Source organism: Melanotaenia boesemani, chromosome 9 (assembly GCF_017639745.1).
Source record: "Melanotaenia boesemani isolate fMelBoe1 chromosome 9, fMelBoe1.pri, whole genome shotgun sequence".
NCBI classification, from domain to species: Eukaryota; Metazoa; Chordata; class Actinopteri; order Atheriniformes; family Melanotaeniidae; genus Melanotaenia; species Melanotaenia boesemani.
Window position 1 is genome coordinate 33,354,867 of NC_055690.1, and position 60,948 is coordinate 33,415,814.

Consider the following 60,948-nt stretch of genomic DNA (forward strand, 5'->3'; position numbering starts at 1 on the left):
GACAGAGCATCAGTGTTGGGTTTTGATGGTTTGATGCTTGACTGTCTGTTTTTCTGCATGACATGCCCTCTTCTTCTATCCACCCTCAGTAACCGTATCTGGAGGCAGCGACCCCTTGCAGTAGCATCAATCACAACACCTTCCTTTAAGCAGATTTGCTAACCTCAACACTTGTAACTTACCTCCATTTGCTTGTTCCTCAACACTGCTTGTGACAATAAATATTAAAAGCTTCCATTTTAACGCCTGTCCACAGTTCTCTTTGTATGTCTCGTGTCCCCTAGCAGAGTTGGGTCATAACTTTCTCACAGAAAACTGCTCCAGAGCTCCTCAAAACACCTTGTTGTCAGTCCAGGCTTTTTCATAAGCTGCTTGTCAATAACAAACGGTGCACACTGCAAGACGCCATCTTTATTTTACTTCCTTGCCTTTGAGACAAATGTGTCAGAGGCTGTAATGTTAACTGCTGATGTTAATTTAAGCTTTGATCATATGCCCAAAAGCTAGAACTACGTTGGAATGTGAGAAAATCAGAAATGATGGAAAGTCTTTGACAGATTTACAAGAACTTTCTGAGAAATGTATCTACTGTCACATCTACCAGTGACAACTAAACCCGTCCAGCATGTAATTCATGTCTGACCTAAAATAAAGCTTTTTCAGGATCACCAAATCCAGTTTTGCAGCATGTAGATCAACGTGCGCTGCCAGCCATGTAAAGAACAGGGTTGCATAACTTAACTACTTGTGAGTGAAACCACCGGGAGCATGTGACATATTACGTGCATGTATTGTCCTGCATAACATTGCGACCAGGCGGAACGTCCCTCTGTGACAATGTTGACGGCGCACCTGAGCCCAGTGTGGAGGTGCCAGCCCCACCTTTCATCAGCATAACAACCAGAATTGGATTACATGATCCAAGCTGATTTGAGAATCCAGATTTCCCTTTTGAACAACCCATTTTCAAGATTTGACCGTATCCGATAACCGAAATCTGATAAGATTACGTTTGAACAACCGGCCGCTGGTGATCTTAAAGTGGATTAAGTGAGGAAAAAAAGTAATGAAAGATACATACTTTTTACTTAGACTCTTAGTGGATCATGCTTCATTTTACAGGACATGTGCATTTTAATTATATATAAACAAACAAGTAAATAAAAATTAAAATGTGACATGAAAATACTGAATTTAAAAATGATGAAAAAAGTAAAGAAAAATGACACATAGGTTGTTGGGTTCAGTCAAACCAGAATGCATCATGTTGGTTTTGAGCTTTAAAACATGAAAATTTACTCCAGTATTATATTATTTTCCATAAAGAAAGTAATGAATCGGTTTAAGAGTGTTAGACTGACCACATGCAAGTTTGCTGAATGAAAGTTGATTCTATTCTCGTTTACTGCAGGTATAGAAAGCACAGATGTTTGCTTCTGTCTCATCTGGTGCTTCACTCATGTTTCAGTGATGCAACCCTGCATTTGATCTTGTGATAAGCTGCATTAAGAGGCATTCAGAATAAAAAACAAACAAAAAGTCAGGTAAAAAATTAGGATTACAAGTAAAATCAACTCAAGTGTTTCTTCTGAGTGTTTTGTAATTGTTAAATGTTAATTATGGGTATTATATTCACCAGATGCAAATTAGCTTTATATGTGTGCTGCTACTAAAGTGTTATATTCTGGCTTATATCAACTCTCATATTTAACATTTTTATCCTTTTAAAACACTTTTATATGTTGACTTTAAGTTCGCTTTAATTTACTGCAATGATAGAAAAATCCCATATGGTGTACGGTTCTACTTACCGGTTAAAGACTCCTGCTTCATTGGTGCTGAACAGTAAAAGATAAAAAATAAACACAAAACAAACATTAGTGCAGGACATTATAAAACAAATAAAATGTTGGTTTCTGGGGCTGCGAGGTTAATACATCTATTGATATTCAAATATTACATTTTTTGTCATTGACATTTATTTCATTACACTGTAAGAGATATTAAAGCTATTTTAGTAAAATCAAATTACTAAAAAATATTAAAAGTGGTAAATGTAGATGTTCTCTGATGTTTTCATAAAGACATTGAAGTTTTTACTCACCTGGAGCAGAACAGAGAACTCGCCTCTCAGGCATCAATGAGGAAGTAAAAGAAAATATTAAATGAGAATCATTAATTACGAAAACAATATCAAAATATAACAAAATATTCATTTTAAAAAGAAGCCGATGGAGACGCACAGCATATTCCCAGTGACAAGTTTGATCAACTATTCACAATATCACATATTCAATAATTCCCATGAGGACATTTACACATGCAAGAAATGTAGAACAGACTGAAAATGGTGGATTTTCTTACTGAAAGGATGAAAAACTCAAGTGTGGCTCCGTTTTTTTCTAGAGTTTCACTTACTGTAACTTGATAGAGGAAAAGAGCTGCCCAGGAAACTGACCAATAAAAGACAATCAAAACAAACACAGAGAAGAAGAGACGACGATAGATTATGAAAGACTAAAATGTTGGTTTCATGGAGCAGTTAAAAATATTTCTGATTGCAAAGTTGTTCAGTAATTTAAAACAAAGAATTCTTTGTACATGTAAACACACACTTGTAAACTGAGATTTGCACATGCTGCAAGAGAGAAGATTAAAAACTGGATCTTTTTTTTTTACAAGTCAAATGGAATGTTAATTAATTTGCTAATTACTGATGACGTAGATTGTGTTAGTATCATAAGTGTGGGAACTTTTCTAAGTTTAGCAGTAATTCATAGAAGAAGCAACTTTTTCTCCACTGCTGCAGCAAACATCTGCGGAATTAAAGTGTCCCTTGGTGGTCTTTTTTTATTTTGTTTGTGTATGTCAGGGGTGTCCAAGTCCGGTCCTCAAGATCTACCATCCTGCAACTTTTAGATGCAACCCTTCTCCAACACACCTGAATCAAATGACTGGCTCGTTACCAGGCCTCTGCAGAGCTGAATGACATGCAGATAACATCTGATTCTAGTGTGTTGGAGAAAAGGGTTGCATCTAAAAGTTGCAGGATGGTAGATCTCGAGGACCGGACTTGGGCACCCCTGGTGTATGTTGTACTCATTAATTAAACATTTTGCTCACCTGGACCTGAACCCATCACTGCAGAACAACCCAACGTCTGTAAATAAAACCCTGCGATCAGAGAGTAAGACATTAGATGAAGATCATTCGTTGTGAGCTTCTTTTCTCTGCTTTACCATCAGATAAGCTTTACAAAAAGGAGCTTGGAAGATCATTTGTTCATGAACATCCTCCCAGCACACTGTCTTTGAACTGAACACGTTTCCTCCTCACTAATTTAGTCTTTGGAGAAACAAACAGACGTACTTGGTGTTGGAATATTTCTGCATGCCAGAGGTCCTTGAATCGACTCGCTACTGTCTTTGTTGACCGCAATGAAGGCAGTAAAAGAACTGCTCATTACTGATTGGACACTGAGCTCCACCAGCTTCTTCTTCACTCCTTCATCTTGCCGTCCTCTGTCAGATCTGTCCTCCAACTCCAGGGAGCGAATCAGAGTGCGAGCAGCCAACCTGTGGATTGTTCATCTGAAGAAGGCAGAAGAAGAAGAGAACAAAAATGGTGCATTTAAAGGTCATAAACTACATGCTCACAATGACTAAGTTAATGTCCAGCATAGAACCAAAGTCATCTCATTGCTTTACCCAGTGTCCTCTGCTGGTTTGAGATGGAAGTGCAGCTGGTTCTGAGAGGGATGACCTGCGAGGCTGAACTTCACTGTCACACAGCCCTCTGCTGCCTCTAAACGCTGAGAAATCATTACAGGCTTAAAATAATACACACATTTCTTTAATAATAATGGATTAGATTATTATAGCGCTTTTTCAAGCCACTTTACATTGTATCCATGATTCATTCACACCTGCTGATGGTAAGCTGTGTGTGTAGCCACAGCTGCCCTGGTGCAGACTGACGGCGTGTTTGAACCCATCTGCACAAACAGTGTTTTTCTGACCACCAAACATTCACACACATTCAAACGCTGATTCATACAGTGATGTAAACACTGGAGGCAAGTAGGATGAAGTGTGTTGCCCAGGAAAACAATAGATTGACTGGGTGAGCGGGATTCTAACCCCCAACCTATCAAACGAGCGGCTCTACCACCAGAGCTACTGCCACATTTACATAAAGATACATGTGTTTGTTTTTGTTTCTTTGTTTGTGTAAACTTGGCCAGTAAAACCATTTAAACAAGTGTCATGGTGGTGCTTCTACCAGTCCAGTGAGCTGGGCATAAATCAGTGACCTCTGCCTCTGGAAAATTGCTGTGATTGGTGGAGAGAGGACGGTGGCTGACACTCCCTTTGGTAAATCCCATGTTACTGAGACGTCCTCCACAGCTGGCAGCAGTGCAAACCGCAGCGACTGCATCACCTGATGGTTAACAAGTGGTTTATTTATATTTCTTACAACATTTTCTTTCCAGTAAAATTATGTGGCTGCAGTCTATTTTACTAACGTTTAGCTGCATCCTGTCAGTCCCTGTGATGAACTGAGCATGACCTCCTCCCTCCTTGGTCAACCCATTGATAAGAGCAGAACTGGCTCCTTCTCCAGTCCCAAAAGAGAAACACCTACAAAGTCAAACTTTGTTTTTCATACACACACAACCACAGTGTTACACTTACTGTCAGTTGTTGTAGTCTCACCTGTGTGAACCTGCATTCTTCTTAACCAGATCAGTAGCTTCTTTGGTGTTCCCCACCTCTCCATCAGTGAAGACAAACCGTTTTGGGAAGAGAAACAACATCACACCCTCACATGAGCTGAAAAGTCTCAGGAAAATCACATGAGAGGTCACAAAAAGGTTTGTGTAAATTTGGGTGTGAGCAGATTAGCCAAAGAATTTCTAATGGATAGGAAATAGTCATGCTGATTCAAGGTTTCTGCTATATTTTAAAGGTATGCTTGTCATTATACATATATTGTGCCTGAGAAAAAGGAGCTGTTCCTTTCAAAAGACTGGGTTGTTCTTTTTTTCCCTTTTTTAAAGAATTCAATCAGGAGTAACTTATTTTATCAAGGAAGTAATCACTAGTTGCAAATACAAGGTAAAACTTGGATCAGAATTTACAGACAAATCAGACAAATTTACACACCCCAACGATATGTACTCTGTGGGAATTATTCTGAAATATATGTAATAACTTTACTTGGCATGTGTTTTCATTGTAACCATTCCTTAAGGTGGGCCCATTTCACCATGCTTTTGGATAGAACTCACAGCATTTGTTTATGAACAATAATTTCTGTCCATAGATGCGTTCATGTGAATGAAGTGTGTTGGACATCAGATTCCTGCTTGCTGTTATTCATGGGAGCGTCCATACTTCCCGATCGATCCAATAAGAACACAAACTCCCAACATGAGGCGAGTGAGGACATCGCAGACTGGGGGAACTCAGACCAGACCAAAACAAGACAGGCCCCACGACATTGTTCAGGGGGGACCACCTGGAGGCAGAACAGACGGCAGGATCGGGTCCGGAGGCCGGCCGGGGGGCCGGACGGACCGGGGTAGAACCTCCGGCAGACGACCCGGAGGCTGAGCAGACAGCAGGATCAGCTTAGGAGGCCGGCTGGGGGGCCGGACGAACCGGGGAAGAACCTCCGGCGGATGACCCTGAGGCTGAGCAGACAGCAGGATTAGGTCAGGAGGCCGGCCGGGGGGCCGGATGGAGCGGGTAAGACTCTCCGGAGGGCGACCTGGAGGTCGGGAAGACTTGGACCGGACCTCTGGAGGACAGGCAGGCTGGATCTCTGGCGGCGGACGGGCAGACAGGATCTCTGGCAGGCAGGCAGGCTGGATCGCCGGAGGCGGACGGGCAGACTGGATCTCTGGGTCGGGTACCAGTAGCAGGTAAGGGGCGTCTCGACCCGAGACCCCCTCGGGAACAGGAACTTGAGTAGGGTGAGTAGCGTCTCGACCTGAGACCCCCTCGGGAACAGGAACTTGAGCTGTGGACAACCATGGTACCGACACAGGGGAAGAAGATCTGGACATCGTCTTGGGACGCTGAAGAGCTGGGCAGGACCTCGGAGCAGGCGTGGGACGCTGCGGTGCAGGGCAGGACCTCGGAGCAGGCGTGGGACGCTGCGGCACTGGAACTGGAGGTGTAGCTGGAGGCGTGGGCCTGGGAGCCCGTGGCGACGCCCGTGGAGCTGATGGCGTCACTCGAGACGTGGACCGAGGAGCTGTGTCGACCTCCGAGACGAGGCCTGCCCCAGTGGCCTGGGGCTTATCGCCAATCCAGTCCCCCAGAAAGGCGACCACTCTGGACAGTCCAGCGGCTCTGGCTCCGTGTCCAGTCCTAGAAGCAGTCCCACCAGTTCGCTTGATGTCATGATCTCGGGGGGCCGCCGCCCCCCGGTGCCTGGATGTCCTCCTCCTCCTGGACCTTGTAGGAGGAGGTTCAGGAAACCACAGGTCTGGCTCCCCCATCGTAGGGAACCAGTCAGCAACCTCAGAGCCGTAATATTGACAAAAAGCCATCAAACCTGCTGGGTCCATTTGTATGGTAGGATCCTATTGTCACGAATGGCGGGCGTTGGAGGAGATGAGGACCCAATTGCAGGCAGTCAGGCAGGAGGCAGATTCGGTGCAGGTAAAAAGGTTTATTTCCCAGGATCCAGAACAGGTAAAACATAACAAAAACCAGAGGGAACAGGCAAGGGTGAAATGATGATGAATGGTGATGAAATAATGATGAGGATCCGACAAGGAACAACAGAAAACCAGGGGTACTTATACACTGAGGGAATAACAAGACACAGGTGAAGTGGATGACTAATCAGACCAGGTGAACTAACGAGGCAGGAACAGAAAACCACAGCACACAAGGGAAAACTAACTAAACATGACCAGAAACCAAAAACATAAACATAAAGTCTATAACCGTGACACCTGACTGTTTATCCAGGGCTTCTGGTTGGGGAACTTCCTGACTTGTATGGTGGGCACGATGTTATCCACACAGTCCTGCAGTGTGTCCTCAGTCTCAGGTGTCCAGGGCTCAGAAACACAGATGTAAACTCCCCTGGTGGATAAAAGGGATGGCACTTAAGCGGTAAAATCTCCACATCAGGCAAACAGTGCGTCTTCACACTAAGCGTTGTTGATAAACACGTACATACCTCCCCTCTTCGCCTTGCCCGGGGTTGCTGTCCGATCGCCTCTATGAATGGAGTGTCTGTAGCTGAACGGCAGAATCTGGGGTGTTATCAGAGAGCCAGGTTTCAGTGAAAATTAGAGCGCAGCATTCTCTTGTTCCCCGCTGTGCTCTAATCCTGGCACGTAGCTCATCTAGTTTGTCACAGAATAGATTTTAAAACCCTTCTGATCGTTTACAAATCCCAGAATGGTTTAGGCTCAGAATACATCTGTGATATGTTCAGAGGATATAAACCTAGCAGAGCTCTTAGATCCAAAGACTCTGGTCAACTAGTCCAGACCAGAGTCCAGATTAAACATGGAGAAGCAGCATTTAGCTGCAAAGAAGTGGAAAAAACTGCCAGTGGAGATTAAATTTTATACTTTTAAATCCAGGTTAAAAACATTTCTTTTCTGACAGTCTATGTATGAAATCTGCACGGTAACTTTTTAACTTATATTGCTTTTATTAATTTTAATGTAATTTATTATTTTGTTGTAATTCTTGCTATGTGTTGCTGCCTTCTGCTTTCTTAATATCTGTAATGCCTTTTTTTTTATGTAAAGCACTTTGAATTGTCCTGTACATGAAATGTGCTATACAAATAAACTGCCTTGCCTTGGTTTGTCCCTACCCCATCAGCCAGTTGCCCCAGGAAGAGATCCAGGGATATCCTGGATTTCTTGAAGGAAGAGAGCGAGAGAGAGACACACACACACACACACACACACACACACACAGAGAGAGAGAGAGAGAGAGAGAGAGAGAGAGAGAGTTTTTGAGTTTCAAAGACACTTTTATTAAAATGACCACAACAACACCAACAACAAAGCAAAAGAAAAGAAACTTAAAAAAAATAAAAAATAAACACGAAATACAAAATACAAATCATTAATAAACAAAATTTCAAACCATTCACACCTAACAGTACTTAGAAACTAGAGAACCAGAACCAACAACCCTCAAAAATGCAAAAACAAACAGTCCTCTCTCACCGAACACAGCACATCCTGCACCCCCCAGAGTCCCACAAATGCATCTATCCTTTCAGTAATGCTATAAAACTCAAACTCCAGCCTGAGTCGAGCCGCCAGCATCCCTGTCAACATCATCACCACGTCCACTGTCCCCACACCCCTCACACAGTTCTTCCTGGTTTTCCAAACAGCTAGGTTTGCCTGACCTGAAAGGAAGTTAACAAGTGTATGCACCTCTTTGTTCCTCGCAGAATAGCGTGGACCATAAATAAACAAACAAAATGAAAACTGTACCCCTAGTCCCTGAAACCAAGTCCCCAAAAGCCTAAAGAGCCCAGCCAGTCTACCACACTGAGTAAACACATGATGGACCGTCTCAGGCTGCAAACACAAAGGACAACCCACCCCTGTGTTAGGATTGAGATGCACCAGATACCTGTTTGTCGCTATAGTCCCATGTATAACCCTCCACTGGAGATCTCCCATCCGTTTATCAATGGGGGGCTTATACAGGGACCACCAACAGCCCCCTGGGGACACACCCTTGCCAAAAACCTCCGTCCACCTTGACCCCCCCCCCACCAAGGAGCAGAGATTTGAGACTTTCACACTGAAATGATACAGCACCATCCTTCCCAAAGTTTCAAAGTCCCTTGACACCGGGGTCTGAAAAGCCAACAAGATGTCCTCATCATCCTGCCACTGACCAATGGCAGGAGAGACAGTCAGGGATGGAAACAGGTAGTCCACACCAGCTGCCCGCCGATCCAGAACAGCCCTGTCCTCAGCAAACACTCTGAGGGGTCCTGGTAGTGACGCACGAGCCTCCTTCACCAACCTGGTCAACAGTCTGCTGGACTTAATGTTGAGCATCCCGGACAAATGTGTAATAGAAGTCCTTAGCAGATCACCAAGCTTCACACACCCTTAGTCTGGATCTCAGGCTTTCGGAGTTCAGAGCCTGAGAAGTGATGAGGCTATTACCAACAAGAGGCTCCTCCAGGACCCACATTCCCACTGTCAAAGACTCCTTCCGATGGAAGATAAAAACTTGCCATGCCTGCAGGACAGGTCTGTAGAAAGGAGTCAGACCAGGCAAATCTATGGACCCCGGTTGAAGAAGAAAAAGATATTTATTGTATCAACAGCCTCCGGCCTGCCTCAGCAGTACACAGGTAGTGTCAGTCCATGGCAGTCCAGAATGGTACAGCAACCGCTGAGCCGTTTTCAACCTAAAGGCCTTGATACGAGATGCAATGTCCACCAGGCCCTGTCCTCCTTCCTGCACCGGCAAGTACAGAACCGCTGCCCGCACCCAGTGCATCCCAGACCAGAAAAAAATTGACAACAGCCCTCTGAAGGTCCTCCACCAGGCCCCTCGGTGGGGTCAAAACCATCAGCCGATGCCACAGGGTCGAGGCTGCAAGGTTATTGACAATAAGGGCTCGCCCCCTGTAGGAAAGCTGAGGTAGCAGCCATTTCCACTTGGACAGTCTGGCACACACTCCGTCCACAACACCCTCCCAGTTCTGCTCCTGAAACTCCTCTGTACCAAAAAACACAGCCAAGATCTTGAACCCGTCATCCCCAACACAGGTTTCTGGCGGTGTGTGTGCGTACCGGGGGCTGTGGCTGGTCCTCCAGCATGCTGGGTGTCTGCTGGAGGTCAGACTGGTCAGACATTGCTGAAGATGAAGCAACACAGTGGCAACAACTCAGGAGAACAGGGGTCCTCAACGCCAAGGAGGTCGCCCTTCATCAGTCCCATTGCCAAACCTGGAGAGAAGTTATGGAAGAGCAAGCTTACGACAGCTTACCACTAAGCCAAGACACATTTAATGACCTGTGGAACAGTGTGATGACACCATCACTGTCTAGTATTATTACTTTCAAAAATGTGCCCCAGGTGCAGCATGGAGACCTAAACAATGAGCTCTTAAAAATATATATCATCTAAGAAAAGACAAAAACTGCAGGATAAATGAGATGGATTGTGTAAATACATAGTAAATTATTATTTTTTTGCCTGGTATTATTGTGTCCTTTTTGGATCAAAGTGCTGACCATGCCACCACAGGGGGCTGGTATTTGGGCAATGCCTGTTTACAAAAACAGCAGAGCTGTTTTTATACCAAAGTGGTGTAACGCTGCTCAAATCACAAGCTCAGCCAGGAGTTCAATGATGGTCAGATACCTCGCTGGGAAGGCCGACCACCAAACTGTGGACCAGGAGATGGCCAGCAGACTGACTGGTAAATCATTTTTCTACAACACTGCAGATATTTTTTATGTCATTAGAACGTGTAGCAGACGATGACTGAAGTCTTTTCTTTCTTTTACCAATAAAAAACAGCTTTCACACAGAAGAAAAAAGAGTGCTAGCACCACTATCTACTGAGAGAAAATAACAAAAAAGAGCCATTCTCTTTGGAGAATGGTGTAAATGTTTGTAAGTAGTTCATTTCTGCAATGTTTATTTTTTTACTTTTTATACTTTGCTCCTCTCTCTGCTTGTTCGTTACCATATGAACGGACGCGTCACTAAGGCACTAACTGCAGGCTGATTTCACACACCATGTCTTCATCAGGCAGGCAATGTTTCTGATCTGATCCTGACTCCAGAACACATCCAGCTACAGATGACTGATATCAGGATTATCTTTGTTATTTTTCTTGTTATTTTTGTGTGATTTTAATGGTAACTAGATTTCATAGTGGCTGACTGGTTCATCCTAAACACAACAGAAGTTGGATCCTGGTATAAAATGATGGATAATTTGACAGTAATATTTTTATTTTTTTATGTTTTCGCTGAAATATTAAAACCTTTAGGACGCCTACTTGTTTCAGTCTCAAAATTATGTTGAATTAATTGGCAAAACTGATTTAATGTTTCTTCCTGCAGACCTGTCAGTTAATCAGCACTTTGGTAATAGAATCCATGAACTGCGCAGCCTGAGCAGACACCCAAAATATAAAAGTGAGCTGTGTCGCACCTTTCACACCATTGGTTTCTGCCCATACGGAGCCAGCTTTGCTGAAATGGATCAAAGAGAATGTCCCCAAATGCTGCAAATAGTTCATTTATCAAGTGTTTATTTTTGTTTTTGTTGGATGATGTTAGATTAGGAAGTAGTTAGATTTTTTAGATTTGGTTAATTGCTTAGAAATGTGTGGTTTGTAAATGTTGTATGTGTTAGTTGTTCATTTAAATTGCAAATAAAGTGTGTTTAATAGTTCCATACATCGTGTTGCTGAAGAGAAGTCATCCTAAACATAACAAAATTTGGATCCTAGCATAAAATGAATCATTTGACAAAAATATTTTTTATTTTTTTATGTTTCTTCTAGTTAATTTGTTATTCATTCTGGTTATTTTTTTTTCGTTTGCTGTACATAGTTCGTTTACTTAGTGTGTTTTTTTTTGTATTTATTTATTTGGTATAAATACAAAAAAAAAAAAAGTGACATGTGATATATTTCTAGTCAATGGTGCTTCACTTGCTGCTTACACATCCGGTCTTCAGATGATTGGTGGTTAGAAATTCTCCTCAGAGTGGCAGCTATGAGATGTGACCAAACAACAAATAATCAGAGCCACCGCTCGCCAACAGGCATGAGCAGCAAATGCTTGGGCTGCCGAGTGCCCGTGTTGTACCATAAAGAAACTGATTACTAGTACTATGGTACTACTAAGGTACTGTTTGACCAGTAATATCTTGATTGAAATCAGACCACTTTCATAGATTCTGCATTTTATTGACAAGAAATGTCCTGTAATTAATAAAAAAAATAATAAGTCATGAACATCAGTGAAAATCAGACTTTGTAAATGGACATACTGTCACATTTGCGTGTTATGTCGGTTTTATACCAAGAAAAAGCAGGACCAGACAGAAACTGAGCGACGCCTTTTACTTTATCTGCACAAATAAAAAAAATAAATAAATGAAATAAATCTAGATACACCAAATATTATTTAATGTTAATATTATTTAATTATTTAATCTGCTTTCAAGAGGCTGCACAGTTAGCAACGCATCCTCACAGCAAGAAGGTTGCAGGTTCGAACCTCAGGAGCGACGGCCTTTCTGTGTGGAGTTTGCATGTTCTCCTCGTGTATGTGTTGGTTCTCTCCGGGTACTCTGGCTTCCTCCCACCGTCCAAAGACATGCATGTTAGGTTGGTTGCTCTAAATTCTCCCTAGGAGTGAGTGCTGTGTTGGCCCTGTGTTGGACTGGTGACCTGTCCAGGGTGAATCCTGCCTCGAACCTGTTAAAATGCTGGAATAGACTCCAGCTTACCCGCGGCCAGTAATGGACTAAGTGGTACAGAGAATGAATGAATAAATCTGCTTTACAGATATTGTAGAGGTGCAGGGTTAATGTGGTAGCAGGGCCCTTAATCCCTCCCAACTCTTCCCCAGGTGCCAAAACATGGCAGCCCACTGCTCTTTAGTACATCTAAAGATGGATTAAAAGCAGAGCTGAATTTCTCATTTGGGATAAATAAAGGAAAAATGATTGTTGTCATGTTGTTGTTGTTAAGGTGGCACTATGTAACCTTCCGACCTTTTACTAAGCGTTCCTGAGTCGTTTGAGGGTGCACTGACATTTATAATGCTCATTTGTGGAGCGGTCACTGCCCAGCAGCATCACGATGCTGAGAAAGTGCACTTCACAGCTTTTTTTTTGGGATGATGCATGACGTTGCAGCTGAGCTTTATAAACTGACACATCGTGCAGTGGGAAATGTATGCCACCCCAAAAATAATCTCAGATCCATCTTGGCCACCCCAGTGAAAATTTTCTGACTCCACCACTGTGTGGTTGGTATTGCCTCCGCTAGGTGTGGTTGGTTCACCTGCGGATGAGCTGAAATGTTAAAAGAGTGGTCAGTTGGATCCACGGCTGCACAACGACCCACCCAGTTTGGTGGCAGGAACGTGTGGATGTATGCTCCACACACCAATACAAAATCTGTCTGAGTCAAGGTCCCATAACATCAGGCCTTTGGGTCTGTAGTTTGATAAGTTGTCCACCAGATGGAGGCAAAACCCAAGTGGTTGATACACACTGTCACCAGTAACCACTTAAATTCCAACCTATTATTATTTTCTAAGGGGCAGGTAATACTGTTGATTTCTTCACTGAGTTTAAGATTAGTGGTCCTTATTGGCCCCACCTTCCTTTATAGTCAGGCTTGTCACCACCTGATCCCAGACCTAAACTAAAGTGATCTTTCCTTTACAACGTGACAGATGTATCTAGGAAGTTCCTTCCGGTACTTTGGCAGCAGTTGGTGTGGGAAGCAATACCTGGACATACCTTTCCACCTGGGTGGGGCACAATTCTTTCCTTTTAAGTTCTTGATCTGGATCCAGTCACCAACTTCAGAGGTCATCAGTGTCCAGCTAAGGTAGAGAAGCATCTGGCATTCTATTAGCATTCAGGACTTCCTTTGTCTTTAACAGTTTTATACTTAATCTTGTTCACATTGTTCTTCTGCTTCTGTTCTTCTTCTATATCTTTGTCTATACATGATTTCAAATGGAGTCAGGCCTGTGTTAGAGTTTTGTTTTATATGCATGTGTAGATTAAACAAATCTTAACAATATATCCATTTTTTTTCCCTGTTTCCTCCATAGTTTTCCTAAGTCTGTCATTTTTATAATGGTATTGTTCCTCTCTACCAGTCCAGATATCAATTAGATATCAATTTCAAAATGAGTTCTGTTATCACTTTAGATTTTACTTGGGAAGCCGTATCTTGGGATTATTTGTCTTTGCTACTTTAAGGTTCTTTTAGTGGTTTAGAAATGTTTTAATGGTCTTGGGCCTTCTTATTTATGTGACTTGCTCTTAAATAATAAACCCTCGTGGACCCTGAGGTCTTCTGGTACCGGTCTTTTAGTTGTTCCAAAAGTAAGGACTAAAACCTACAGCAGGGCCTCGTTTCATTATTACGACCCTTATCTGTGGAACAACCTGCCAGAGAACCTCAGGTCTGCAGAGACTGTTTTTAAAAAGAGGCCCAAGAAAGAGAGAGAGAGAAAAAAAAAATAGAAAAAAAATAGAAAAAAAAGGGGAAAAAAAAAGGAAGAAAGAAAAAAAAAAAAAAAAAAAAAAAAAAAAAAAAAAAAAAAAAAGAGGCCCAAGACCTTTTTAGCTTTTAACTGCATTTTATTTGTTTATTTATTTTACATGATTTTATTTTATGTTATCTTATTTTATTCTATGTATTACTTTTTACAATGTTATTTAAGGACATCCTTTATGTGTATTATTTACATGCATATAAATGTGTATATATATATATATATATATTTATTCTTGAGTGGGGGGGTTACTGTTCTGTCTGTGGATGTGTGCGGATATCTGAGTGCATGTGAGAAAGATAGCAGTGATTTTTTTTCTTTTCTTTTTTTCTTTAATTGCTAAGCTACTTTGATTTTCAGTGTTTGTAGTCTTGTTGTATTTAATATGCATACATTGTTTTTATCATGTAAAGCACCTTGTGTTGTCGTTGGTAGTGAATTTAGAATAGGTTAAACAATATCTGACTCCAATAAAACTTGATCTATTCTGCGTTGTTTGTTGAATCAGAAATGAGGAGGATGATGTCGAGGATCAATTTAACAATTTATTAACAGGTCAAAGTGATAGTAAAACGGAGAGTTTTAATTTAATACATTTAGCATTGTTTAAATAATGTCAATTAAGACAAAGTTACTGGACAAAATATTTTCAAACTGTTGGAAATTCTGGGTAAGAACAGTAAGTGTAAGGCACATCAATAATTGCTTCATATGTGTGTGTAACAGGCCTTCTACCAAAACTGGTTTCCACATTGAATGTTATCTTGATTTGGTTTGTCCATACAACAAAAGACCCTGTGCAAAATGGCAGAAATCTTTCCAGCTTATGTTGGACTTCATTTTTGATGCATCTCTGCAAGTCGCTGATTGTTCACGGCTCTTTCTTTGATAGATGCACAGACCCAGCTTGGAGCATTTCAGCTAGACCACATAAGCCTTGAGACAATGTCTGCCTGCTCAAGCAAGACCCCCTGATGTTTTGAGTTTTGCCAACTGACTCCTGGTGATTTAAAGGCCTGAGTTATGGTTCATCATTATGGTTGAATTTTTAAAAAATGCTGAGTTTGTGCACTATTTCTTTTTATTATTATTTATCTTTTTTTCCCATCTGAAGTTTTCATTAATGGAGTTCTAATAAATTCAAAGAGAGGTTGAAAATGGTTTAAAAAAGACTTATCCTGAATAGCTTTTTTTTTTTTTTTTACTATGTTGGGAGTTATTTACCCTCAGTTTAAATCAGCATTCTAATATTTTTAGTAAATTGTCTGTGTGTGTGTGTGTGTGTGTGTGTGTTTAATTTAGAGTAGGTTAAACATTAACATATAATATCTGACTCCAATAAAACTTTACCTATTCAGCACTGTTTGTTTAATCAGAAATGAGGTGGGTGACGTTTCGGAGTGTCTGGGTTCAAAGTGCATAGCCCTAAAACCAACAGAACGCTGGGTCAGTTCTCATGGCTGGGATCCCCTAGCTTTCCCTAAACCCTTTTTATAGAGAAATGTAGGTTGATCTCTTGAGTAGGACCTCCTTCTTATCACACACCTGGCTGTGAACAAGTGTGAGTCAGTTGCTAAGTTGAGGTGTCTTCTGTTTTGGAGGTCCAGTACATCTGTGAGTATAGATACAGAGTGTAGAAGGGAGTAGAGCAGGAAATACAAGACAGCGGACAAACTGCCAGACCAACCCGTACTTATCTTATCACCCATGCAGTTTTATACAAAGCTAAGCCTCTTTGTCATGCATGTAACATCCTGTGTTTACCCCACTTGTACTGAAAATCTGCTGTCCTATGCATTTCATGTCATCTGTGAGCATGTTTAATTAAAAGATATAAAGTAAGATTAACAAAAAATAATTCTTCAATTCCCATTTTCACGTAGGTTCCCTATGTGAACCTTAAAAAAGGATATAAGGCATTTTAAAGAATATCTTCTCCTTCGTTGTTATCAGAATACACTGAGTCCAATAAAGTAGGTGTTCTCCAGCTGGGAGCGGCATTTGGTATGGAGGGGGAGATCCTGGTATCTTATTATCTATAGCAGTGGTAATGCATTTTACACACAAAGATCTGATGCATGGAATATAAAAGCATTCACATAAAGCCAATAAAGAGGCAGTAGCAATCATGGAAATAAAAACTGAGGTAATTAAACCTTTCCATTTACCGAACAAACCATCCAGTCAGTTACTTAGTGGATTTTCAATACCCGAGCACTCCTTCAGCTCATTGGATAGGGCACTAAGACCTGCAGGGGCTCTTGTTACTGAACCATCAGGGGCAGTATCGTTAGGAATGAAAGTACAACATTCTTCACCAAACATGAAACAAATGTCCCCCTTTTCAGCCAACAAAAAGTCAATTACTAATCTGGTTAAATTATCTAAATGTTGGACTTTATAACAAACATAATTTATGCGATCTATGTTCTTATTAATGGTGCACCACCAGCAAAGAGATCATTCAAAACCTGCTGCTACTTGATGAACCAATTTATATTAATCAGGTAACCCTCTGGGAACTCCAATGGCATCTATACAGTATAAGTGGGTGAGTCCGTGAATCCTGTGCCACTGAAGCTGATGGTGGACTGTTTGCGCCACCGCAGTACCACCACAGGTCTGCCCTGGCTGTGGTCAAGGTAGTGGCATTCTACCAGGTGGAGACATTGGTAGTGGCCAAACACCAAGAAGGATCTATGTGACCTACTGAAAGAACAAAAGAGTTAAATCTAGTTATACAGGAGTGATTTTCTTTACCCGGGATAAAGATGGGAGGAATGGCAGCAGCAGGAGCTAGTTGGAAGAAAACATGAAGAGGTGTACATGTGTTAGATGGATTTTGAGTGGTATAAAGGTGATAAATACAGTCAGCTACTGAGCTATAGTGGAAAATAGAGAGGGGACAGTCCAAAGAGTGGGTCTGGCAATAGAACACATAACACAACTTACATGTGTTGTAACATTAGTACAAGCTGCCATCGTGTCAAGCTACAAGTTACTTTGCATTCATCCTGTTTCTAATCCAATCTTTATCTTTATTTGCATAGCCTTTGTTAATATGGAATGTTGAACGACAGAGGAGGAGGAGGGATCTGGGGACGGGGTAGGAGACACTGTAATATTTTTTAAGACCACAATTCAAAATTGCCCAAGAGGATCAGACCCAGATAGCCATACACCCATAACATATGCACCTGCGTCCTTGGCCTGTGGATTTTTAAGCATTTAAAGAATTGGGTTGCAAGCACTACAAAACATAACAACCCTCTGGGCTGCCCTGCTGCAAAATCAAACTTCATAAGATAGTAGTTATAAAAGCAAAAAGTTTAATGTTTTTTTTTTTTTTATGCAGTTGTAGTCCGAGCCACATCCTCCCTGACTTTAGACAGAGGTCTTTCAGGTGCTTCTGCTGGTGCACAATGATTCAGGTGGAACCACTCATTGCCTTTCCCTTCAAGCTGCACTGCATGTGTGGTTGCAATTGTCACCTTAAATGGTCCCGTCCACCTACGTTCTGTCCACTTTCTTTTCATTACTTTAAGCCAAATCCAGTCAGAGAGCCTTGCACCTTTTCCCGAGGATTCTTCCTTTTTCTGGTGGTGGCGTTGAACCTGTGAAGACAGAGATGTTATCAGTGCAGTTAGCGTTCTGTAATACGGACCATAAGCCAGCTTACTGAGGTCAAGGGGCGTCCCCCTTAGACCCACTGAAACCTGTATGGAAATGTCTTTTCATATCTGCAAGACCAAGCAACCGAGGCAACATGGTTCTTAAAGGTCAGCTGGTTGTCTACCATGTCAACAAGATTCCTGGTAGAAGACGTAAGCACAAGTGTGACAGAGTCGAGTTGCACACTTATCTGTGGTGGTAAGGAAGGATTAGCTGGACAGACAATGTGCTTGGTCTTGGACAGATTTAGATGAAGGTTACGATCTATCATCCATGCGGATATATCAGCAAGAGATGCTGATATTCGCATTGAGACGGTTGTGGCATCAGGTAGGAAGGAAAAGAAAAGCGTCATCTGCAAAGCAGTGATAGGAGAAGCATTGAGTGAGGAGGTGTACAGTGAAAAGAGAAGAGGGTCAAGCACCAAGCCCTGCGGCACCCCTGTTGTCAGCCCAGGTGATCTGGACATTCCCCTTTACCAAGATACTTTGAAGGATCTTCCTGTGAGGTAGGACATAAACTATGAGAGGACAGATCCTGAGATGTCAAGTTCCAAGAGTGTGGAGAGGATGATCTGATGCTTGACCATGTCAAAGACCGCAGACAGGTCCAGTAGTATAAGAATTGAGGATTGACCAGTGGATCTGGCAACCCGTAGGGAATCAGTAACTGACAGGAGAGAAGTTTCAGTAGAGCGACCTTGCCTATAGCCAGATTGATATGGATCTAACAGGTTGTTGTCTTGGAGGAACCGCGAGACCTGACTGAGGATGGCACGCTCTAGTAGTTTAGACATGAATGGAAGCAGTGAGACCGGCCGGTAGTTTTCAGCCTGGGCTGGGTTGAGTGTGGGATTTTGGTAGGGACAGGATCAAGAGAACGGTTCGTGGCTTTTGAATTGACAAGAAGTTTAGAGACTTTGTCCTCATTTAGAGAGCGGAAAGAATGCCCGTACCACCTTCTCATCCAGCAGAGTGAGGTGTAAATTCTGCATTGACAGAAAGAGCAGCTGGAGTAGCTGTGCTTTCTGGATGGATCCAGGTCTCAGTCAGGGCCAGTGAGTGGGCAATTTAGTGAGTGGACACAGGGACATATGTCCTACCCCTGGCATAGAAGCATTGACTGACTGATTTTTTTTTTAATGTTGTCAGTAAAGAAAGAAGCAAACTCATTACAGGCCCGGTTGGACAGAAGTTCTGTTGTTACTGACTCAGAAGGATTAGTTAGCCTGTCAACAGTAACGAACAAGGTACGAGCATTATTGCTATTCTTAGCAATGATGTCAGAAAAGAAAGATGGTCTTGCCGTTCTCAGCTGCAGATTATAAATCCTCAGTCTCTCTTTATAAATTTCATAGTAAACCTGCAGCTCCGCCACCTGCAATCAGCTTTTGATCTAGCTTCACTGATAAAGCTGAAGTTTGGAGGGGTCGCTTCTATAAGAACAACCCAATCATTTTCTCTGTCTAACCAGTTTCTGTTAAAACGAAAAAAAGAGTTTGTGCTTTGTAATAAATTAAAGAAATTAAATAATAAATTAACTGAAAATTGTTTTCCAGCCAAAGATCTGACAAAGCTAGCTTCAGTGTGCTAAAAACATTATTTGTCCAGTTGTTGTTATGAGCAGGCTGAGGCTGATGAGGAATGAACACAAAATCTTATACATTTATAGAATGTATTGGGTGAATTTTGCTTTTCTGAACATTTATCAGTCTGTTTTTTATTAAAACAGGGATAAAATAAACTACTTCAATTTTGGGACCCAACTTATGCTGGAGAGAGCCATGAGTATCCACATTGTTGTAGCCTAGACCCAGCACATAGCAATAAGATCCTGTACTGTTGCTCCAGTCCCCTTAGTAGTCCTCAAAACATTCTTTCTCGGTTTGTGTAGTCTTATTTATGATAGTTCAGTCTATTTTATACAGCACCTTGTTCATCTCTGGGGTTCCAGTTCCCATTTACATGTATCCAGTAGGGTCCTAGAGCTTTCTTTAGAGCTCTCTTATCCTCCAGACCAGGGCTATTCAATTCGGTCCTACGAGGGCCGCAATCCAGTAGGTTTTCCATGTATCCCTGCTTCAACACACCTGACTCAAATTGAATGGATCTAACAGCCAATCAAGTTCTGAACAATGACTAATTAATTTGAGTCAGGTGTGTTGAAGCAGGGATACATGGAAAACCTGCTGGATTGCGGCCCTCGTAGGACCGAATTGAATAGCCCTGCTCCAGACCATTTAATTTATAGCTATTATTCAAGTCTATCATTTCTTTGTTAAGTTTTCTGAGTTTGTCTTTGGGTCAGTCAGTCCTGCTACAGCTTCAGTCGCATCTCTATCTGTCCATGCGCTAAAAACTGTCATTGTATTTGGTTATAAGTTATTCCCTTCACCCCATCCTGCCCTAGGGTTGGATACTTCAGTCACTGGGAATTGCTCAGTTTCTGTTTCTGGCTCAGTCATTAGTCCTTTGAGTTGGGAGAGCATGCCCACTAGGGGCGTGGCTAATTCTATCCAGCCTCTATCTGGTTCTGTTGGATGTCCTCTGGTTGTTATATTATTATCAGTTGGCATGGGAAGATTGAAATGCTCAGGCTTGGCTGTGCATGGCTCAGGGACTTTATTCATTTGATAGATTGGGGATAGATTAGATTGTAAGGAGGAGGTTGAGGAAGAGGAGGAGGATCCTGTGACCTCTGCATGTACAGGTTGCTGGGACACTGCTGGGGAAGGACAGAACACTGTATTCAGACCAAGCTCATCCTCCTCTTCCTTTATCATGGAGTCTATTTCTCCTTTCCTCCTCTGTCTACTATCCCTTCTCCGTTCTGCCTCAAGCCACTTATTCGCTTGTTCTAAGCCATGCTTCTTTTACTTTTTTTGTATTATATTTTGCTTTTACTTTGATTCTTGTAACCAGTAGGGTGCATGATGGATAGTTACTTTACCACCAAATTGATGTGTCTCTTTCTGTTTATTTAGATATTTTACATTATCTGGACCCTTTGCCTGCATAACTTTAGCATCTCCTTCTAATTCAGTTTTGCTGATACAGGTACCCATTTTAATTCCTGATGGTATTTCTCACAGTCTACTTCAGCTATTCAACAGAGCTTCCTTAAATCCAGCTAGGTATCTGCTCTGTCCACTGCTTCATAAGGGAGAGTCTCTAGTCATACATACGCATCCACACCATACACATCTGTTGGGGTGTTACCCAGGAAACCTAGCTAGTCGTGGATTTTACGGTAGACAAGATGGTGTATCAGTCAGGATGCAGGAAAGGGAGGCAGCTATCTTTCTCTTTCTCGAACTGTCTTGATCTGTTCTGTTTATTGAAGCAGTTCAAACTCAGTAGTGCTATGACAGTCTGAAATAACAGATAAATATCAATGAATAACTGAGCAATACGTGCTATATTATGTCAACAAAAAATGTCCATAAAATATACATTAAATATGCATGTATTAATGCAGTTGCATATAAAATCAGCAAGTCTAGCCTAAACAATCTTAAGTATTAAATCACATTGCCCAATGAAACATACAAACATCTCTGCTGGCCAAACTAACACAAATGTGGCAATAGCACCACCTTGTGGCCAGAGTGGGTATAGATTCATAGCAGCACGAGTAGCGCACATTCTTCCTGACAGGAACATTACTGCTGTTTCTTCTTTCTTCTAATAGAGGACATTGAACATTTCTTGGAGAACACAGACATCTAAGCAGACTTAAGAAGGTGTCTGCTAACTAGTAGAGATATTTACCTAAGAAGACACACCACCTTATTCTGATGAATGCCTGTGGTGAAAATTAGGTTGTGATAAACACAAATCCAATGAAAGGAATGCACTTACTTTTCATCATAGACTGAACACTTGTTGTGATGATACATCTTCTGATGCAATACCAGGGCACATTATCAGTGATGTATCCTGAGATCACTGGGTGTTTCGGGTCTTTTGAACATCAGACACCCTCCCTCAGGTGACCCTGCCAAGGGCAGTTCACCCACGGATCACCTCTCTTTATCCAGAGCCACCTGGAGGCTTTTTCTGCTGCCCCTGTGTGATTTTATACACATCCCAAGGTATTTATAAGGGGAGGTTCACAACGTCCTTCCCTCAAACATCAAACATTTCATAATAATTAGGTTTCAGCATTTTCCACTAAAGATAAGACATGAACAATTGTAGGCATAGATAGATTAGTGGCTGGTCTTCTTTATGGACGTTTCAAGTTCAAGTTTATTTATATAGCACATTTTCTGCAACAGCAGTTGCCCAAAGTGCTGAACAATAGAACAAGAAACACTCCACAGTTGAAAATAAAACACAACACACACACACACACACACACACACACACACACACACACACACAAAACAATAAAAATGAAATCCATAAAATATAAAATCAATGAAAAGGTATAATCAATAAAAGAATAAAATCAATAAAACTAGAATAAAAAGTAAAACACTCAAATGTCAAGCTCAGTTTTGTTCAAATGCCAGCACAAAGAAGTGGCTTTGAGTAGAGACTTAAACCCAGAGACAGACTGAGCAGCTCTGATGTGAAGGGAAGGCTGTTCCACAGCTTTGGAGCGGCAGCAGAGAAAGTTCTGTCACCCCTGGATTTAAGTCTAGCAGGACCTTCAGTACCTTCAGTAAGAGCTCTGAAAAGGACCTCAGAGTCCTATCTGGAGCATGCTGGTGTAGCAACTCTGACAAATACAAGGGAGCCAAACCACTTAAGGCTTTAAAAACAATTAATAAAATCTTGTACTGGGTCCTAAAACTAACAGGAAGCCAATGCAAGGAGGAGAGCACAGGGGTGACGTGACCATGTCATCTTCTCCCTGTAAGCAGCAGCGTTTTGGACAAGCTGAGGTCAGTGCAGAGATGACTGATCGATGCCATAATAAAGACAGTTGCAATAATATGCAGGCCATAATGAGCAGGTGGATAACTTTATCTAGGTCATACTTGGGCAGGTAGGGCTTTAACTTGCCAAGCAGCCTTAAATTGTATGTCTGGACTTGTTTAAGAAAAAACGGTTTCGATTAGGTCACCACACCACCATGGTTGTGGATTGGATTTTAAGGACTGAGTGGGAAGGAGAAGGAAGAACAGAATGAGGACGAAGACAGGCTGAGGGTTACATCAAGGATTGGTTTCTTGTACTGTAATAAATCATCTTTCACTCACTTTGCTACGAACCTGCTGGTTAAAATAACAATCCTTCCCATTTTTGATTATGGTGACACAGAACTCAATCAGTACAAATGAAGCAACTTTATTGAGTACAGTTCAACAGAATTTCAGTGTCATTTGGACACTGTCATCTTTTTTTTTCATCACTAATGATGAAATGAAAACTACGATGTGTTCAGGCTTTAAAAAGGAATTTCTACTGATTCTGAGCAGAATGTTTATTTTCAGTGACCATTAAGCCTGAGACATTTTATTGTAACACTGTGAAGGGATGTGAAGTGCTGGAGCTGAGAGAGAATGAAAATAACTCATTTACTTCTGTTTTCATGAGAATCTATTACAGAACCACAGCAGCAGCTCTGACTGGTTATTTCTTTGCACTAAAGCAGGATTTACCCCCGGTGGTCTACAATGAAGATGCTGAGACAGTTGATGCTCACCAATATTGTCATCCTCATCCTTTCTGCCACAGTCCTGCTCTGGACGTACAAGTAAGTGTAACCGATCATTGTCATATGGAAACCAGTAACATGAATCCCAAAATCTAATTAATTAAGGTTTTAGCTCCAGTAAGTTGTCACTACTGACCTAAAGCAAAGTACAGACACATTTTACAGTTTCAGAATGTAAAATGTGTGGGTACACTCACTATGTACTTTATCAGGTTCACCTGTTCAAAATGCATTTTAACACAAATCTGTAATCAGCCAATCACATGGCAGCATGTAGTCATGTAGACGTGGTGAAGATGACTTGAAGTTCAAACTGAGCATCAGAAAGAGGAAGAAAGAGGAATTAATGTAATCATGGATGTATCCGACAAACCTGAAGCAACTGTGTGATGCTGTCATGTCAACATGGAGAGAACCTCCGAGGAATGTTTCCAACACCTTGTTCAATCTTTCACACCAAGAATTAAAGCAGTTCTGGAGGTAAAAGAGGTCCAACCCGATAATTCTGTTTTGTTTTCTGTGGTTAGCCTTTATGGTGCTATTTCTATTTTAGCCTTGTTTTCTGACAACTGAGGCTGTCCAGAAAAACATGACATGTTTTTATGTTGCTGTTCTACATGCAGTTTTACATGAAGAAATAACTGAAAAGAAAAAAATGGCATCCCAGATATAGCAAAAAATTGGTTTATATTTTTAAAAGTTAAATGCATTGGTGATTTGTTTCTTTTTTTATTTTTTTTAACCCAAATACAACCAGGTTTTAAACTCTATAGAAACCAGCTAAACAGCTTCATTAACGACCTCGATAAAACATGAATGGTGGATAATTTCAACTGAGTAATTTGTTCATCACTTCATCTGTGGACATTCAGAAACTTACCCAGAATGATGACAAAAACCTAAAACAGAATAATTTAATGTTTAACCAGGTTCTTTCACTTTTCTCTTAAACTGTTTTAACATTTCACCTCAAAGTAATTTGTTTTGTATTTTCCAGGCCGTTGCAGGACACCTTAAAGGGCTGGACGTCACCAGCAGTCAAGCTTCTACTATCTAAACACCAGAAACATCATCCGGCTTACATGGATAAGCTACTGAATGCTTCTTGTCCTCATTATAAATGTTGTGTATTTTTATGTTCTTTCTTCTGTTTTCTCCTTAAAGCATTTTGGCTTGATCTTATATCTGATAAATTATTATATAAATTTAGTTGAAGTTGAAGTATTGACTGTCGGGAGTCAACCTAAACTTCATGTTTCCATTTTGAGATATCTACCATAACTTCTGCTTTTTTTCTCTGTTTTTCTGCGTGTGCAAAATAAATTTTGAAGCTTGTAAACTTTTTTAAGGCACTAAAACTCCAGCTTAGTTTATTGAACATTGTTTCTCTGATGCAGCTTCTCTGGGACGAGATTCGTCTTTCGTGACAGTCAGTCAGACAAAAACACTGCTTATATCAGCTTATCTGGAGCACCGGACTGAAGAAAAAGAGGTCAGTGAAGAGTTTTACTCCCACTAAACATGCAGTTAATACACAACAAAATCTGTAAGATAACACTTCTCATTATTTTCTGTTAAGTCCTGGTGTAAATTTGAAAAATTGACCTGATTGGGCCAAACCTTTAATTTAGTGTGTTGGTGCATATCATGTATATCTACATGCCTGTTGTATCTACTGCTTCCTTTTAAACAACATGTATGAACAATTTCGAGTAAAGCGCATCATTAAGAAACGAATGTGGGCTTAATAAGAGGACTTTCAACTGTAGAGGTTCATTCAGCTTCTGAAGAGGATGAGTTGGCATTAAACTCAAGAAGCAAATGTTTTTTTACTTGATTTTAGTTTGTAATTGTATTGATAATAGATAATTCCACAGCTCATGATATATGATAGTGGGTATGTGGCACATCTGATTTTATAACAATAAATAAATATGATATAAATATACTGTATTATTAATAAGACATTTCTTATGAGACTTAAACATATCCATAACAGGATAAGCAATCATTTTTACCATGTTGGTATAGGACAGGTTTTCACCTAAGATTTCAGGAGGTCCTTTTGAAGGATGAAGGCCTGTTTTCATAATTTTATGCATATGTTCTGCATGCCTATGCACATCTACAACTGGAGGGCAAAGGAGGCTTTTTACATGCTGTTCCTTTACCAATCAGCATGAATCATCTTTAAAAGTTAAACTTAGGTAAAATGTCTTATAAAGATGTGAATGTAAAGAAGCTGAAGAAAACTGAATTACTGGAGATTGCCCAAGAAAGGGTGTGGACAATTAGTAGTCCATAGCAGAACCTGGTGCGGGCGTTACACTCGTTCTCTTGCCCTGTTGTTATGACGGTACAGTACTCTACCTCCCTTCTCCTCCTCAGCTGACCATTGTAAAGCAGTATGCTGGTGCTTTAAATCTAAAATCAAAATCAGAGCGAAATTGGTTCCTATTATGTGGTCTTCCATGTTGTAAATGAAACGAAAAGAAGCAGGAACTGGAGTTTGTTTTCTTTTGGTAGACGTAAATATGTCACATCCACCCCCTGTCCAATCAGAATTAATGAAGATGATTAAAACTGTGTTCCATGTAAACCTCAATTCAGAGTTACATTTATACAAAGATACTTTATACAAAGCGACTTATAGTTGTTAATTCTGAAATTCAAATCTGAATAATTAATTCCAAATTCAAAAATATCACGGAACAATGGCCAATCTCACATTACGATTGTTTTAAATCTTTCCATCACGTAAAAACACAACTGATTTGATGCTTTATCGAGTGTCCATGTAATGAATAAATGAATAAGTGGGTCAGTAATGTTTTCACTGAAATGCAGTAAACATGGTGGGTATCAGAACATACCTTGACAATATCACAATGATGGACACGCTGCTGTCTTCTACTCGAGTCGCTGTCTCTCGACTTCACCTTAATGTCCAAAGACGAGCATTTGTCCTCGTCTTTGGTCGTCTCATGACACCAAAGTGTGGATTGCACACCAGGTATCAGGGCATGGCCTTCCAGTTTGCATGGCCGATAGCACAAATCCAGGCTGCTCGCTAATGTTTGTTCACAGGAAACTGGTGAACACTTGTCCAACAACTGCCCAGCATCACTATCATTTCCTTTGTAAAGACGGATGCTAAACATAGTTCACCTAACAGCCACGCTTTCTGCACTCTGGAAGCAGTTATTTACATGTGCTACTGATGTATGCATAAATTATGAAAAGTCTATTATTGTCCATGTACTAAAAGTAAAATTCTTCTTCTTGTTCCAGGTTCGTGTGATTTCAGTGGTGCTGCGGAGCCAAGCAGTAGCCTATATCTGCATCTTATGCTGCCAGGGGCTGGGGTACATCTCTGAGGGTGTCAGCCACATCCACAGTGACCACTTTGGCTTTCCCTACGGGACCGCCGACATCATGTGTCCCCTCCCTTTGGGCTGCCAGACACCATCTCATATAGCTGTTATCACTGATGTACCCAAAGATGAAGGTACTAGAAGCACAGAGCAGGTTTGCAGGTGACATTAAGTATTGGCAATGGAATGTGTCACATGGTTAAACCACCATTTTGAATCAAACCTAATACTGTACCTCCTCTTGGCCATACCCCTCTGTTTTACAGAAGTATGGTGCCCCATGTCTTTTAGGTATCTAAGAGTCATTGACCTTAAATGGGATGTTTGGGCCATTTGAATGGCTCCAATAACTACTAATTTCTGATCTTCAAAAAGAAAAAGCTGCCTTATCTCTACAAAACAGAGGGGCCAACTGGCTGAGACAAAAAGAGGAGTCAGGGTTGGGTCTTTGTTTCAGGATGAAATATCTTAACAACACCTGCATGAATTGTAAATTTACTGTTTCTTGATGATTTATCTGTGACAAGATGATGGATTTTCATTTTATATTTTTAGTGCTACATCACAATTTCAGGTGAAACCAGCATAATGTGGAAGATACATTATGGTGAGCCAACAGCCTGCAGATGAAGAGTAACTTTTCATTATACAGGTGCCCAACTTTGTAGGACAGTAGATATACAGTACCTGTCAAAAGTTTGAACACAGTTTCCATTAAATCCAATAGGAAAGTGTATCCAAACTAAACTGCCCAACCAAAACACTAATATTTTGTTGGACCACCTTCAGCTTTGTTTATGTCATTCATTCTCTTTGGTGTCATTTTTCGATAAGCTTCTGTAAGGTCACATCATTTATTTCTATCCAGATTATTGTACAAAGCCTTTTCCAGCACATCCCAAAGATTCACAATGGGGTTCAGGTCTGGACTCCGTGGTGGCCAAGCCATGGGTCATAGTTACGTATCATGTTCCCTGAACCATTCTTTAACCATGCATTTTTCTTAGTGTAACTGATGTGTGAAGTTTTACTTTTCCACGACCACGAAATGCGTCTTCGCACTTATTTAAGAAAGGAGAAGCTGCTCATTGCATCAGTTAGAGTTAAATAACTTTAACAGCTGCTGAAACATCATCATCCATTCAGTAATGATCCAATAGGAGGCTGTGTATATATAATATATATAAATACAGAATATTTTTGCATAGCTGAGGAATTTAATGTATTTTTTATTTATTTAAACACACAGTTAACTAAATATGATTTCCAAAATCTGTCTTTGTCTGGTCTCGTAGATAAACTTGAGTTTCTGGAAATTCAAAACCAAAATCCCAAGAGTGATTCCTTTCCTTATAACTTCACTGTGTGTCTCTCCACCATGTATGATTTCACCAACGTGCTTCAGGTAAGACCACCTCACATTTTCTTATTTATGATTATAAAAAATGAACTAACTGAATGAGATGTTTTTAAGTATATTGATCAAGATGGAGAAAAGAAGACAACCTAAAGGACCATGTCTTGTTACTTTCCACCGTACAACCATGAAAATGAGGAAACCAGCTTTTCAAGACGGTCTTGGAGATAAATGATCATATTTTAATTTAGTTTGTGATATGAATATATGTGTTGTGTTGCAGCTGGTACAGAGTTTAGAAATGTTTCAGTTACTGGGAGTCAACAAGGTGGTCGTCTATAAGACCAGCTGCAGCGCTGAGACGCAGCTTATACTGGACTACTACACACACAAAGGTCCAGTATCTACTTCCTGCTGATATTCTGACTGTGTTTTTTCATGGAAACACTGAGACTGACTGTACAAACCACAATGAGTTGTGAAAGGGGAGGATTTCCATGAAATAAAAGGAGTGAAATGCTCCTAGTTTCCGTTTTAAACTGTAATCCAAGCACTGAAGAAGCTGCGTGCACTTATGCCCAAGATGATATTGTGTGATGAAAATCATGCACTTATGCCCAAGTTGATATTACGTGATGAAATCATGCACTTATGACCACGTTGATATTGTTTGATGAATGAATCGTGATCCTGTATTTACTTAAAATGACTACAAAAAAAAAAAAAACAGAAAGAAAAAAAAAATTAATTCACTGCACTAGCACTACATGACAGCACCTAGGTCCAACTGGACTCAAAAGTGGTCTGACACTTAATTATGACGTCCCATCTTGTTTGAATTCATGCTTGTGTTGTTCTTGCTCTCAAATGTAAGTCGCTTTGGATAAAAGCGTCTGCTAAATGACTGTAGAATAGAATAGAATAATCACCCATGCTTAGAATGAGCTTTTTAACTCTAAAGGCTGACCCATGAAAAAATGGGGAGGAAATTCCTTTTTTTTTTATTATTTTTTTTTCATCTGAAGTGTTTATTTGACCCTTTAACTAAATGTAAAAAAAATAATTAACACAAAGAAATTTAGTATATTTACTGTTAATTGCTCTTTGATATGTGAACAATCTAAAACAAATTGTCTTTGTCTCCTCAGGTTTACTGGAAGTGATTCCTTGGTCTCTATCCAGGTTTTTAAAAGTGTCTCACGGCTGGTTGCCTGAACACGGTCCTGGTGAACTTCACTACTTCGGCCAGATTCCTGCTCTCACTGACTGCCTTTACAGATACATGTACCGGTCCAAATATGTGGCCATGCAGGACATTGATGAGCTCATTCTGCCTCAGTCAGTCAACAGGTAGATCTTTGTTCATGTGGTCTCTTGTTGAGATTTTAGAAACACAATTCCACAAAAGTCAGAATGCTGTGTAAAATGTAATGATTCTAAATCTCATCAACTCATATTTTATTCCCAGCAGAAGATAAAAGTCTTATCAGATGTTGAATCTGAGACATTTTACCATGTGATGGAAAATATGAGCTGATAGTGAATCTGATGGCATCAACATGTCTGTAAAAAGTAGTTCCAGGGATATGTTTAGCATCATGTAGCTGTCAGGCCTGCGCCTCCTCCACCAGCCCGTTCATCATCTCCAGAATACTGAGCCCTGGAAAGAACTACAAATCCCATACCCACCGGACTCCGCCGTCATGGCTATCACCTCCTGATCAGCCTAACAACCAACACCTGTCAACATCCCTATATATACCTTCAGTCCACTTCCACTCCTTGTCTAGTCTTGTCTATGCTCATGCATTCTCTCTACTGACCGACATAATTAAACCTTCTAGAAACTACAACCTGCGACTGTGTCTACCTGTTCAGCGTCAGATCTTACAGTAGCATCCTCTCTTCTTTTAACAACTGTCTGCCAACATCTGGAAAGTGAGGAGACCAGTTTCTGGAGTTTAGTCTCTGTTTATAAAAGTGTAACTGAATCAGTTTAATCTTTTTGTATTACGCTTGGTTTGGTAGCTTTAATCTGGTTGTCCTACTACCTTTGTGGAGTCGCTTCAGGGCCCCTGTAGGGAGGACAAAGAGACTTAAGGTGTTGTTTGTCCCTCCTGCTGTTATTACCTCAAACATGGTAATAACCATTAAAGTGACCTGGATGGTTTCTCTTTTTGTTCATAGCTGAGATGTTTTATTTATTGTTATTGAAATGTGTGAATCTCTGTTTTGACATATGCTGCTGACAGACAGACAGACAGACAGACAGACAGACAGACAGATAGATAGATAGATAGATAGATAGATAGATAGATAGATAGATAGATTAAAAAGAGAAACTATTTCCTGAATGGCTTCTGCAGAGCACGGATGAGGGAAGTAGGAAGAAGTGGGTGACAGAGACAGACATGTGGAAAGTTCCCCTAAACCAGTCAGTGCACCCAACTTTATTATTATTATTATTATTATTATTATTATACCTCCTTTGTCACTGTGCTTCAGATTTTTTTTTTTTCCCAGAACTTCCGAAAGTCCGATTTGTTCTTTGTGAGATCGTAAATCTTCCATGGGCGAGTTATGGAGTCATGCCTTCCAGCTACTGTCAGGTTCTTCAGGTTTACTTGTTTCTTCCGAGAATAAGTAATACATTATAGATTTACACTGAGGTGAGACATGAGTCAAAGAGTTGCTAAAGGGTACGTAGATAAGAAAACCACTGATTACAGGTCAGAACTGTAAATGGCTAAACCTGGGACTAAAATATCAAAGGGTGGTTGTTGTCCTCTAAAGAGATGTAGTTTGTACTTGTACAAAAATAGGATCTAAAATTCCTGGTAGTCGTAAATTCACCCGGTTCAGATAAAGAAAAGTCCCATTTTTTCACTTCTATGATGCTCCAGATGTTGTGTACTGGTGAAAGGTCTGGAGGCCAGTTCAGCAGCCGGACTCTTCTCCTGTGAAGCCATGCTGCTGTGATGAATGCGGGATGTGGTTCAGCATAGTCTTGCTGAAATCTGCAAGTTCTTCCCTGAAAGAGATGTTGTCTGGATGGGAGCAGATGTTGCTCTAAAACCTCCATGTACTTTTCAGCATTGATGGAGCTTCACAGATGGAAGTTGCCTACACCTTAGGTACTAATGCAGCCCCATCCCATCAGAGACGCAGCTTTTCACCTGTCCACGGTTAACAAGCTGGATGCTCCCTCTCCTCTTCAGAAAGCATGGATGCCATGTTCTGCACATTTTCATCCATCTGATATGAGAACAATTTTCCACTTGCCTCAGACCATTTTAAATTAACTTTGGTCCAGAGAAGACAGTGGTGTTTCTGGATCCTGTTCACATCTGGCTTCTTCTTCTACAATGAAATCCACAAATGCAGGTTAAAGGCAAGGCAAGGCAAGGCAATTTATTTGTATAGCACATTTCATGTACAGGACAATTCAAAGTGCTTTACATAAAACAAAGACATTACAGATATTTAGAATAGTTTGTTTGTTTGTTTATTATTTAATAAAGGGACAATACATATTGATTACAGAGGCCTGGGGGACAAATCCCATACCTGTAAATATGCAGGATTATAGCCAGTGCTAATTTCCATCCTTTGTCCCATTGCTGGAGAAAAAAATCCAGCAGCACCACAGCTTATAAAAACAACGAACGCGAAATACACAGTATAAAATACAAACGCTTTGTCACATCTTAAAAACTCATCCATACACCACCACCCTCAGATCATAGGTCTCTCACAAACTTATAGCACATACATTCACCACACAATCCATTCATACACCACATCTAGCAAACTACATTTACAATTCCATTTACAGTACATATACAAAACAGAAAAACAGCATTACCATTAAACTCCATTCTGGTTAGCAATTGTGTGGACAAATTTGATTGTCTAAGAGCCATGATTTGAGTTGTGCTGAAAATGAGCTGAGAGTGGGCAGCTCACGTATTGCTCCATATTTTATCCGTATTTTGCTAGTAAAAGGCATCAACACATAATCACAATAAAATAAAAAATTACATTAAAATGATTAAAAGCAAGATAAGTTAAAAAAGTTACCGTGCAGATTTCATGCATAGGCGCATGAGAAAAGAAATCTGCATTTGGGGAAAGTTTAAATTTAAATTTAAATTAAATTTGTTTGCAGGATAACAGCTAAATGCTGCTTCTCCATCTTTAGCTCTGTGTTCACAGACAGTTATTTCTGGAAGTAATGACTGAATCCATGCAGTGATTTTGAGCAGAGATTCCTGTCTGTTTTAATGCAGAAGACCACCAGCATCCAGCCTTGTCCCATGGACACAGAGATTCCTCCTGATTCTTTGAATCTTTTGATGATAATATACACTTATGATAGTAGAATCTTCAAAATATTTACAATTGTATATTGAGGAACGCTGTTCTACAATTCGTTGAGCCAGTTTGTCACTATCAGCTCATTTTTTCCATTAAATGCAAAAAAGTCTTAGTTTTAACATCTGACATGTTCTACATGGAACGGAATGTGTGTTTGAGTTTTTTTTTTTATTTTACACAACATCCTACGATGTTTGAAATTTTGGGTATTATGACACATTTTTTTTAATGTTTTGATGAATTTATCACTTTTTTCTGAACAAAATCATAAATTGTGTCAACCTGACAAACTCCTTGCAGACTGCCTGAATCTGCGCCTTACAAACTAAAGAATGAATAAGTGGCCTTCTGGATCTGCATCAATATTTGTGATTGTTGCACTTATTATCTTTTTATATTTAAATTTTTTTACCAAACAAAAAAAAGCTGACTCAGCTGCAACGTGCAACGGTGTCCCAGGTGTCCCGGTGTTACGCAAAAAGAAGCACCCCTGCCATGAAAAAACCCCCTCTCAGTGAGTGTAGAGTGACAGCCTCTCCTTATCATATATTCATGTTTACTACTCTTGAGAACTTACAAACAGCATTTATTAGCCTGCTGATATTGATTTTTAAATGATCTAACAGTTACACAACAGGACCCATTTTACTGAAGGGGGTGCAGGCCCTTCTGCCAGAATATGCACCCCCCTTCTGTTCTTTGACTCCAAATGACTTAGAGCCACTAAAATTCCACCATCTATCAACAATCATGCTCTGACTGTTTCAAAAGGTAAAAATGCTGGGACCAACTGGGTCCAATATACTGGAGGGGGGTTTGGGGTAATAGATTCCTTTGCTAGGGGCTATTGCTCCTGCCCCTTGCTGTTTACAGCTATTTGTTTAAAAATAGAAAACCAAGCCTAATTTAACCTCCTAAATAGTCCTTTCTCTTCCTTTCAAATTGCACATTGAAACATAAACATAAACCAAAAACAGTGATTGATCTTTGCTGCATGTCCACTGTAGAGCCTGTCCGCATCTTCTCCATGTGTTTAATGCAGCTAGTACACAGTAGAAAGGCAGCCAGGACGGTTATTTTGACACATATTGTCTTAGTTTAGGGAAAAAATGACTTTTAATGACCTACCTGCACAAAATGATGAGCCTCCTAATTTCAAAAGGGAGGCATTTTTCTTAGTGTAACTGATGTGTGAAGTTTTACTACTTAAAAGTTTATTTTATCTGTTTGCCACTGCTCTTCCTTCTACATGGTAAGGGCGGCTACAGCCAAGATATGGGATTTTTAACCCATCTGCAGTTCTTAAACCCAGCTAGCCACAGTCTTTGAGTTCTTTATAAGACAAATGAGAAAAATTCCTTTTTAAGAAACTCTCCATTAGAGTTGTAACCATGGATCCACTATCCAACAGAAAATTGACATTAACTCCAATTTTCAAAATCCACCTCCACTTCCAAGCTCTCACCAACCAGATTACATACATTTGGATTAACAGTTTTATCAGAGCCTTGTGAGCCCCCCACCAGTGTTTGGCTCTGCACACTGGTGCTCTGCTATCTTTAGGAAAATAAAGTTAACAGTATTCAGTGACATCAAAGTAGGCATTCCCTTTTTACTGTCTCTATATGTTGCTTTAGATAGTAAAATAACAGGCTCAAATTAACTGACACCACCCAGCTCTTGAATGCACCGCACTCTATTCACTTCAACCATAATATGTTTGCGCGGCAAACCACTTTAAATCAATAACACCGCAGATGAATTCATTCTTAAGGGCTGGGATATACTTTCGGTGAATGCAATCGTACACGTCAGCATTCCTCTAAGTTTGTGTATATACTTGCAGTAAACGTTTGAGAAAAGTCTATGAGACAAGGACAGTCTCATAGACTGTATATAATAAGATGGACGGAGCCTCCGCGACGTCTCCCGTAGGCTTCTGAAGAGCTGAATTGAAGCTCATTGGGCGGTTTCCACTGTCGCCAACTTGGCATCACATGTGTCGTCAAGAGCTAACCGAGCTAACCCCGAGCTAACAGCAGCTAACCAGCTAACTGAGGTAGGCGGGCTAAAGCTAAGGCGCGCTGTTAGCCGGCTAAAAACTGCGGTTGTGCTGCACTCTCTCTTCTTGTTGCAGATATTGGATACCTGTCAATCAAAGGGACATGCCCCTAATTATGCCGAATTTCAATATTAAATAACATCCAAACAGATGGGTTAGAAAAAAATTCATCCCCCTCCCAGTTTTCATGAAGGTAAACTTGACCTTTTAATCCTAAAATGTTTTTTTTGTAGCAAGCTTTAAACATGGTTATTTCTACTGTGAACTTGGTCTTTTTAACATGGAAGTCTGTGGGGATTGACCCTTTTTTGGAGCCAGCTCCTAGCAGATGAGGGGTGAACTGCAATTTTTTGCACTTCCGCATAGGCTTCAGATTTTACCAGCCGAAGTTGCCGCTTGGTCAGTCTACTGGTCACATTGTATTTCAGGGATATTAACCCTGAAAACGCTTCCAATTTGTTGCCAACTGTTAAGGTACCAGTGTTTTTTACTGTGCCATGGGTAGGAACAATCATACAGATGCCGGTAGTTACAGACAAGGTTTAAGAGATGGACCTTAAAACTATTTGCCATTGTGTTCACTTCGAGCCTGTCATGTTCATGTTCTTGTTTGCATACTTGAACTTGACTTTACTTAATACTGACTTGAATGCCACTAGTGTTCAAGTCAATATTGAAACTCATGCACGTGACACGTTACTTCGTATCAACACAAGCGGCTGAATGTGTGGCAGCCATTATATGTTGCAACCACCACTGAAAACTCCTGTCTGTCCTTGTCCATCCGTCCATCTGTAATATTGTTTATAAAAGTTGTTGTTGTGAAAGTAATAGTATTTCATTTATTTATTTGTGCCTATTTCTTAGTCCTTAGTTTGTTAAAAATGTCAAATGAAAACATTTGCATGCATGAAATTATCACACTCACCCAACAGCCTGCAAAATTACTCTATTTGGATAAATAGGAACAGGCAAGCAGAGAAGCTCTTGTCCATAAGATTCAAGATCTTTATTGTCATTACGCAAGCATTGATAAGGACGAAGGGTATTGAAAATGCACAGTATGCACATCTATATGCCATTCATAGGCAAGTGGTTTCAACTGCGGTTCTCACAAGGTAGTGCTTTTCACGGCAGGGGTGCTTTTTTCGGTACAACACCAGCCTCGGGACGTTGTGCAATGACAGCTGCAGGAATGTACATAAGAAATGTCACTGTTCCATCCAACGAGTCAGAAACACAGTTTTAAGGTTGGAAAGTTACATATTGATATTTTATAAATATTTAACTCTCCAAACCATTCTCTCACCAGCTGGTTGGAGGTGTTACCACTGCTGGAGAAGGAGTACGGCGTTGACATGTGTTACGCGTTTGAGAATAACTTGTTTCCGGTCTCACCAACACTGCCTGCACAAGGCTGCTGGGAAAACATACCCGGGGTGAACATCCTGGCTCACCTGCACCAGGAGCCCGTCGATTCTAAGATTCGGTTTGAGAACTACAAGATCATCGTCAGCCCCCGAGCTGTGTTCACCCCGACCGTTCATGGAGTGTTAAGCTCAATGAAAGACTGTACTTTGGTTGATAGGAACATAGCACGGATATGCCACTCAAGGTGAGTTGATGCCTCTCTACAGCTCTCATCTTTCTTTTAGGTAGCTTTAAATAATTTTCTGTCTCTTTGCATCACAACTCTAACTGCTGTGTCTCTGCCTTCTGTCTGTTTAGAATCCAGTCAGAAACATGGGTGAGACCTGACCACCTGATTTATGATGGCCGGCTACTGAGTTACAGCAAACCCCTTGTACCAGCTGTTAATACGGTGCTGAAAGAAAGTGGAATTCTACCAAAGAACAGCATATGCTAGGCTTTCTGTGTGTTTACACAAGTGTACTTCAACAATTATTAGTCTTTGTTTTGAACTGCTGCTGCTGGTCTTCTGGTTGGATTTTCTTCTTTCTTGTTTTTCTTGTTTTGTTGTTTTCAGTATTTTATTGTTTTATCATTTTACTGCTATTGTTTTTTTCCTTTTATGTTACTTTTAAATTTATATCTTCTATGCTGTATTTTGTCCAGCTGACATGTTAAAGTGCTCTATAAATAAAGCTGAGTTGAGTTGATTTAAGTTTTTTAACCAGAGCTTTTCGAAAGTGTGGGGGATGTGGTTTGTTGCGTGGATGTAACAAAATATAAAGTGTAAACTAACTTTCCTGTGGGTAAATGTCAGGAAAATTCCTCACATGAATGACAGGCACTCGGATCGATGAAAAGACACAGCTGTTTACTGCGATCACAGGAGTTCAAACACAACCAGAAGACAAGTGGAACTCAAGTCAACCGACAATGTTAGAACTGATTTCTCAGCTCAGGACACATCCTTATATAGCCCATTGCCCTGGGAACAATGGTCCCTCTTGGCATCTGGTGCTGGACCCCTGGAGTGTGGTCCATGTTGACGGACCACAGAAGAAGGCAATTCTTTTGTCAAGTGTGTTTTACAACAGTATTCACTCCCAGGGGGAAAAACAGTCCTGATCACAATCTTTAATGACTAGCTCTGTCTTCACAGATGGTCACTATTTCATCAGTACATTATTTTTCCATCAGTAAACTTCAGATGTCCCAGATGTTTCTTGAGACTGCCTCTTACAATGGGATAGCTTGGCACGCAACCGATTGTAATTGGCCAGTTATAGAGGTGAGCAGGCCACACACTGCTTACGCAATAGATTAGGATGTGCTGTTTAATGTGTGTGAATGTTGAATTGAGACGTGTATCTATGCAACAGATCTGACTAACATCTACCTGATAATTCTTAGTTATATCTTAGTCTTTTTTCTGTCACTATGTGCCGGATGTTCTAGCTGAAGGACACACTGAGCCAGATGAGTTCTATTAAAACACAAGGTTTAAACATTCATGTCAGAGCTAAAACAGTTCAGAATGTAACCATGTATTACATTATTCATTCAGCCTCACATTATCGGAAATGCGTAAGTGACAACTTTCTGTTTCAAGCTTTTCCACGTTAACAGTGCCCACCTCAAATGTCCAACCTGACTCTCTGAAGAAAATAAGAAGATAAAAGGAACGGTGATCGATCTGCAGATTCGGAGCATGAGAGAGAATCTGGTGCTTGCAGGGATTCTAGAGCAGATTATTTACACCTCCGTGTTTCTTTTCAGCGTTGCTGTGTGCTCATTGTCACCTTTGCCGTGAACTGCTGGGTTGTGACTGAGTTTGGTGCTGGGGCAGCTCATTGGGACCTGTTGCGATATTCCTGGTCTCTTCTTCCCCCCTCCCTCCCTCCCGTTCTATCTATCTGATAAAAATCTAAAAGCACAGATGTGTTTAAATAAAGACAAATTTTAACATTTTATATCTTCCTTTGCAACTCTCAAAGTTTATCACAGTCTAATATAGGCTGTAATAACACAATTAATTTAGTATAACATTGACGTTCACTTGTGAAAAAAGAAAGACGGTGATGTGTCGACATCAGGTTTTTTCAGATGTGGGAAAAAAAATGCTGAAAAAGTTAAGCTAATTTATAAATAAAATGCCTCTAAACTGCTAAACTGAACACAGTTCTCAATCAGAAATCGTTTTCCAAATTTTATGATTGCCTAACCACTAAAATAATTTTTTTTTCTCCTTTTCATTTATTTTTATTTATACAAACACACTAAACAAAAAAGTGAGAAAAAAGTCCAGATGTAACCATACCAGAATAAAATGCAAGACAAAATAAAAAAATATATATATTAAAATAATATTAATAACTATAATCAAAATAAAATAATAATTTTAGTACAATACATACAATAATTGTAACAAATAATTAGAAATAAATAGGATATTAATAAGGGAAAGAAAGTGACAAAAATAAGTAAGTAAATGAGATAATGATTTTAAAGTAAAAATGTAATAAGAATTATTCTATTTAGTAAAAATCTTACACTGAAGGAGTAAAGCAGCAGTCCAGATTCTCACAACTATTAACACAATATCAGTTTCATAGTTTTTGCAAAACACTGCACAATAAACGCATTTCTCATAAAAACTGAAGCCACAGTGTTGTAAAAAAATTAAAAATTCATCTTTTAAATGTTGTGTGTTCAGTGTTGTTGAAAACACAAAATGCAACCACAATAACTGCGATGCTTATTTTGCTCCTGTGCAGTCAGTTCGAAAATCGGTTCAATCAAAGGCCAAAACAAGGTGAATTCTACTGATGAGGAGGCCTTGTGGTGGCAACAACCCAAATCATGAAATATGTCTAATAAATACGTGCAGCCTTGATGACAACAACTCCAGACAACTGATGGTACAGAGGATTTTTGCTCTTGTGCTGCTGGGCCAGGGGAAACGTTGCAGCTGAAATGGATGAGGTCCTCTGAGCTGACCGGGACCAGAGATGAGATGTAGAGTCATGTTTCTCTGCATCTTTGTAGTATTTTTTTATTTATTTTTTATTTATTTATGTATTTATTTATTTTTTTGGTTCAGTTCTTCGCTTCACAACAACAAATAAATAGTTCTTTGTTACAATTTTGTGTTTGTGCACACGTGTCTGTATTTGATGACATGAAGTAAAAACCTGCATAAACACTTCTGATAGCTGTGTTTTGAATTTATTAGCATAATTTAAAGCAGGAATCAGTTTGGAGAAGAGAAAACATGGTTTAAATATTTGTGAAATATTGCAAACCATGACCAACTGCTGATTTTTATTTTATTTAACCTTTGCAGCTCAGAATTTATTTGCAGACGACTGATGAAAACTGCCTTAGAAAACTTATATATAACAGCAGTTGTTTTTCTGTATTGGTTTGCTTCTTTTACAAACTGAAAATATGACTGAAAGTAATACAGTACAAACTACAGCTTTTCTTTCTTTTTTTTTTAATGAGTTTACCTGATAAACCAACACCTAAATCCATACAACATGCTGAAAATATGCTAAAGAAACTGCATTTTGTTTGTCTTAAAGCATGCAGCATTAATGAGGTTACCTCTGCTAGTGAAAGTGCTGCAAGTTACCACAGAGCAGCTGAACATTATAAGTGGACGTGATGAACACTGCAAAGAAACACGTTTCAACATAAAATAACGAGACATACAAAGATGTTGAACCTCACTGTCATCCAACCTAAACTCCTTATAGAACAGCTGCATTAGTCCACAACTATTTTTACTTTTTACTTCTCTACATTTCTGTCCCTTTTCATTCATTTATTTACTATTTTATTTCTTCTGTCCCCTCCAGTCAGGTCCTGCAAGAATACACAAATTTGATAATACTAAATAAATAAGATAAAACAATATATTTATACAAATAAAGAAATATATTTAAAAAAATGAGATTATCAAGAGGAGCCTTATACCCATAAAGCTCCTCTTGGTGAATTTGTTCGGCACATCGCAGCAGCCAGACCACCAGTCTGTTTGCTACAATGCTGGACAGGACAAGTAAAAGAAAAAAGAAAAAAAGAAAGAAAGAAAAGAGTGTATTTATTGATAGTGTCATCATCATCATTTTCATCATTATCATTATTATTATATTTAATATAATAATTAGTTTTGTTTTTAATATAGATTTTTTTACAATAATTACTAAACATATTTTTGAAAAATGTTTGAATAAATTTATTTTTCTCTAGTTTATTATTTATTTTCCTAAACAATTTAAACTGCAGAGATAATTTACCCCCTAAAGAACTGCATTGTGATATTGAAGAATTCTTGGATTTTTTTCACATATGCCCCTGAAGAACTACTTTCCGCATGCCGGCAGCCTGAAACTAGTTACTAGATATGGGTTAAATGCAGAGAAGGAATTTCCAAGCTGGGAAAAATAAAGTATAGTTAGTAAAAACAGAACCAAATAGTCTAGTAGTTGTTACTGAGGTAGGTGGAAGTCTTTTGCTTACAAAATGGGTTAACTATTTACCCTACATGCTATTTTCATTCTTTTACTCTTTGTAAAAGAACTATCTTATACCTACATTTTCACAGCTGTCAAATTTCAACAGCACAATTCACAGTGATATCCCGTTTAGTAAATGTAGTGCAAAAGTACAGGGGCGGGATCTTTCTCTCATATATACATAGCACTCTTTCTGATTCATAACCCTACCAATAAGATGTCTGTCCACAAACAGTGCAACTAAGCCTGCAGCCTCAGGTACTCAACAGAAGAACAGCCATCAGCGTTTTTCCTCCACTAAAAGGTGAGAACTGACGCTCGCTGCAGTGACATCTAAATTCATGGATTTACTTTCCTAAATATTAAATTTAAGTTAGTTGCATCTAAATTAACAGCTGCTGTATAACTTGTTTGTCATATTACAGTTTTTCTTGCTTGGTTATCATTTTCTCATCATCTCTTATACAGAAGTAAAACAAAAAGCATGATTTTCAATAGAAAATGTCTCTGTATGGTGGAGAAGTTCAGTTGGTTAACATCTGGGTATGTGGCTTGACATTTCCCTCTCCTTCGATGTGCACATCAACAGCTTGCTTTCCATGGTTACTTCAAGGATTGGTTTCTTGTACTGTAAAAAAATCATCTTTCACCCACTTTGCTACGAACCTGCTGTTAAAATATCAGCCCTTCCCATTTTTGATTATGGTGACAGAACTTGATCAGTACAAATGAAGCAACTTTATTGAGTACAGTTGAACAGAAATTAAGAGTAAGTGAAGCATCTATGCAGGGATGGATTTGGCACATAAGACTTTTTCCTTTATTTTTTTGTATGAAAACTAGAATATATTTTGTTTTGGTTTCCATGTTGACTGATCTGAGTTTACAGGAAGAAATACGTATTTCCATTAAACTGCAGAATTGTTCTGCAGTTATTTTTGTCCATTTTCTGTAAACCTCACTGAGAAATCCTAGAGTTTTATGTTCAGCACATCACTGTTAGAGGTTTAAAAAAGGATTTAATTATATGAACAATGTGTGTTTAATAAGATGACACAATATAGTTTTTATAAATGAGTGATCTGAACTGTTCTGCTAGTGGGCATGTTGTTGGGGAAAATGTTTAAAATAGCTTTTTTTAAAATCATGCTTAACCAATCAGAAAAAAATGTAATTGTTTATTACAATTTTTGGGAAAAAAATATTTCGCTTCATTTTTTTTAATAATGTTTTACTTTTCATGAAATTGTCTAGATTACACATATAAAATATTGTTGCTGTGACATGTATGTACCAATGTATGTTTCACTGTTTCCTCTGGCCCATGTCGTCATTGTAAATAAGAACTGGTTCTAAATCAAAGTAATCTTTTATTATTTATTAGCAGTAAGAACTGGTAATGAAGTTATAAAATACATGAATTTACTGACAGAACAGACTTCCTCTTCATCGGGTCTGCTCTGCCCTGCGGTTCAGCTCATACAGAAAACCACATCCTTTGTTGAAAGTCAAATGTGAGCACATTCAAAATAACTTTCTTCAGGTCGTTCATTGAATCTCTTCAGTTAGGGGCACTGATTCTGCCGTTTAGGAGAGGGTTGCTGCTCAGAGGGAAATGTTGGATTTTTCTTAATTTAGATTAAGAAAAAGTGTAGAAATACAGTTGTAAAAAAACATTTATAGAAACTCTAAACCATGATGCATTTTAGGATAAAGTAAAAAGTTAAAAATGTAAATATCTTTACGAGGGATCACCAGCACATGAGAGCAACAGAAAAAGGTTTCACTTCCGCTCATTTCCTCGTCAAGCTATGGGGTTAGTGTTAAAGAAATCACCCACCATTTTCTTCAAATAAGGGTGCCACCAATGAGATAGGTTGTGGAGAGTTTGAGCTTTTGAAACGGGAGCTGGGCCGGGTGCTTCCTGGAAGAGCTTTACAGCTAACCCAGCAGGCAGAACAGGCCAGCCATCAGGGGCTCTCCATAAGTTACTATGTTTTGTTCCTCCACGATCCTTCCACACCTGGTGTTCATATGGTCCTGCTCGCTCCTGGAGAGTCTCTAAGTCTGCTCTAGTTAATGAATTATTCGGAGGAATGTCTACTGATGATTGGAGCATTTGTTGTGCGCTAGGTTGATATCCTGCTGCATTTTTACCGGCTAAGTCTGCCTGGGCATTTCCTATTGAGACCATGGACCCTGAATTGTCATGACTTTTGCACTTAATCACTGCTACCTTTTCAGGCAACATCAAAGCCTCGGCAATCCCCTGCCCCACTCCTCGGTGTTTGATAGGTTGACCAGATGCAGTGACAAATCCAGCCCTTAGCCACTTTGCAGATACACAGTCTGTGTAGATATTTACATTCTGGCCTGAACTCAGTTTCAATGCTTCGAGCACAGCAGTAAGTTCTGCTTTCTGTGCTGATCGGGAAGGAATCACAGACCCACTTGCAACTGTCTCCCATGCTCTGTCTCTCAGCCCAACTACTGCATAGGCTGCTTTTAGACTTCCTGTTTCCATATCTCTATGACAACAACCATCTGTAAATAGCTGCCTGACTCCACTTTCTGTGGAGCTCAGTCTGCAAATCAGCTCTTACTTTGGTGTCTCTGACTGACCTCTCCTCACATTTATGTTCGGGAAAGGGGTCCATAGAGTCTGACATATTAATTCCCTGTGGAGAATAAAAAATATGCGGTTGCAAAAGAATTTTTTCAAGTCTATGACTCATCTCATGTCAGACAGAGATGAGTCATAGTGAAGGCCTTAGAGGACACAAAAGTCGCTACTGTGTGTAGTCATTACTGTCAGAGGGTGAGACATGACAATATGGGCGGTTTTCTAAATCGATTTGGCTACTGCAGCTGCGAATTTATTGCATGAAGTTTGAGCTTGCTCCACAGAATCCAATTTAGAGCTGTAGTACATCAGTACGTGTCTATTTCCCCCCTTTTTCTGAAACAGGGCGTTCACAACTCCGCCCTTTTCAGAAACATCCAGAAAAAATCGGGATCTGTAATCTGATACTTGTAAGGTGGTAGAGGAATGCAAGATCTGCTTTAATACAATGAACTGTGCCTCAGCTTCAGGAGTCCACCTCAGAGGGGCAGTCAAGTTCCTATGTCCCTGTTCTGCAACAAGCTGGCGAAGGAGAGATGTATTCTCAACATAGGAAGGGACATAATGTCTACTATATCCTGTCAATCCCAGAAACTACAACATATCTTTTACAGTGACAGGCTTTTTATGATGCAAATTTGCTGAGAGCTGGGACGGGCCAACCCCAGTCCCGCAGGATGAAATCTGTCGGCCAAGAAAATGGACAGTAGGTCGGCAACAGGCCAGTTTAGAGCGACTGACTTTAAAGCCACACTTTCCCAACAGAGTCAGTACAGCATGTGTGGCATTGAGGCAGTCAGAGTCATTTGTGGCTGCCACCAAAACGTTGTCTACGTATTGTAAAAGAACCACACCCACAGGAAGAATGAGGTCTGACAACATGCTCTTTAAAGCCTGATTAAATATGCCAGGGGATAGAACAAAACCTTGAGGGATCCTGGTATACTGATATGTCATTCCCCTAAAAGTAAATGCAAACAGTTCTCTCAGTGAAGGGTGTAAGGGCAGACAGAAGAATGCATTAGCCAGATCAATTGTGGAGAAAAATGTATGCTCAGGGGTGATGGCTGACAGAGCAGTGTACAGATTGGGAACTGGTGTACAGGGTGTAGTAACAGTGGCATTAATTGGCCTAAGGTCATGAACCATTCTATATTTATCAGAGTTGGGTTTAGGCACTGGCAAAATGGAAGTGTTCCAGGCCGCAGTTTGAGCTGGTTCTAACACACCTGACCTTTCCAATCTTGCTATAGTATCAGCTATGCCTGCTTCAGCCTTTTCCTGAAGCGGTTATTGACAGCGCCAGATCGGACGCTCTGAAGAAAACTGAAACTCCACTGGAGGGAAGTCATGACCGAAGCCAACGTCTGTAGGCCCGTCCAACCACAGAGAGGAAGGAAGTGTGCCAAGCATTCTTTCAGTGTCACAGTGATCAGTCATCTCCCTGCCATGGAAACGGTCTAGCTCTTGATGTTCCAAAATAACCCTGTCTGTGGTGTGATGCATGATTTTATATGCATTCTGGCTGTGAGAATACATGATCTGTGGCAAGGTAGACTGTTGCCAGTCCTGTGTTTCCAACAGGTGCTTTGTCATAGGACCTAAATCTTTAGCTTGGTGTCCAGAGTTAAGTGCAAGAGACACATGTGGACTGGCATAAGACTGCAGTTTATACCAGCTTGGTTGGTCAGGGGTCAAATCCACAGCAGCAACAACTCCATCTTTGCCTGCTAAGAGGCAAGGCGAGCTCATGGACCAGGGCATCCCTGCTACTTCAGTGTCAAAAGCATCATGGTAGATGAAATCCATGTCTCTAGTATAATTAAAGGTCACGTGTAATGGGTTGGCTGGGAGTGAGATAGGATGAAGGGACCAGAGCCAGGGCTTCCAGGTCTGAAACAGAAATAGTATGCCAGTCTTTTCGACAGTCTGGTTGGAGAAGACCCCAATAAATATCCACTGACGTTGTGGGTGTGGAAGATTCCAGCAACATCTGATCAGGCTGGGAAAGGATAGGTGATCCACATTTGAGCACCCGTCCATCAAGGAACATGACCTCAGTTCTTTCAGGTAAACAAGTGACAGACATTCCTGTTTTACAAATAATATCTCTTTCCAGGAGATTGACCGGACAATCCGGAGCAAAAAGGAATGAGTGGTTAAAAGTCTGTGAGCCAACAGTAGTTTGGAGTGGTCTGGTCAAAGATAAAGCAAAGTGGTACCAACAACTACCAACAACAAAAAACCAACAACTGGCACTTTCTGGTCAGATAACATGGACGCCTGCACAGATCATGTGAGAGTTGAGTATTTGGCCCCAGTGTCCACCATAAAAGGCAAAGTGTGTTTTTCTACAGTCATATGAAGCATGGGTTCTGCCAGGCCCCCGCCCCACCAATTCCTCTGGGCACCCCTATGCTGACCATTGGCCTCCAGGTGCCTGCCACATCTGTCGTGGAGCCTGGTTAGGATTAGGTGCAGGGTAGAGCTGGGGTCCTTGGCCACCAGTCTGGGCCTGCACAGGCAGGTTGGGGCAAACTCGAGCCCAATGCCCTGGTTGACCACAACTGTAACAGTACTGGTCATCCGACCGCACAGACCTCCCACCTCTTTCCCTTCCAAAACCACCACGTCCCCTTCTAGGGCCAAACCGGCCACGTCCCCATTGTATCGCTGCTGTGAAGGGCCCCAATTTTTATAAGGTTGCTGTTGTGGTTGTGGCATCTGGATCATAATCATGGGCGTGGTCTGAGGTGTAGGGGGCAGTTGTGGATAAGAGTCAGCTAATACAGGAACTGGTTTAGCTGTAGATTTCTTAATGTCAGTGCATTTTCGTTCTGCCTCCTTAAGCTGCATCTTAAGCAGTCGCAGTTCCATATCTGTAAGATATTCCTTTTCATCCTGCTGTTTTCTAAGGTAGCCTCTAAGATGATGGAGGACATGGTCCATCCACTCCTGCCATGGCTTAGAGCTAAGACCAGGTGTGTCTGCTAACTTGACCTTCACTTCTTGGGGTAGGCCGCCATTTATAGCCTGCTTAAATAAAATTAAATTGCCCTGATTGTTTCCAGAGGGGTTCATGCCTGTATGATCTGTCCATGTAGTTTTTGACCTCAGGATAAACTCTTCTGGTGATTCACCATCCTTAATAGTGAACACCAAGGCCTCAGAAGAGGAAGTCTGCCAGCATTCTCTCATGGCTGAGTACAACTCATGCCTAAAAGTGTCAAGATGACAACCGTCTGCCGCATCCACAGTGCCTGCCCGCTGTTCTACCTGCATTAGGTCAGATGTAGAGGCAGACCCCGACAACAAGGACCTAAAGTCTCCTAACGCCAATAGAATAGAAACTGTCATGCTCTCAAACATTCTGATCCATGCAGAGGCTCCATCAGAGAGTTTAGGCAGCTTAGCCAGAATTAGTTCTTTGTCAGTCATCTTCCAAGATATCTTCCTGTATGTAATCCGTCCTACACCCTCACCTACGAGTGGGCACTGTAGCTGGTACTCAGGTGCTAATTTTTCCTGAAGTCTGGACCTTGTATGACTGCTCACAGGGGAAGAGTCACCCATCCAATGATGTTCATGTCTGTGTTCATGGCTATGGTCGTGTCTGTGTCTATCTGGCAGAGGACTTTGTCTGACACCTTGATCATCATCCTTCTCATCCTTTCCTACCTGTTCTTCTTTTGCCGAAACTATGCCTCCTCTGCTACATGACCTGCTATTCTGTCTGTCTGCTACGCGAACATTCTGTCCTGCTGCTGTCTAAAAATACTCCTAGCAGATCTGTGTTCACTTCCTCTTCTGCCTGCCTATGCACACCCTGCTGTTTGCCACTTCTGTTACTGTCAGTCCTCACAATTCCCCCAACAGATACATTTCTTGTATTATGCTCCTTCTGTCCTTCTTTGTCTAACTTCACTTGTCTGCAGTGGTCACCCAGAAAATCCTGTGGCTGACTCAATTTCTTAGTTCCGATGGAACAACGCCCTGTGGATCCTTAACTGTTTCAATTGTAAGCTGACCCTTGACTTCAACATGTCCGCCAACATCCATTACTAGTGCCTGTACTGGTGGCTGATAATAAGGTGGGGGTGGTAAATTAGGGCTCAGGGCCTGAAGCAAGGGGTAGAGACCGCTTGGACTCACCATTTTCTCTTTCCCCCTTTTTTCTGGCTCACTGTGACCCTTTTCTGATTTCCCTTTTTCTTCCTGACTGCCTGACTTCTTTACATCAGCCTTTGCCATGATTCCTGCTTCTTCTTGTCTCCACATTTGTTCCACTGATAAAACAGTGAGATGACAGAGAGAAGCGTCATTCTGTAAATTCTGAAACTGTTTCCTAAGTTTAGACTTTGAAAGAATCTTGGCCCTCTCTAGTTCCTGTTTCTTTTCATCAGACTCCGTGTCCATCTTTTTGTATATTTTAAACATCATTTTACTGACCATGGACCACTGCACCATATTATAATTCTGAGGCAGAAGCTTTTCTTCCTGCCATTTTTTCATGTATTGTTCAAACTTTTTCATTATGGCATCTCTATTTTCCATTGACGTTCCCTGTTTTACGAGGTTTTGGACTTTAAGCCACATAGGAAACAATGGTTGTAAACCAGACATTATGATTGATTCCTGTAATTACAAATGATGAGCAGAGTGTATGGCACAATGCCATGACCTGGGACCAGATTGACAAGCTTCTACAGAGATCCTTGTGTTCTCTGCGGTCAATCTCTAGGGGTTCTCTCCAGTCCCAGATGCACTTTTAATACTCTTTTGATACTACATCCATTCACACACACTCACACGACACTTAAAATTTTCCACTTCTATCAAGTTTACTTTTACTGTTATTTCTGTGGTGTTTTCACGGTTATAATTAGCTCCTTAATTTAAGATCCCCTATTTCAGCTAGGGTCCCAGACCGTTGTATTCTTATACTCTGGATCCCAGATCCTTGATGGTCCCAGACAATCCACGGTCCCAGACCGTTTATGCATATTTTCCTTTACTTCTTTTTAACTTCTTAAAGCCCCATTTCTCATACCAACATTACATCATCTGTTACCTGACCAGGCACATAAATTTAAATTAGTCAATGTGGACAATTTAGAAAAGGTTTGTCCATACCTTTTTATGTGGTCGACCATTAGTGCCTGAGCCGGGTAGAGGATGATGAAAAGTGTCCTTCAAAAGTCTTTATCTGACAACCAAGAGAGAAAATTTAGTTTATGAAATACAAAAACATTTAATAATAATTATGTCATACCGGATCTGGGCACGTCGAGAGCCACTGTGTTGTTAAAGAAAACCCTAAGAATGCGCAAGTAATAGAGAACAGGATTTTACCCACAATATACTTTTACCTGAGGTTTTCTTCTAGACATGTTCTTTTACCCAGACCACAGATGACAGGAAAACTTCTCTCAAGATTACAAAATTTATTAATTACAATTGATATGAGAAATGTGCAGTACAGAGCCCTGGATCCTTTCGTCTAAGTTTTCCTTTTCACTGGTTACAGAGAAAAAGGAGTTCTACTGTTCGGAACCCAGATAGAACTCCTGCTAAGCTTCTGGATCCAGTTTTTAGCCTCTTCTAAGCTAGACAGTGATTGGATGCTATCTCTAACTTAGTCAGCTGTGATTGGCAGGTCCCATCCTTGCGTCCGCCCCGTCTGGTGCAGGTTTCCTGTTTTCCTGCAAATCAGAGTCACATGCACACAGAGACGCAAACTGCAGACTTTCTGTTTCATCCTGAACTATTTTCACTACTTAGAAATTCCCCATGTTACAAAAATATAACATGACCTCTTGTCCAGACACAAACACTCAAACCTCGTGTCACTTTCACTTTTTTCTAATGATTCAGTGCTTGTGACCTATTGATGCACTATACAAGTACACCAAAACAACTCTGCAATTAAATGTTCGATTAAGGTTATATACATGTTATTCATTCAAAGACAAATTTAAAATAATATCTAACATTAGGCACACCCTTTTTCTGTGGAGGCACGCACACCATCTTGATGCTGCTGCTGAGAAAGTCGTCGACACAGTCAGCAGCGGTCTGCACTGGAAGAAGGGCAAGGGGGAGGTGGTGGAAGGCCACAAAGCAGTAAAGTCTGGTCACAAAACGCTTCCAAATAAATTGTATTTCAATAATGTTTTGGTTATATATACCCATGGCTCTTTATTGACACCTGCTAAGCTGTCAAATGCAAGTTAAAATTTAATTTGGTGGATAGAAATAAAAACTTGCTGCCACTTTGGTAGGTGAAGAACAAGTTATTTCAAGAGAACAAGATGAGCTGAGTTGAATCTTCAGCAGCTGCTGCTCAGTAAACAAGGAGCGGGATTTTAGTTTGAAGGACACACCATGTGGCTTCTCACAGACTTGGATCATACCATTAGACATGCCAAGTCCAGAAAAAGGGGGCAGATGCTCAGCAGACAGTGTAGAGGTAGAGACCAGGATCACGGTGCAACAGGGGCTAGTCGCTTCAGATACCCATCCGACCTAGGACCACATATGCAAGCGGCTTGGGTTGGATTTAAAACAATCATATTTTGCTGTTCGGACTGTCATTAAAAATTTTGATATGAGTCACGTCTGGGGGGAAAAAAATCAGAATTGAGCTGCAGATGAAGACATCAGAGCCGCTGCTGCTAGACACCGTTATTTAGTTCTGGCTGGTAGAGGATCTGCTTTAGCCGCCGTTGCCAAGCCTTTAGATTGTTTTTAGTGACATTTAGTTCACATACCTTCGAAGGTGAGCCGGGTGCTTTATTTCAACATGCCGTTTCAGGTTTGCTGTTGATGATGTCGGGAGCTGCGTCTGGACACCCGACTGGAAAATTTCACAAAAAGGCCAGATTTCTCCTTCCTGGATCATCACTGACCTTTTAAAAAAATATTTTAAGTGATCATACGAAGATGCTGTAGTGATCATTGACGCAGAGGTGGAGCTGCTGCCTTCATTGGATTTTGCCTCCATGTTTCGTAATTTGATGACGCATGCACGGTGCGGCTCTGTGGTGGCTGGTGTTGGTAAGACACAACACTGCCAACATCTGTCACCAAAAAATTCAGACTTTACACTTCAAGATTTGTTTGTTGTGTTTAAAAAAAAAAGAAAAAAAAAAACACAAACCATTTATAATTGCTAAATTATGCTTGGACAGAAGCTCAGAAAGATTCTAACTGAACCATTTGGTTAATAGTAAATTAAGCAAATAATTTCCTAATAACATTATTCCATGAACAAAGAGCAGCTGAATGATGGGAGAGATTTACCTAAACTTTTAAAGAAAAAAGCAAAAATGTGGTGGAGGTGGCAGAACCACAACAGCAGCTCTGACTGGTTATTTCTTTGCACTAAGGCAGCAATCACCCCCGGTGGTCTACAATGAAGATGCTGAGACAGTTGATGTACATCAATATTGCCATCCTCATCCTTTCTGCCACATTCCTGCTCTGGATGTACAAGTGAGTGGAACTGATCATTGTCATATGGAAACCGATGACATGAATCCCAAAATCTAATTAATTATTTTTTAGCTCCAGTAAGTTGTCACTACTGACCAAGGGCAAAGTACAGACACATTTTACAGTTTCAGAATGAATGCTAAATATGTTTTCCATGAAGAGACACCCTGTCACTCATCACAGACTGTGTGGGTACACTCACTATCTACTTTATCAGGTTCACCTGTTCAACTGCTTTTTAACACAAATCTCTACTCAGCCAATCACATGACAGCAGGTAGTCACGTAGACGTGGTGAAGGTGACTTTAAGTTTAAACTGGGCATCAGAAAGAGGAAGAAAGGGGTTTTAAGTTATTTTGAAACTGCTAATCTAGTGGGATTTTCATGACTATCATGTCAATATGGAACAATACCTATAAGGAAGGTATCCAAAACAATGTTCCATCTTTCACACCAAGAATTGAAGCAGTTCTGGAGGTAAAAGGGGTCCAACCTGATAGCGCAGTTTTGTTTTTTTGGTTGGCCTTTATGGTGCTATATCTATTGATACAGTAATTTTAGCCTTGTCTGACAACTGAGGCTGTCCTGAAAAAAATTATATATGTTTGCATGTTGATTTTCCTTAATCAGGTTCTTTTACTTTTCTCTTAAACTGTTTAACATTTCACCTCAAAGTAATTTGTTTTGTGTTTTCCAGGCCGTTGCAGGACACCTTAAAGGGCTGGACGTCACCAGCTGTCACGCTTCTACTATCTAAACACCAGAAACATCATCCGGCTTCCAAATGTTGTGTATTTTTATGTTCTTTCTTCTGTTTTCTCCTCAAAGGATTTTGGCTTGATCTTATATCTGATAAATTATTATATAAATTTAGTTGAAGTTGAAGTATGGACTGTCATGGTCAATCTAAACTTCATGTTTCCATTTTGAGATATCTACCATAATTTCTGCTTTTTTATCCGTTTTTCTGTGTGTGCAAAATAAATTTTGAAATTTAAAAACTTTTTTAAGGCAGTAAAACTCCAGCTTAGTTTATTGAACATTGTTTCTCTGATGCAGCTTCTCTCGGACGAGCTTCGTCTTTCGTGACAGTCAATCAGACAAAAACACTGCTTATATCAGCTTATCTGGAGCACCGCACTGAAGAAAAAGAGGTCAGTGAAGAGTTTTACTCCCAGATTTCCCTCCAGGATCACTAAACATGCAGTTAACGCACAACAAAATCTGTAAGATAACACTTCACATTATTTTCTCTTAAGGTCTGGTATTAATTCAAATAATGATCCTGACTGGGCCATAAGCAAACCTACAACTTACAACTAAATAGCTAATGTTTTTACTTGATTTTAGCTTGATGTAAGCAATACTTTTTACCATGTTTGTATACGATGGGTTTTCAACTAAGATTTAAGGAGGTCCTTTTGAAGGAATGGGTCTAGAAGATCATAATATAAAAAAATTTTGACTTTATTTTCTAAGTGTAATATATATTTAAGAGACCTAGTAGTTGTATCGGATGGGGTGCATAGACCCGATTAGCTGAGTGGTATCACATGGGTGACTTAGCTCCAAAGCTACATGGTCTGTGTTTCCTCATCCACTAAACTACAAAACCTGCACCTGCACCTCCCTCCAGGATCACTAAACATGCAGTTAACCCACAACAAAATCTGTAAGACAACACTTCACTTTATTTTCTGTTAAGTCCTGTTGTAAATTTAAAAAAATGACCTGATTGGGCCAAACCTTCAATTTAGTTTGTTGGTGCATATCATGTATATCTACATGACTGTTGTATCTACTACTTCCTTTTAAACCACATGTATGAACAATTTTGAGTAAAGCGCATCATTAAGAAATGAATGTGGGCTTAATAAGAGGAAGTTCAACTGTAGATGTTCATTCAGCTTCTGAAGAGGATGAGTTGGCATTAAACTAAATAGCAAATGTTTTTACTTGATTTTCACTTGTAATTATATTGATAATAGATTATTCTACAGTTCATGATATATGATGGTGGGTATGTGGCACATCTGATTTTATATTTAAACATTACATAAATATATTATAAATAAGGAATGTCTTATGAAACTTTTGAGCCCCTAAATTTCTGGGGTCTGGAAGATCGTAATATCTAAAATTTAGGCTTTAATCATTAAATGTAACATATATTTAAGAGGCCTAGTAGTTGTATTGGCTGGACTACACAGACTCGATGGACTTGAGTGGTATCACGTGGGATGGCTTAACTCCAATGCTACATGGTCTGTGTTTTTTTGTCCACTAAACTACAAAACCTGCACCTGTAAAAAAAGAAATGCTCCACCAGATTGTAAATCATAACTTCCTGCTTTGGCTTGAAGTCCCGGCGTGGTCCACCAATTAGTGACCTTTGGTACAGGAGTTAATGTAGGGCTTTGCAGAATGATGTCAGCTTCTTTAAATTCTACATCACTGAAGAAATGTTTACAATCCAATAACTTCTCTGGGCAGTAACCCAGGTTTCATCTGTATTGTTGGGTATCTTTAACTCATTCCAAACATCTCTTGACAAAGTTACGCATGCCTGCACACAACTACAACTGGAGGGCAGCGCGAATCATCTTTAAAAGTTAAACTTAGGTAAAATGTTTTATAAAGACATGGATCTAAAGAAGCTGTAGAAAACTGAATCATTGAAGATCTGCACAAGAAGCCGCTTTAAGCAACTGTAGTTTAGAGATTTTACGACAAAACCAGCCGATCTTGTCAGTGTAGAATAATCAAGATGCGTAAAGCAAAAGTTATTCTGATCTGATAGATTTTATTATGTGGTCTTCCATGTTGTAGATGAAATGATAAAAGCAGGAACAGGAGTTTGTTTTCTTCTTTTAGACATAAATATGTCCCACCTGGCCCTGTCCAATCAGAAACCTTCCCAACCTCCAGATCTAAAGTGGAATTAAATGAAGGTGATTAAAAGTGTGTTCCATGTAAACCTCAATTCAGAGTTACTATTTCCATGTAAACGTAAAGGGGAATACTTTATTCTACATTGCATTATATTATTACATTACAGTCACTTTTATCCAAAGTGACTTATAGTTGTTAATTCTAAAATTTTAATTCTGAATAAATAGTTTCAAATAAAAAAATAGAAAGAAAACACCACATAAAAATGTCCAATCCCACATTACAATTGTATTTAATCTTTCCATCACATAAAAAAACAACTGATTGGATACTTTATCCAGTGTCCATGTAAACGTGTGGAATCTGAAAGATTTCATTTGGATAGATAACATATTGTCCATGTAAAAATAATGATTGCCAATTCATTCAACTGTAGAGTTAATCTATGTATTGAATAAGTGGGTCAGTAATGTTTTCACTGAAATGCAGTAAACATGGTTGGTGCCAGTACATACCTTGACAATTTCATGATGATGGAGTTGCTGCTGCCTTCTACTTGCGTCGCTGTCTCGACTTCACCTTCATGTCCAAAGACGAGCATTTGTCCTCATCTTTAATCGTCTGATGACACCAAAGTGTTCATTGCATACCAGGTGCCAGGGCACTGCCTTCCAGTTTGTACAGCAGATAGCACGAATCCAGGCTGCTCGTTGGCGTTTGTTCACAAGAAGCTGATGAAAACCTGTCCAACATCTGTCCAGCATCATATTAATTTCCTCTGTAAAGACGGATGCTAAACATAGTTCACCTAACAGCCATGCTTTCTGCACTCTGGAAACAGTTATTTACATGTGCTACTGATGTATGCATTAATTAAGAAAAGGGTTTATTATTATCCATGTACTAAAAGTAAAATTCTTCTTCTTGTTCCAGGTTCGTGTGATTTCAGTGGTGCTGCGGAGCCAAGCAGTAGCCTATATCTGCATCTTACTCTGCCAGGGGCTGCGGTACATCTCTGAGGGTGTCAGCCACATAAACAATGATCACTTTGGCTTTCCCTACGGGACCGCCGACATCATGTGTCCCCTCCCTTTGGGCTGCCAGACACCATCTCATATAGCTGTGACCACTGTTGTACCCAAAGATGAAGGTACTAGAACCACAGAGCAGGTTTGCAGGTGACATTAAGTATTGACAGTGGAATGTGTCACATGGTTAAACCACCATTTTGAATCAGACCTAATACTGTACCTCCTCTTGGCCATACCCCTCTGTTTTACAGAAGTATGGTGCCCCATGTCTTTTAGGTATCTAAGAGCCTTTGGCAAGATGATGGATTTTCATGTTATATTTTTATTGCTACATCACAGTTTCAGGTGAAACCAGCATAATGTGGAAGATACATTATGGTGATCGAACAGCCTGCAGATGGAGAGTAACTTTTTATTATACAGGTGCCCAACTTTGTAGGACAGTAGATATACAGCACCTGTCAAATGTTTGGACACTAATATTTTGTTAGATCACCTTCAGCTTTTTTTATGTCATTCATTCTCTTTGGTGTCATTTTCATAAACTTCTGCAAGGTCACATCATTTATTTCTGTCCAGATTACTGTACAAAGCGTTCTCCAGCACATCCCAAAGATTCTCAATGGGGTTCAGGTCTGGACTCCGTGGTGGCCAAACCATGGGTCAAAGTTATATCTCATGTTCCCTGAACCATTCTTTCACAATTTTAGTCCCATAAATCCTGGCATTGTCATCTTGGAATATGGCCGTTCCATCAGGGAAGATGAATAACTTGCTCATTCAGTATATTCAGGTAGTCAGCTAAACCTCATTCTTTGGACACATAACATTGCTGAACCTACACCTGACCAGCTGCAGCAACCCAAGATCACAGCACAATTTTAGTTCACCAAACATTTGATTCATCACCAATCACCTTCATTCAAGATGTTTTTCCAACCACATTTCTCCTGGGAGATGATGGTTCCCCACCATCCTTCCAGTTTTTGTTGGACAGTTCTTAACCTAGTTGTAGTATTTTCAGAAAACTCCTCAGATGCTTGTTTTGCTTGGTGCCGATAATCTGACCCTTCTGAAAAAGATTAACATCTTTTTTACGACCACGAAATGCGTCTTCCCGCTCATTTAAGAAAGTAGAAGCTGCTCATTGCATCAGTTAGAGTTAAATAACTTTAACAGCAGCTGAAACATCATCATCCATTCAGTAATGATCCAATGGGAGGCTCTTACCTCTTTACTTAGGAATAGGCTTTGTATATATAATCTATATATAAATACAGTATTTTTTTGCGTAGCTGTGGAATTTAAGGGCTTTTTTTCTGTTTATTAAACACACAGTTAAGTAATTATGATTTCCAAAATTTGCCTTTTTGTGGTCTCTTAGATAAACTTGAGTTTCTGGAAATTCAAAACCAACATCCCAAGAGTGATTCCTTTCCTTATAACTTCACTGTCTGTCTCTCCACCATGTATGATTTCACCAACGTGCTTCAGGTAAGACCACCTCACATTTTCTTATTTATGATTATAAAGAATAAACTAAGTGAATGAGATGTTTTTAAGTATACTGACCAGGATGGAGAAAAGAAGACAACCTAAAGGACCATGCCCTGTTACTTTCCACCGTACAACCATGAAAATGAGGAAACCAGTTTTTCAAGACAGACTTGCAGATGAATGCTCATATTCTGATTAAGTTTGTGACATGAATACATGTCTGGCGTATCGCATCTTCCTCTTCACCTCTTCATAGATTTTCTACGGGTTTAAGGTCGGGCGAGTTTGCTGACCAGTTAAGAACAGGGATACCATGGTTCTTAAACCAGCTACTGGTCCTAAAGTTGAAAGTCATGTCTTGCATACGTCTGTTCATGGTGGTTCCTGAAGCACTGACTCCAGCTGCAGTCCACTCTTTGTGAATCTCCCTTGCATTTTTGAATAAGTTTTCTTTCACAATCCTCTTCAGGGTGCGGTTATCCCTATTGCTTTTACACTTTTTTCTACCACATCTTTTCCTTTCCTTCACCTCTCTGTTAATGTGCTTGGACTCAGAGCTCTGTGAACAGCCAGCCTCTTTAGCAATGACCTTTTGTGTCTTGCCCTCCTTGTGCAAAGTGTCAATGGTTGTCTTTTGGACAACTGTCAGGTCAGCAGTCTTCCCCATGACTGTGTAGCCAACAGAACTAGACTGAGAGACCATTTAAAGGTGTTTTAAGTTAATTAGCTGATTAGAGTGTGTCACCAGGTGTCTTTAATATTGAACCTTTCCACAATATTCTAATTTTCTGAGATACTCAATTTCGGGTTTTCATTAGCTGTCAGTTATAATCATCAAAATGAAAAAAAATAAACATTTGAAATATGTCAGTCTGTGAGGAATGAATGTCTATATTATACAAGTTTCACTCTTTGAATGGAATTACTTAAATAAATAAACCTTTTCATGGTATTCTAATTTTATTACGAGCACCTGTATATGTGTTGTTTTGCAGCTGGTACAGAGTTTAGAAATGTTTCAGTTACTGGGAGTCGACAAGGTGGTCGTCTATAAGACCAACTGCAGCACTGAGACGCAGCTTATACTGGACTACTACACACACAAAGGTCCAGTATCTACTTCCTGCTGATTCCTTTTTTCATGGAAACGCTGAGATTGACCCTAAAGAAAGGGAACGATTTGCCTGAAATAAAAGGAATGAAAGCTCCTAGTTTCAATTTAAATTTCAGTCACCCATGCTTAGAATGAGCTTTTTAACTCTTTTGAACTCTTTAAAGGCTCTTTAAATGGGCAGAAAATTATATATATTTTTTTTATCTGAAGTGTTTATTTGAGTCTTTAACAAAATGTAAAAAGAATAATTACTACAAAGAAATTTAGTATATTTACTGTTAATTACTGTCTGATATGTGGACAATCTAAAACCACCTGGTTTTTTCTCCTCAGGTTTACTGGAAGTGATTCCTTGGTCTCTATCCAGGTTTTTAAAAGTGTCTCGTGGCTGCTTGCCTGAACACGGTCCTGGTGAACTTCACTACTTCGGCCAGATTCCTGCTCTCACTGACTGCCTTTACAGATACATGTACCAGTCCAAATATGTGGCCATGCAGGACATTGATGAGCTCATTCTGCCTCAATCAGTCAACAGGTAGATCTTTGTTCATGAAGTCTCTTGTTGAGGTTTTAGAAACACGATTCCACAAAAGTCAGAATGCTGTGTAAAATGTAATGATTCTAAATCTCATCAACTCATATTTTATTCCCAGTAGAAGATAAACATCATATTAGATGTTGAAACTGAGACATTTTACCATGTGATGGAAAATATGAGCTGATAGTGAATCTGATGGCATCAACATGTCTGTAAAAAGTAGTTCCAGGGTGATGTTCAGCATCATGTAGCATCCTCTCTTCTTTTAACAAATGTCTGCCAATATCTGGGAAGTGAGGAGACAAGTTGCTGGAGTTTTAGGAGAGGAATGTTGTCCCATTCTGGTCTGATGCAGGATTCTAGCTGCTCAACAGTTCTGGACCTTCAGGTCTGGACTGCAGGCAGGCCAGTTCAGCAGCTGGACTCTTCTCCTGTGAAGCCATGCTGCTGTGATGGATGCAGGATGTGGTTCAGCATAGTCTTGCTGAAATTTACTGTCAAGGTCTTCCCCTTAAAGAGACGTTGTCTGGATGGTAGCAGATGTTGCTCTAAAGCCTCCATGTACTTTTCAGCATTGATGGAGCTTCACAGATGGAAGGTGCCCACGCCATAGGCACTAATACAGCCCCATCCCATCAGAGATGCAGCTTTTCACCTGTCCACTGATAACAAGCTGGATGCTCCCTTGGATGCCATGTCCTACAGAGTAGAAAGAATTTCATATTTTCATCTATCTGATAACAGAACATTTTTTTCACTTTGTCTACAGACCATTTTAAATGAACTTTGTTCCAGAGAAGACAGTGTTGTTTCTGGATCCTGTTCACATCTGGCTTCTTCTTTGCATGATCGTTCACAATGAAATCTACAAATGGTTAAAGCTCTGTGTTCACAGACTGTTATTTCTGGAAGTAATAACTGAATCTATGCAGTGATTTCTAATAGAGAATCATGTCTGTTTTAATGCAGAAGATAACTAGCATCCAGCCTTGTTCCACGCACACAGAGATTCCTCCTGATTCTCTGAATCTTTTGATGGTGGATCTTCAAAGTATTCACAATTTTACATTGAGGAACATTTTTTTGAAAATTTTCCATAACTTTGAAAGCCAGTTTGTCTCAGATTGGTGAACCTCTGCCCATTTTTATATCTGAGAGACTTTGTCTCTCTGAAATGCTCCTTTTGTCCTGTTACAGTTGCCTGTAGATGGTCTATATTCATCTTTACTACGCTTGAGAACTTACCAACAGCATCTATCAGCCTGTTGATATTGATTTTTAAAAAATTAAAAATAAAATAAAATTGTGCAACAGTTACACAACAGGGTGCGACTTACTAACGGGGGTGCATCTCAAACCCCTCTGCCAGAGTATTTCAATTTCAATCAATCGATCAATCAATCAAAAGTAAAGTAAAAATAGAAAATATTTTCATTATAGAACAAATCAATTATTTCTTTCTGCCTTTTCAGCAAACAAAACTGTGACATCACAAAAAGGGTAGTTAGGAAGATCTATCTATCTATGTATCTATCTATCTATCTATCCATCTATCTATCTATCTAAACAAGTGATATTATTTATTTTTTATATGTACCTATTTCTTAAAAAGACTTAATTAAATTCAAAGATGCAGAGGATCTGCCTGAACTATGTAAAATAAATTACCTTGGTGATCAAACGTTCGACTGTCCATTAACACATATGCACGCACAAAATCGTCACACCCACCCAACAGCCAGCAAAAATGACTATTTGGATCAACAGGCTGGTAATGGTTGCTGTTGTTGAGTTCTTAAATTTTTTTACATACTCAACAAAAGCAGAGAACCTCTTGTCCATAAGATTCAAGATCTTTCTTGTCATTATGCAAAAACAACGCTTAATAAGGACAAAGGGTGGTGAATGTGAGCAGCATACACATCTGCATTACGACTACTGGTGAGTGGTTTCAACTACGCTTCTCACAAGGGGCACTTTTCATGGCAGGGGTGCGTTTTTAGATGTGTAGTTTTCTCAGCCTCAGGACGCTGCCGTGCAATGACAGTTACAGGAATGTACATAATAAATGTTACTGAGTCATCAAACGAGTCAGAAACAGTTTTAATGTCAGAAAATTACATATTGCTATTTTAAAAAGCTTTAACTCGACAAACTTTTCTCTCACCAGCTGGTTGGAGCTGTTACCACTGCTGGAGAAGAAGTACGGCCTCAACAAGTGTTACATGTTTGAGAATAACGTGTTTCCCAACAACGCCCCACTGCCTCTTCCCACCCCACAAACACTGCCTCCACAAGGCTGCTGGGAAAACATACCTGGGGTGAACATCCTGGCTCATCTGTACCAGGAGCCCGCCAGTACTCAGTCTCAGTTTAACAACTTCAAAATCATCATCAGCCCCCGAGCTGTGTTCACCCCAACCGTTCACGGAGTGCTAACCCCAGAGAACATCTTTACTTGGGTTGATAGGAACATAGCACGGCTGTACCACACAAGGTGGGTTGATGATTCTCTACATCTGTAATTTTTCTTTTAAGTAGCTTTAAATCCTTTTCTGTCTCTGCATCATGGCTGTAACTGCTGTGTCTCTGCTTTCTGTCTGTGTAGAGCTCAGAAACAAACACGGCTGACACCAGACCAGCTGATTTATGATGGTCGACTACTGAATTACAGCGCACCCCTTGTACCAGCTGTTAATACGGTGCTGAAAGAAAGTGGAATTCTAGCAAAGAACAGCATATGCTAGGCTTTCTGTGTGTTTACGCAACTGTACTTCAACAATAATTTGTATTGATCAATTTCTTTTACACCTGAGGATTAACTTCACTCAATGGAAAAATAAAGGAGTAAAACAATTAGTAAATAATAGAAGAAAAAAAAAAACTTCTTAAAGTTTAGTGCTACTGGAGACTCGGGCTCCTAAAATCACTGACCAAGTTCGTAACCTTGGAGTATTGATAGACTCAGACCTGACTTTTAGCAGCCACATCAAAGCTTCACTAAGAAGCTTTTTACCAGCTCAGAAAC

The 60,948-nt window shown here is 40.1% G+C and overlaps 1 protein-coding gene and 1 long non-coding RNA gene across 3 annotated transcripts; one reads left to right on the top strand and one right to left on the bottom strand.

Annotated features, from left to right (window-relative positions):
- Positions 1-4,337: 4,337 nt before the first annotated feature.
- LOC121646239 lies at positions 4,338-23,356 on the bottom strand. Of its 2 annotated transcripts, none has more exons than XR_006011592.1 (3): positions 23,347-23,356; positions 6,014-6,018; positions 4,338-4,440 (listed from the first exon to the last, which is right to left on the bottom strand). It is a non-coding gene; the product is annotated as an uncharacterized LOC121646239 (long non-coding RNA). The 2 variants fall into 2 exon arrangements; XR_006011591.1 differs by lacking the exons at positions 6,014-6,018; positions 23,347-23,356 and adding exons at positions 4,526-4,640; positions 4,716-4,754.
- Positions 23,357-28,382: 5,026 nt separating this feature from the next.
- LOC121646237 lies at positions 28,383-36,677 on the top strand. The gene is made up of 5 exons (XM_041995138.1): positions 28,383-28,409; positions 28,645-28,756; positions 29,510-29,711; positions 36,113-36,415; positions 36,529-36,677. The coding sequence occupies exons 1-5, from the start codon at positions 28,383-28,385 to the stop codon at positions 36,665-36,667; spliced, it is 783 nt and encodes a 260-aa protein (XP_041851072.1). The 3' UTR covers positions 36,668-36,677.
- The last annotated feature ends 24,271 nt before the right edge of the window (positions 36,678-60,948 follow it).

Excerpts from the sequence above, each read along its gene's own strand:
- LOC121646237 (XM_041995138.1), top strand. The coding sequence starts at position 28,383 with ATGTATGATTTCACCAACGTGCTTCAG. Across the intron at positions 28,757-29,509 it reads GGACTACTACACACACAAAG|GTTTACTGGAAGTGATTCCT; the intron begins GTCCAGTATCTA and ends TTGTCTCCTCAG. Across the intron at positions 36,416-36,528 it reads GCACGGATATGCCACTCAAG|AATCCAGTCAGAAACATGGG; the intron begins GTGAGTTGATGC and ends CTGTCTGTTTAG.